Source organism: Zingiber officinale, chromosome 10B (assembly GCF_018446385.1).
Source record: "Zingiber officinale cultivar Zhangliang chromosome 10B, Zo_v1.1, whole genome shotgun sequence".
NCBI lineage: Eukaryota > Viridiplantae > Streptophyta > Magnoliopsida > Zingiberales > Zingiberaceae > Zingiber > Zingiber officinale.
The window spans coordinates 69,228,994-69,301,082 of NC_056005.1; the positions used below are offsets into that span (position 1 = coordinate 69,228,994).

General features: G+C 38.6%; 1 protein-coding gene and 1 long non-coding RNA gene across 2 annotated transcripts; one reads left to right on the plus strand and one right to left on the minus strand.

Annotated features, from left to right (window-relative positions):
* Positions 1–8,658: 8,658 nt before the first annotated feature.
* Positions 8,659–11,017, minus strand: LOC122029182. Its single transcript, XM_042588122.1, has 5 exons — positions 10,855–11,017; positions 10,286–10,786; positions 9,396–10,202; positions 8,940–9,020; positions 8,659–8,780 (listed from the first exon to the last, which is right to left on the minus strand). Exons 1-5 carry the CDS (start codon positions 11,015–11,017, stop codon positions 8,659–8,661), a joined length of 1,674 nt encoding a protein of 557 aa, XP_042444056.1.
* Positions 11,018–49,576: 38,559 nt separating this feature from the next.
* On the plus strand, positions 49,577–50,314 carry LOC122029938. Its single transcript, XR_006125247.1, has 3 exons — positions 49,577–49,769; positions 49,859–50,078; positions 50,256–50,314. It is a non-coding gene; the product is annotated as an uncharacterized LOC122029938 (long non-coding RNA).
* The last annotated feature ends 21,775 nt before the right edge of the window (positions 50,315–72,089 follow it).

Consider the following 72,089-nt stretch of genomic DNA (forward strand, 5'->3'; position numbering starts at 1 on the left):
GTGTGAAGAGATTTGGCCTCAGAGGTAAGCTAGCTCCGCGATACATTGGACCTTTCCAGATCTTGGAGAGGATTGGAGCGGTAGTTTACCGTCTGACACTACCACCGTCCCTGGCAGGTGTTCATGACGTATTTCATGTGTCTGTGCTGAGGAGATACATACCTGACCCGACACATATGCTGACAGATATCTCAGTTCCCGTTCAGCTTGACGTCATCTATGAGGAGGTTCTAGTGCGGATTGTAGACCGGAAAGAGCGTCAGTTGCGGAACAAGACTATCCGACTGGTTAAAGTCGGATGGCAGCATCATACGGACGAGGAGGCTACTTGGGAGCTCGAGGATACTATCTGAGCTCAATACCCATATCTTTTCACTTGAGATATGTGATTTAATTTACCGTTCAACATCTATACTGTTTACATGTTAGTATTTGTTGATGGTAGATAACGAAATTTGGGGATCAAATTTTTATTAGTGGGGGAGAATGTAAAATACCAAAAAATGACGAATAATGATAAGGGAATTTTTCAGAATTTTTGGAAATTTTTTGAGAATTTTTCGGAGACCGTATGACTTCGGTTACGGGGATAAAAATAGTCTCCCGGGAAAGCCTGTTTGGGCTTCCCCATTTAAATGAGGAAATGTTTGATTTTTCCTTTTTAATTTTGTTTTCTTTTTATTTATTTCTTTTTCCTCCGATCCTCTACTATGCCGTTTCCCTCACCCGAGCCTCCCTCCGCGCGCCGCTCTTCTTCCCCGCCGAACTCATCTGCCCTAACCACCCTTCCCAACCGGCGCCGAACCGTCTTCTCCTCTTCCTCGGCACCTCGCGCCACTCTTGCTCCACCACTTCGCCGAGCGATGGTGCCAATCGCCACCACAGTCGCCAACCGAGCCCTAAATCAGGGAGATCAGGAATGTGTCGTTCCTCCTCAGCCCTAGCGCCAACCCGTCTTCCCCTCTGCCCTAGATCCACCGTCAACGCAGAGCCCTGACGCCAGCCCTCATCTTGCTATGCCCTAGCCGCAATCGCCATGCCCTAGATCGCCAGGGATCGGGAGCGTGCGCCGATGACAAGGGTAGGTTCTTGAGTTGTTTTCACTTGATCCTCTCTAGCCTGTACCCTAACACTGCCTATGATTGGGTAGCTGATCTTTATAGGGTTGATTGGTGTCTGGAATTGTTGATTCTGCCTTGATCCGACACTGTAGAAGGAAGATCTCTTTTCATGGCAAAACGACACACCTATATTGGTTAGGTTTGGATGGTTTCATCACGGGGAAGGTGACAGCAAGGTGAGTTAGGTAGTTTGTTTGATCTGTGATTTCCAACGATTGATTCCAGTGAGGTTTTGTTTGATCAGTGAGGTGTGCTTGGGTTGTCAGGCAGAGACTAGAAGGTGGTTGCTTGATTAGTGACCTCCTGTTTGATTCGGTTGATATCGGTGAGGAAAGATTTCAGCAAGATTCTGTGCTGTTGGTTGCTCTTTGATCCAGCAGCACCTTGGATTCGACGGGACCTCCTTCTATCTGTAAATGTTTTGGCTGAGCTTGAGGTATGCTATATGTATTGAATTAGGGATAAATTGGATTATTAGATGGTTGATTGATTGGGATTAGGGTAACTAATCCTAATTAACCATTGAATTTAATTTAGGTAGGTCAATTGTGATGTGATTAGGGTTTTACCCTAAATTAGTCTTAGGGATTTTTATTTATCTTTAGCTAAATAAATATTTATATTGGTGACACAGAACTTGACGTGAGACGAGCATCTTGACTTCAGATTTGGACCGGATTGGACCTTCCTATTGGAGGCGGGTACCTTAACTTATCTTTGATAATGTCACGTTGATATGTTTAGTAGGTTATAGCCTTTAGTAATAATTATGTTCGTTCTTGTTTCGATATGTCCCTACCGAATACCTGTTACATGCTTGTTTGCTCACTTGTTATGTATTTTATGTTAATACCCACATGATTATATATATGCTCATAGAGGTAGTGACATACCACGCCTTATTATGTTCAGGACCCAGGTTTTTATTTATACCATACTTGTCTTGTGTACCTTAAATCTTCAGATATGACTTATTGATACTAGGGTACACATTTTATATATATATGTGGATTGGTTCAGGATATTGTCATGCTTAGTGTCATGCATCATTCGCATGATTGCATGCTGCGCGATAGTCTGCTCCATTATTGTTGAGCACATCGCCAGTTTCATCACTGTCAGTGCTGCGTTGGTCCGCTCATGGGTAGCGTGACGCAGCGTGGTAGCACGTCAGTTTGCTCGGTGGTGCTCCACTGGGACGCTCATGGGTTGTGTACTGCAGCGTGGTGGCACGCCGGGATCCCTCTCCGTCATCGTGTGTCGAGAGATGAGAGCATTGTGCTCCCCCACTTATGATTTGGAGTAAGAGGATAGGTGTACTCCGACAGCATCCTGTCCACTCGGTCACTCATCAGGAGCAGTGACATCAGAGTGAACGATTGTCACAGCCTTACCCACTCGGTCTCACCATTGTGTGTGAGATGGCTGACTACGTCAGGGGTGACCATGTCATTGGCATCATATGCATTGATGCATATACTGATTGTGTTTGTTGCACTTATATGCTGCATTTGGATGGATGCATATGTTTAACATGCATACAGGATTTATGATACTCTCAATCTGACGACCTGACTATTCTGATAGGAGGCCCTGGTGAGTACAGTTCTCTTCAGCCTATTCTATTGTGCATTTTCAGCTTTTGTCCAGGAGTCTGTACTCCATAGTTATTACTGTCTGTTATATCTTACTATACATGTCAACTGGTATCTGCTGAGTTGTTGAACTCACCCATGTGGACACTATCTTTTTCAGGTACTTGGTTGTTTATGGAGTTGCTTGGAGTATCCTACCTGCTGGTCCCCACGTTACATTAGAAGACCAGTCTCCGAAATTTTGTTTCTTTTTATCTTGGTATATGATACGTGTGTATTTGGCTTTGTGTTCCGATTTTGTTTCCGGAGTGTTGTGTTGTTGTGTGGTGTAAGCCTAGCCGGCTAGCAGTTTTTGTTTATACTTGTATGTGTTGTCTATTGGATTTCCGCTGTGTTTGGTTTTGGTACAGCCGAGTGGGCTGTTAAATTTAAATATAACTGCGTGGTTGTATTTTTGTGGAATCAACCGAGTAGGCTGCATATATAACTGCGTGGTTGTGTGTATATTCCAGCCGCATGTTGCTGATGTATATTGTGTCTGTAGAAATGTTTCAGATTTTCACCCGTACAGGGGAGGTGCTGCCGAAATTTCTTCGGACAAGGACTTCCCCGGGGCGTGACAAAGTCAACACGAAGTTAGCTTGTCCAAGCGCTTGGACTTTAGGCGCACAGAATAGGTTCGGCTACCCGAACAAGCTTGGGTCAAAGACAGGTACCTCGTCAAGCTGTTGTAGCGAGAATCAGATTTAGAATCCACATCAGTAGTCTCCAGACGACTAGACCGGTCCAAGTGCCCGAAATCTATCACGTCAGCAAATGACTACTTTCGACCAGTAGGCTATAAATTGAGCTCTAGTCCTCTTAGTTCGAGGAACACACACTTGTACTTGAATAGTTTTTCTATTTTCTAAAGTTTGTGCTTTCAACTATTATAATAGACTACTCCGCCTTCATCAAAAGAAAATCTTTAGTGAAGCTTTACATCGCCTTGGATTAACAACTTTCTTGGTTGCAAACCAAGTAAAAACTTTTTGCCTCTTCTTTTAAGTTTATGTTTTTATCTTTGTTCATCTAACTATGTGTTTGTGTTTGCTAAGAACGATAGCAAAAAAAAATTGCCTAACTTATTTGCAGGGCTATTCACCACCTCTAGCAGGCCTTACTAAGACCAACAATTAATATTAGACCCAAGTTCGCATTAGAAGGACTAATCGCTAACTAAAGCAAAAGAAAGATGGTCAGATCTAGCATCTATCCACCAACGTTCAAGAGGGAGTTCACATTCTGAAAATAAAAAATGGAGGTATTTTTTTGAAGTGACTTTGATATAATTCTTTTAATTCAATTTGATTTTGAAGTGTCCAAAAGCAAAGATGGGAAAAAACTCGAGGAACATCTTTGGACTAAGAAGCAATGTAACAAATTCATGGCTAACAGTAAGACTGAGTTCCGCCTTTTGAGTATTTTGCCTGCTCAAGAACTCGACAAAATCAGCAACTACCACTGTACAAAAGAACTTTAAGAAAAGTTCTTAGAGTTATATGAACAATCAAAAGAAGAAGAATCCTATTCTACAATGGATATCGATTCATCTTCAGAAGAGTCCGAGATCGAGGAGATTTTCGAAACAACACAAATTACCAAGTACCTACCTGAAGACAACAAAGTGCTTCGGAAGAGGCATCGATGAAGGGGGAGTATCAACTGATGAATCCAACACAATAAGTCAGGTACATAAGCTACCTCCAGATAAACTATATGAATGGATTAAAATGTTAAGTAAATCTTTGTGTAAAACTAGGCCAAAATATTTAAAATCAAAGAAAGATTATGCTTGTTTACCAGAAAATTTTGAAAAATTAAAAGTTGGAAATGCAAACCAAAAGATAAAACAAAATTATTAGAAAAGAATTCTGTAAGTTCACATTCCAATTCTTTACCAGTTTCAAATTTTAGAAATTATAGTGGACTTAATTGGTATATTAGAAATCATAAGGGCTAAATTATAAAAATCCATTGAAAATATATTCCAAAACATTGTCTTGTTATTCAGTAGGTAGAAACTTATATTAGATTCCTAAATCATACTTAGTATGATTAAAGTTAATTTTTATGTATATTTTAGATTTAGTTTGCTTTAATTTTTAACATTGCTTATAAAATTAATTAGTTCGAATACCTACTCTTGTTATGAATTAATTAGTGATACAAAAATAGATTAACTATTAGTATAAAAATTTTCAAAATTTTTAGACTAGTAGTTAATTTTTTATGAATATTTTTATACAAAAACTAAAATTTAAAATTTAAAATGTTTCAAAGATTTATTTTGAAGATCCTACTTTTTAGGAAAACTATCTTTGTATTATAAATGTATAGAAAAATTAAGCATATTTTTAGATGATAATTTCTATTTTTAAAATTTTATTTTTCAAAATAACTCTATCAATTTAAAATATTTTCTACGGTTAAAATAAAATATGTTCTATACTTGAATTTCTTATCATGTTTTAAATTTATTATGATTATAATTTATTTTTTTTTATTTTTTTGATGTGATCAAAAGGAGAGAAGATTAGAGATTAAGTTTAGGGGGAGGTATAAGATTTAATTTGTAAATTTTCTTTACTTGTTACAATTGTCAAATTATAGTATTTACATGCAAAAATTACTTATTTTATTGTTTGTTTTACCTTAACTTAACTTGGATTGATGCACATCAAAAATAGGAAGATCATAAGTGTCCCAGGTGAATTTTGATATGATAAACCAAGTTAAGTTAGGCTCTACATTTTTTGATATCTTGTGTCTAAGTGTGTGGGGAATTAAGAATATGGGAAGTCGAGGAGAAGATGCAGCGTGCGAGAAGGATGACACTAGAAGTGAGTCGACAAGTTCGGTACATCTGAGGGACGAGGAGCTATAAAAGAGTACACCTGCAGACGAGAAGGAAGTATGCGGTGCCTCCAAGGGAAGAGAAGCCGAGGAGGAAGTCTTCTCTAGGAGAAAGTCGGAGATAGATTCGGGTGAGCTCAATTCTAAATGGCCAAAGAATCACCCAAGCAACCGAAAAAATAGTCGGACAAGTCAACACAAAGTTGACTTGTCCAAGAGCCTGGACCAAGTCCAGATGCCCATACTCCAGGTGCCCGGACCAGATCTGGATGCTCGGACAAGCTTGGGCCAAGGAAAGGCACCTCGTTGAGTCATTTCAGCAGGATTAGATTTGGAGTCCACATAAGCAGCCTTTAGGCACCCGGACTAATCCAGACACTAGGGTACCAATAAGGAGCTTATCATGAAGCCATTCCAAAGTGGATCAAGGAGACTAGTGGAGGCGGCCAACCCTGGTCCAGGCACCCAGAATTTGTCACATCAGCAAATGGCTACTTTCGACCAGTAGGTTATAAATTGAGGCATAGTCCTCTTAGTTCGAGTAACACACACTTGTACTTGAATAGTTTTTCTATTTTCTAAAGTTTGTGCTTTCAACGATTGTTGGAGGCTACTCCACATTTGTCAAAAGGAAATCTTTAGTGGAGCTTTAAATTACCTTGGATTAGCAATCTACTTATTACAAACCAAGTAAAAACTTTCTATCTCTTCTTTTAAGTTTATGTTTTTATCTTTGTTCATTTAACCGTGTGTTTGTCTTTGATAAGAACGATAGCAAAAGAAATTTGCCTAACTTATTTGGAGGGCTATTCACCCCCTCTAACGGACCTCACCAGAACCAACAATTAGTAATTGGTATTTTCTATTTTGTTGCATTACTCTGTTTGATTTAAGTTTTGTTTAAATTAGCTTGTAAAATTTGTAAAGCTATTCACCCGCTCCTCCTCTAGTCTTGAGTTTAATCTTACAAATCTATCATCCTAACATTTCACTTGTGTCTAATGTATGTCAATACACACATAAGTTATCTTATGGTTTAGTGAGATGTAAAACAGATTTTTTTCTAAATCATGAAATATGCATCTCTATCTATGCATTTTAAAATTTGACAATCTTACCTGGGATGTCAACCAATATTATATTTATCCTTAATTACAAAGAATTAAAATAATGCATGTAAGATATCAGTATATCTCGAAAGTGTCTTAAGTTGTCACACTTACCATGATTTGGTTAGCAACCTTTTCAATTAAGGTTGGCACACTCTAAACTCATTTAGTGTGAAGAAATTACACTCTTAAAAATCTAATATCTATTGTCTTAGGGTCGATTTGTAGCTAGAGGGGGGGCGGGGGGAGGGGTGAATAGCTCGTCGCGCTTGGTTTGCTTACTTCGGTGTTGTTGATATGCAGCGGAAAGAACTCGAAACAAGACTCACAACGCTAACTCGTAGATTTACTTGGTATCCACCTCAAAAAAAGGTGACTAATCCAAGGATCCACATACGACACACTCTCCACTAAGAAAAATACTCCTTCTCGGTAACTATCGAAGGTGAAGAAGCCTTGTACAATCTCTCAATATAACAAGAAGAAAATAATAAGTAAATACAAAGAAAATCTTACAAGATTTTACATAAATGAAACCCTAGCTACCTTCTTCTTCTTGTGTGAACTGCCTCTTGACCTTAGAAGTGCAGCAACACTTTGCTCCAAGAAGCTTCAAGAACTGACGTAAACCTGTGAGAAATAATCGCAAGAAGTGGAGAGTCGAGCACTATCGAATCGCTGCGAGGAAGAAGGATTTTGTGCGCTTTCCTTCACAACGGTCATATCCCAATCAATTGGGGAGGCTTGAATCAATCAGCTGATCGATTTAGGGTGCCTCTGTGCTCACTGGAAACTTTCTGAATTGATTGACCGATCGATTCAGGCATTCTCACGATTACGAGAGAAAACCGGCCCCCAATCGATCGACTGATCGATTGAGGTACCCAATCGATTGGTTGATCGATTGGGCTACATTTTGTGCTCGTGATTTAAGCTCCCAATGGATCAGTTGATCAATTAGGTTGTTGTTTATCACAACACTGTGGCCAATCAATTAGTTGATCAATTGAGCTTGGTCCAATTTGATCACTTGATCAAATTGACCAACCCTAGCTTGCCCGAGTTAAGTCTAGGGCTCCCAAACCTAACATCTGGTCAACCGTGACCTGTTGGGACTCCTCGTGCCTAGCATCTAGTCAACATTAACCTACTGGGACTTCTTCACCAAGTGCCCGAACAATCCACTGGCCCACTTGGACTTTTCTTCTCGTGCCAAGTGTCCGGTCACTCCTCTGACCTACTTGGACTTCCCAACACAAGGTATCCGGTCAACCTTGACCTACCTGGATTTCCACGTGTCTGGTTTCACTCACCAGGACTTTCCATCTGTCTAGCTTCACTCACTAGGACTTTCCATCTGCCTGACTTCACTCACCACGACTTTCCTACTGTCTGGCTTACTCACCAGGACTTTCACCTAGCTTCACTCAAGAGGAGTTTCCACTACCCGGCTTCACTCACCGGGACTTTCACTGCCTATCTTCACTTACTAGGTCTTTTACTTGGCTTCACTCACCAAGATTTCCTAACTACCTAGCTTCACTCACTAGGTCTTTCACCTGCCTAATTTACCAACTGCCTAGCTTCACTCATTAAGTATTTCACCTGCCTAACCTCCAGCTAGGACTTTCCCAGTCAAGTATCCGATCAAACCTTTGACCTACTTGATTCTTCTTCACATTTAACTGGTCAAACCATAGTTGTCAAAAGCGCAAGGTGCAAAAAAGTGCTCAAGGGTCTTGGGGCTTAAAGCGCAAAGCACAAGGCGAAGCACGGGCTTTACGGAAAAAAAAAGCGTAATAAACAATAGGACTATTATATTTATTAAAAATCTTTCAAAATGTCTTTGAAAATCTAAATAACCATAAACATATATTCTTTGATGAAGTTGTAGATTATTGAAAATCATAAGTCTTTGAAAATATAATAGAGGAAATATCAAATATCAAAATAATCATCTTTTTCATCTTCATTGTCCAAATCTACGTCATCAGCTCCATCGCTTGATTTGTATCCATCAGTATCCTCTTCTTCAGTTTCATCATCAAGATTAATTTCTTCTTCATTAACAAGACTAGTTTGAGCAGAAGATTATTTTCTTTTTGCTGATGCAGATAATGATGCCCCTTTTGAAGAACATGCATTTCGAGATCGAAAGTCATATGCACTTTCACCAACCTCAGATGCTTGTGCTACATCACTCCAACGCTAATCTTCACCTTCGTAGACAAAATCATTATCATTGTCTTTATCACTGTCATCTAATTTACCCAACAACCATTCATTACTATCATCTATCTCTGACAAAGTAATAGGATCAATTTTTTCTCGCATGTCATATCTTCTCCTCAAAGCTCTATTGTACTTGATATATACCAAATCATTCAATCATTGTTGAGACAACCTATTTCTTTTCTTAGAATGTATCTACAAAACAAAATTAAAAAGTAAAAGGTTAAGTTCATAATATAAATTTTAATATGTATTAAAAAAACTCCAACTTACATGTTCAAAAACACTCCAATTACGTTCACAGCTTGAAGAAGAGCATGTGAGGTTTAAAATATTCATTGCAAATATTTTTAATTCAAGCGTTGATGCACCATAAGAATTATAAGATTAACTTTATTACCATCCAATATTAATATTGCATAATCTATTATTTATAAATTTACCTGGCGATTTTAAAGTTCTTTGTCGAATAGCCAATGGCAAACCAAAAAGTCCTTCTGCTTTCTTGTATTTTTCCAATTGGTTCGTGATCTTATCTTGTAAATCCTCACCTCTCACTAATCTGGCTATGCGCTTGTACAAACCCTCCATCACTTCTGTATCATTTTCTATGTCAAAGTTTGAGTAAAAACACTCTGGACTCAAGAAATATCCAGCTGCGTGCAAAGGTCGATGGAGTTGAATGTTCCATCTTTTGTCAATGAGTTCAAAAATGCTACGATATTTCTCTTCATTATTATTAAATGACACAGTGATAGCTTCTTTGGCCCTGTCCATTGACTCATAAATATAACCCATAGGAGACCTTTTTTCATCGTCTACCAGCCGTAATACTTTCACCAATGGGTCACCAACCCTTAATACAAAAACCATATTTTTCCAAAAAGGATGCATCAATATCACTTCTGCTACACGTTTTCCTATAGCCTCCTTAGAAAATCGACTATTTGCCCACTTTTCAGATGTAAACATCTTTCTCAAATTTGGTTGTTGTACATGAAACCGCTTTAAAGTCAAAAAAGCGGTTGCGAAATGTGTCTTTGCGGTTTTTACCATGTCTCTCTGTCCAGTAAACTCTCTCATCATGCTTAATACTTGTGGTCTATTGTAAATATAACCATTAACCATCAATGCTCGTTCATGTAATTTTTTGAGATGAATTTTGAATATATCCTCGAGCAACAAATCTAAACAATGAGCTACACAAGGAGTCCAGTACAAGTGTGGAAATCGATTTTCCAAAAGATGACCTGAAAAAACAAATAAATTTAGTAAAAAGTATTAAAAATATAATTCAATTATAATTGAAAGTAACAAAAATTTAAAATATTACCTGCACTGATATTACAACTTGCATTATTTGTTACAATTTGAACCATATTTTTTTCTCCAATGCGATACACAAATTTAGAAAGTAACTCAAACATCTTGTCCGCTATGTGAGAATAGCCTGAAGCATCAACTGATTCGACAAATACACTTCCTTTGGGACCATTCACCAAAAAATTTATAAGAGTCCTACTCTTTTTATCAGTCCATCCATCTGCCATGATTGTGCACCCAAACTTAGCATGATCTTCTTCATGGGATTTGAGAAGCGAGTTCGTATTTGCTAACTCCTTCAAATACATAACCCTCACTTCATGATATGATGGAGGTTTCATCCCCGATCCAAATTGTTCAATAGCTTCAATACAAGGCTCAAAAGAATCATATTTTACAACATTGAAGGGAATTCCAGCATCATAGATCCATCTTGCAAATTTCTCAACTGTAATATCTCTTACCTTCTTTTTATTTTCTTCAAATTGTCCTTTATTTTTGCACATCTTTGCTTGACAATTTCATCGACATTTTTCATAAAATAAAGGTTAATAGGTCCAATTTGTTTACAGTTTTTACCTTGGATCGTAGGATGGTTGCTTGAATTAGATATTGGTCGTTTCCCTTTCACTTTAGTTTGATGATCATCTTCTTCATGTTCTTCCAAATCTTCCAAATTATCAACATCATCAGAATGAGGAATTTCATCTATTTGATTCTTCAAATTACTCTTTTCTTGCATGAACTCTCTAATTTCTTCTTTAACATGCCCGGGGCATTTCGAACAAGCTTTTACATTTCTATTGCCCTTAACTAAATGTAGCATGTGTCAATAAATTTCACCATTTGTTATTTTATCACAGAAAATACAACCGACAACATTTGGATTTTAAGGATCCGAACATGTTGCATAATTCCAAGCAATATCCTTTCGAGTTGATGGAGTTGTTGTATTTGATATAGTTAAGAATCAATACTGCTGAAAATGAAATCAATAATAATCAATCAATAAATAAAATAAAAAACAGGGAAAAAATTAATTATAGAATATAAATCTAATTTATATGAATTAAAAAAAATTATTAGATTTTTAAATTTAAAATTTATTTTTTATATATTTATGATTTTAAATCTAATTAATACAATTTATCTAATTTTTTTTCTTTTAAATATATTTTTTATGTATTTAAATTTTAAATCTGATTTGCTGATTTATTTGAATTAATAATTTTTTTATTTTAAATAAATTTTGTATATATTTAAATCTGATTTATATAAATTAATTATATTTTTATATTTAAAATATATTTTTTATATATTTAAATCTAATTAATAAAATCTATTAGATTTTTATATTTAAATTTTTTAAATATTTTTAATTTTTTAAATATTTTTTATGTATTAAAATTTTAAAACTGATTTACTGATTTATTTGAATTAATAATTTTTTAAAAAAAAATTAATATATTTTAATATATTTAAATCTGATTTATATAAATTAATTAGTTTTTTATATTTTAAATATATTTTTTATAAATTTTAAATCTTATTTATATTAATCTATAAACTTTATTATATTTTTATATTTTAAATATAGTTTTTATAATTTTTATATCTGATTTATATTAAGTAATAAAAATTATTAGATTTTTTAATTTAAATATAATTTTATATATTTTATTGGGATAATTTAATTAGGCTTTATAAAATCTATTAGAAATACCCTATTTAAGTGAGGAGTTCTTTAATTTAATTAAATGCTAAAAAAAAAATTTGACGTTGCTATAGGGCTCACGCCCGACCGTGACACAGTGGTGACACCGGAAGCGTCGCAGGAGGCTTCCGGCGACGCCGGAGGCGTCCGACGACGATGCTGGAGCCGTCGGAGGAATCCGACGATGCTTTCGATGTCGCCGGAGGTGTCCAGAGCCACCGAAGGCATCGTGGGTCGCTGCCGCTGGTGCACTGGAATCGTCCCGTGACGATCCCACGGTGCTGGAAGCTTCGTCGGATGGCTCTGATGGCGCCGGAAGCGTCGCTGGATACCGGAGAAGCTTCCCGTGACTGTGCGACAGCAGGATTTCCCTAAAGAAGTTGGAAAAATTCACAAGAAGAGACGAAGCAAGGAAAAGACGAAGCACTTACCTGGAAGGGACGATCGCGACGTGAGGAAGATGAAGAGGTAGTAGCGATTTGAAGCAGATGAACATTAATGAGGTTTAGGGCTTTAAACTTATAAATAAAACAAACAAACAAAATTAAAAAAAGGAAAGTAGTGAAAGCTTCGCTTATGCGCGAAGCGTCGCAACGTGCAGCGAAGCGTCAAACGCACAGCGAAGCGCACGCTTCTTGAAGGCTTGCGCTTCCGAGTACACAGAAATGTGACGCCTGTGCCTCGCTGCGCCTCGCGCCTAAGCAAGAGAAGTGACGGCTTTTTACAACTATGGGTCAAACCTTGACCAAAGGGGAATTGCACCAACAATCTCCCCAAACAGACGATTGTTCCTGTAATTTTCATATATTGTCAAACATCGAAAACCAAACATCGAGACTTAAACTTAAACCAACTCAAGCTTAGTCAACATAGTCAACCTTGACCCAGGGGATATTCTACCAACAATCTCTCCTTTTTTTTGATGATTGACAATACATTTAAGTTAGGCTAATCTCATAGCCTCAATTTCTCTTCATGCCAAATCATGAATGAGGGTTTCCTTCATTCTCACCCTTTCCTAGAGGGCAAACTCCTTCTTAAGGTAATGAAGATCTAACTTAAACCCTATATTCTCCCCTTTTGACACACATTAAAAATTCTCCCATTGAAGAATTACTCATACGTTATTCACAATTTTACTCGTTGTTCACAACACCATAATAAAGGTCTCATACCCTTCATTGTATCCAATGCTCAGTCTTGAGCATTAAACCATTTCACAATGCTCATCCTAGAGCATTTTCGCTAAATAAGGTAAACCACCTTCCATGGTTTAAAAAAAATAATTTCATGTCCCTAAAGAGTGGCTCCCCCTAAAGACGTGCTCCAAACTTCTGTCATTGCATCAATAATGACTTAGAATCCCTAAACCTTTAGGAAACCCAAAAACTTAAATTTTTGAGGTTTAAAAGATTCAATATTGAAACCAACCTCATCCTAAACTTCAATCTAGTGTTCCTTAACCAATTCTCCTTGTTTTCATCGTGAAAACCACTCTTAAATTTATATAAGTATATTCCAAAGGGGCTAGGAGTGGTTAAAGAGACTAAAAATGACATAAAGTACTGAAATCAAACTTTTCCAACCAAAATCAGCCTTTTTAATCGATTAGGTTGGGACTCAATCGATTGTTGCTTGCTCAATCGATCCACTGATCGATTCAGCAAGGTTCTATTCACAGAAAATGCCTCTGGATCGATTGCCTGATCGATCCAGGCATGAATGAATCGATCGGATGATCGATTCAGTGAGCTTATGCTCACAGGAAACACATCTCAATCAATCGGCTGATCGATTAGGGCCCTCAATCGATCGACTGATTGATTAGGCCTCTGATTTCCTGAAATTCAATTTCAACGAAATTTAGAAATATCCTAAAAATTCTACAAAATTCTAAAAATCATGAAACTTCTTGTAGACATTATTTTAGGTATATACTATCATGGAAAAATAGTTTTCTAGGAAAATACACCTTATTTTCAAAGATTGACACAAAATTAGAAACTTGTAAAAACTTCAATGTTTCTTCCAAGTTTGTGTCTAACTTTTCAATGCTGATTACTATCAAAAGATAGTCTTCACCAAGGTTTTTCAAAGTATATTTAAAATTATTTTCAAAATCAATTTCCAACCATGTTCTTCGGGCTCAATGCACATAACTTGTACATTTGCTTTCCCAATGATTAGAGTACACATAACTATATGTTTTGATGAAATCAAAACTCAAATAGATGCACTAAATCAACATCTTGAGTCTTGTTCATCATCCTAACATCTCATTTGTATCTAATGTGCACTAAAACATATACAAGTCACTTTATAGTCTTTGTGAGATGTAGATTTTGATTTTACCCTAAACTAGGGATCATGCATATCTATCTAGGTATTTTTAAAATTATGAGCATCCACCTAGGATGTCACTTGTTAGTAAATGTCATTATCCTTAATTATAAAAAATTAAAATGATGCATGATGAGTTATGACATACATAAAAAAAAATAGTTTTCAAAAGAAAATATACTATAGCTACATGATGTATATATGATATGACATGGTATTTTTGTTTATTTTTCATAATAAACATGAATGCAAAATATGATATCATGGCATAAGATGGACAAACAATCATGGCAATTAGTATAAACAAAATCTACCTAGATAATCTATCTAAGTATTTTAAATCCTTAGCTAAATTAAAAATGATCCTAGATTGCCCTTATTTTCTCAAGAAAATATCAAAACCCAACTTGACATTTCTTTTGATTTTCCTCATTTGTGACACTTTAAATTAAATCAACTTCCTCAGATTTTAGCACATTTTACTCTTCCAAAGAGTAATTAATTAATCCTCTTCATTTTCAAAGGTTAACAAAAACCTTGAAAATACCTCCAAGTGTCAACTTTATTAAGGTTGGGTTAACCACCCTACCCATTTATAGTTGACACTCTCTATCCCATCTAGAGCGTAGAGAATATACTCCTAGGAACTCAAAACCTATTTGTGCTCCATGGATGCTCCAGGTAATCACTAGGGATGACTCCCTAGATACGTTCCTAATAACCTTTCTAGGCTTCTTAGAAGCCTTGGTCACTTCCTTTAGGTCAACTCTAGGGATAGCTTCCCTTGTGACCTTCTTGGTGACTTTCTTTGACGACTTCTTAGAAGTCTTAGTCACATTGGTCTTGGAAAAAATACTTCTAGGGATAACTTCCCTTGTATCTTTAACTTGACCCTTAGACCTAGGGTTGGTTCCATAACTATATAGAACCCTATGATAAGAGGCTACATCTTTCTTGGTTTTAAGTTTGTATCCCAAACCTCTATAACCATTGGATGAACCTTGTTATTCTAAACCTAGGTTATGATTCTTGAACCCATGTATTTCATTTGTGATTTTTCTAAGGGTCTTCTCCATTTTATCAAGTCTTGACCTCAAGACTTTATTTTCTTTCCATAACTCAATGTTAGATTTTTCACTAAAGCTTTGGTTTTTATTTCTCTTAGGCATGTGCCTAGAGTCCTTAGAATTATTGCCTAAGTTATTTTCTACTTTCCTAACCCTAGGTTAAGTTGTTTTAGCATAATAAGTCATATGTTTTTCTTTAATTCTTTCATGCCTTCTATTTTCATAATAGATAACATTAAAATGATATAGACTAGACCTAGCATGTCTTTTATCATGTGTCAAAGGAATTGGTTCAACAAATGATACCTTGAGTTTCCTTTTAGAAACTCCCCCTTGGCTTGAGCTTCATCCTTTAACTTTGACCAGTTTCTTCCCCTTAGGACATTGACTCCGGTAATATCCTCTTTGATTGCACAAGAAGCATACTATATGCTCTTTGCTCTTCTTTGTCACGGGGGTGGTCTCTTTGAGCTTCTCCTTACCCTTAGGTGCCACTTGGCCCTTCTTCTTGACCAATTTGGAGCACTTACTCTTATAGTGTCCATGTTCCCTACACTTAAAGCAAATGATATGATTTTTATTATTTAAATTTGAAATTATTTTATCTATACTTGTAGGGGTGGCACATGATCCTCCACTTGATTTTTCTTGACTTATGGAGGTGGCACCATCTTCTTCTTCTTCATTTGACCTAGAGATGGAAGCCTCTTCTTGCTCCGGTGTCAGTGAATGATGCTCCCCCTCAATTCTAGAGGTGGAGGCATCTTCATCTTCATCCTCTTGCATTTCAACAAAGAGTATACTCCCTCTTTGCTCTTTTGGTTGCACTCCTTTGAGGATGACGCTTCTTGGACTTCTTCTTCGAAGGTTGAGCATCTCTCAACTGTTGGTGTCGGAAGCATCCGACGATCGAACCCAAATTTTGATAATGGAAAAGGGTTCAAAGTTAAGTCTTGTTGTTATCTAACATGTTGAATGAGTGTTTCAGGAAAGTCCTTGTCACGCCCCAGAGGAGTTCCTGTCCGAGAAAATTTCGGCAGCATCTCCCCTGTACGGTGGACAATCTGAAACTTTTCTACATCCTCACATACCTCAGCCACAGACGGCTGGAATAATAAAAACAATAAACTACAACCATAGACATTCCACGCAGTTTATATAACAAGTAACAGAAGAATAATACTCTGACTCGAAATCAACCCTACTCCACTACACTCGTAAAGCTCAAATCCGATGACTCACCTCTTCTGCCATCCAGGCAGGCATGTAGTAGAATAAATCCAAATCCAAATCCATCGATATAATAAAATCCATACAAAGTCCATAAGTGAAATAATCGAAAACATATCAAGTTCAAAACAGTCTAGAACAGAAAAGAAACCGAAAGAACACCAATCATATCCTCGAGGTCTGCAGGGACCAGCAACTGGAACTCTCTCCTGACAGCATCAACCTGAAAATATCAACAATGGAGGCGGGGTGAGTCCAACACTCAGCAGGTACAATTGATATACAAAGTAGGGAAATAACACCTAGCACTAATCATGCGTACAGTCTCCTGATATAAGAAAGATAAAAATATGCATCTGAAGTAAACAGGAGAGAAACTGTACTAACCAGGGCCTGAGTATAAGGTCAAACAGTCCGAGTGGTATAAGAATCCTGTATGCATGTCAAACATAGGTATCCAAACAAAATGCAGCATATAAATGCAGCAAACACAAACACAAGCAATAAATGCATCATGCATATGATGCCAATGATGCGTCCTGGTCACCCCTGACGCCAGTCGATCTTCTCACACAATAGAGAGGCCGAGTGGGTAGGGCTGTGACAACCGTGCACTCTGTCGTCACTACTCCTGATGAGTGACCGAGTGGACGGGATGCTGTCGGAGTACACCTATCCTCCTACCCCAAATCATAAATGGGGGAGCGCAATGCTCTCATCTCCCGGTACACAATGACGGGGAGGAATCCCTGCCGGATAACACGTTGTGTCACACTACCCCTGAGCGGACCAACGGTGCCTAACAGAGTCCCTGCTGCAACACACTCAGCCTGAATCAACCACTAACCCATGAGTGGTGGTGTGTGCAGATCCATGTAACTGGCGATGTGCTCAACAATAATGGAGCGGACTATCGCACAGCATGCAATCATGCAAATGGTGCATGACACTAACCACAAAATATCCTGACCTGATCCACATATATATAAGAGTGCATCATAGGTCAACGAATCAAATCAATCCAAGGGTACACAGAAGGTATAAAACCTAGGTCCTGAACATGGCAAAGTATGGTATATCACTACCCCTATAAACATGTATAAGCAGGTAAAATATACATGAGATGCAAAGCAAGCAATCAATCCAAACAGGTATTGGGTAGTGACTAACCGAAACAAATAAGGAACATAATTAATGCAACTTGTTAAATTCACTACTATGTATATCAAATGACATAAGTCAAAAGTACTCGCCTCCAATCGAAAAGGAAAAGGTCCAAATCCGGTAATCAAGATACTCGTCAAGATACCGTCTCGAATCAGAGTCCTGTATTATCAAACATACATTTTATTTAGCTACAAATGAAACGAATGGCTAAATAAAAATCCTTAAGAACAATTTAGGGAAAACCCCTAAACCATAATCTTGACCTTCCTAAATTAAATCCAACAATTAACTAGGGTAAATTTCCTTTAACCCTAACCATAATATTAGATTAAAAGTCTAAAGCTAATCCAATCTACCTATTCCCAACATAAATATAATCAATCCACACTAAACCCTTACCTTAATCCGAAACCTCCACAAGTGTTGCTCCGTAGGACAACTTGCTGCCAACGAAGTAATTGCTGTTGGAAATCCTCCACACTGCCAGAATCACAATAAAACCCACAGCAACAATTAAATACCCTATACAACCAATTAGGGCAATACCCTAACCTCTATGATTTGAGCCCCAAATCAACACCGTCGATGGCACAGCAACAAGTGAGTTGATCGACAGTAAAGAACTAATGCACGAAAGTGGGCAGCGATCTGTCGAGGACAACTGTGAGGAAATCTGCAGTGGACGAAGGCTAGGGCAACTGAGTAGGTAGTGGTCTGCACTGCTCCGTCCAACCTCAAGTGATAGCAGTGCCTGGTGCGGCTAGGGAAGGAGGAGAGACGAGGGAAATCGGGTTCGGCGATGTCCCGTGAGGCGGCAGCGGGGTGGCCGGCGGTGGAGCCGGCTCTAACACAGAGAAGGAGAGGCTCTGCTCCGTGCGACGACGACGGCTAGGGCTCGGCTGCCAGCGCTGAAACTCCTGTGGCCAAGGATCGGCGTCGGAAGGGAAAGAAGAAGAAAGGATCCGGCTGTGCTCGCGCGTCGCCGGCGCTTGGAGAAATAGTAAGAAGAAGGCGTCGGCTGCGGAGAGGGAGAAGAGAACACTGACTTCTCTTGATCCCGGCCTTATGCACGCGAGGGAGAGGAGGAAAACCGCCGTGGGCGGTTAGGGCAGAAGGCTTGCGGGCGCGAGGGGGAAGAAGGTCTCGGGGAAGAGGGAAAACGGCGAGGAAAATAAAGTAAAGAAATAAAGAAAATAAAAGAAAAAGGAAATGTAAATATAAACATTTCCTCACTTAAATGGGGTAGCCTAAACAGGCTTTTCCGGGCCCCGTTTTTATCCCCGTTAACTCGTCCGTACGAGCTCTGAAAAATTCTCGAAAAATATCCAAAAATTCCGGAAAATTCCCTTATTAATATTCGCCTATTTTCGGTATTTTACATTCTCCCCCACTAATAAAAATTTGGTCCCCAAATTTCGTTATCTACCATCAGCAAGTACTAATAACAGATATTGAGTATAAATGCTGAACGGTAAATAAATCACATACCTCAAGTGAAAAGATGGGGTATCGAGCTCGGATAGTGTCCTCGAGCTCCCAAGTAGCCTCGTCATCCGAATGATGCTGCCATCCGACTTTAACCAGCCGGATAGTCTTGTTCCGCAACTGACGCTCTTTCCGGTCGAGAATCCGCACCGGAATCTCCTCATAAGTAATGGCAGGCTGAACTGGAACTGGGATATCTGCCAGCACATGTGTCGGGTCATGTACGTATCTCCTCAGCATCGATACGTGGAATACGTCGTGCACGCCTACCAAGGATGGTGGTAGTGCTAGCCAGTATGCTACCGCTCCGATCCTCTCCAAGATCTCGAAAGGGCCAATATACCGCGGAGCCAGCTTACCTCTGAGGTCAAATCTCTTCACCCCTTTCATAGGTGAAACTCGCAGAAATACATGGTCGCCAACAGAGAACTCTAGTGGTCTGCGTCTCCGATCAGCATAACTCTTCTGGCGATCCTCCGCCTCTAACATCATCCGTCTGATAATACGGACCAACTCTGCCTCATGCTAGGCTCTAAGAGGTCCCAACAACTGGGCCTTCCCAACCTCATCCAGAGGGTGGGTGTCCGACAAGGCCTACCATACAACACTTCAACGGTGGCATTTGGATAGTCGAATGCAAACCGTTATTGTAGGCAAACTCTACCAATGGCAAATGGTCCTCCCAACTGCCTCCGAAAATCTAATACACAAGACCTCAGCAAGTCCTCTAGAGTCGGAAAGGTCCGCTCTAACGGTCCATCTGTCTGCGGATGGAAAGTTGTACTGAAACAGAGCTGCGTGCCCAAGGTCTGCTGCAGTCTCTGTCAAAAACGAGACGTGAACCGGGGGTCTATCCGAAATAATAGTCAATGGAATACCACGTGATCTGATAATCTCCCGGCAAAACAGATCTACCAATCGATCCAGGAAATCAGTCTCCCGGATCGCTAACGAGTACGCGGATTTGGTTAATCGATCAACGATTACCCAAATCGCGTCATGATCTCGTCGTGTCCTCGGTAAACCTACCACAAAATCCATAGTAACGTGTTCTCATTTCCACTCAGGATTAGGAATCTGCTGAAGTAAGCCGGCAGGTCTCTGGTGCTCGACCTTTATTTGCTGACAGACAAGACATCTAGCTACAAAATCCGCGATGTCTTCTTTCATGTCGTCCTTCATGTCGTTCCACCAACAGAAACATCTCAAATCTTGGTACATACGGGTACCGCCTGGGTGGACAGAAAATCATGAGCGATGAGCCTCCGGAAGTAACTCCTATAAAACCGGATGAGACTGAAGCACGCAAAATCTGCCTCGGTAGTGTCTAACACCCTCCTCATCTCGTGTGAACTTGGTCTGCTGCCCGGAAGCTATCTGGCTGTAAATAAACTGCAAATACTGATCAGCAGCCTATGGCTCTCGTATCCTTGTCCTGATCAACGACTGAGCAACCATGGTAACCAGAGTACCCTGCTTTGTCTGTCCTTACCCCTCAAGGCCCAAATCGGAGAAACATAAAATCAAGTCTGTGACCACATCTCGGTGGCAAGCTAAAGTCCCTCCGGACTTCCTGCTAAGCGTATCGACAACATATTAGTTTTCCCCCGGTGATAGTCAATCGTACAGTCACAATCCTTCAGGAACTCCATCCATCTCCTCTGTCGGAGATTAAATTCCTTCTGGGTAAATATATATATTTGAGACTCTTATGATCAATGAGAATCTCAAATGTAATACCGAACAGATGCTGCTGCCAAATCTTCAAGGCAAAATAATGGCAGCCAGCCACAAGTCATGTACTGGGTAGTTCTCCTCATGCTCCTTCAACTGCCGAGAAGTAGGAGACTACCCTGCCGTGCTGCATCAAAACAACGCACAAACCCTGTAGAGATGCGTCGGTATAGAGCACGAATCCGTCCTCTTTTAAAAAGGCTAAAACCAAAATCAGAGCTGACACTAGTCTCCGCTTCAGCTCCTGAAAGCTTATCTCAAAATCCTCAGTCCAAGTGAACCTCACGCCTTTCCTGGTCAAGCGTGTAAGTGACATAGCTATCAGAGAAACCCTCAACGTATCTCCGGAAATATCGAGCCAAACAAAGGAAGTTGCGAGTCTCTTCAATAGACTCCGTCTACTCCCAACGGTAACAACCTCGATCTCCTGTGGAACCACGGTATACTCCTACTGATGACCGTGTGTCTCAAACATCTCACAGAAGACAATCAAAATACGCACTACTGATCTGCGCATATAGATGTTCCCATCGAGACAATCTCTGGAACTATGCAAAGATGATGTGCATAACTCACCGCAGATCCGAAATAAATCACAACATCGTCAATAAAGACAATGGAAACTGATCCAAACATCCTCGAAATACCAAAATCATCTAGTCTCAGAAAATATCTAAGGTTCTGCAAGCCTTAATGATAAAACCAAGATACATAATGTCTGTATCACCGACATTTCTAACCATAAGATCCATGACAATAAGTCTGAAATATGATCACTAACAATACAAATCACCAAGAATAGATCCACCCGTGTGAGAGCAACGCTCCATCACAGAAAACACCACATATGTGGGAGCAACGCTCTACCACAAGAAATCCTCAATATGTAGGAGTAACACTCCACTACAAATAATCTATAACATGTATCTGCAATAGATATGGGAGCAATGCTCCGCTACAAGCAATCCGAAATATGTATATGTGGGAGCTCCGCTCCACCACAAACGATCCATAAGTGTCCAAGGCACCTAACTATCCAACTAGAGGCTGCACGAGATCACTCAACCATATATCATTGTGGGCAGCCAAAGATATAAACAACCTAGTAAACAAACCAAATCCATAATCAACTCTATCATCATCCTAGTGGGTTGGTCACCCACTAATAGGAGAATTAGTTGACAGGGTTATACAACCAATAACATAATGTAGACACTCAGCATTCTACATTCAACATAGGTAAAATCATCATGATGCTACCCACCATACACCTGGTACACATGCACACACAACATATGTATAATCGACATAATCCTCAAATTTGTACACACCAAACACACTCATAGCACAGGTATAAATCAGTGTGATACCTCCAACAATACCTATCAAACCCGTGTGCATATATCAACATAGGTATAATCAACAATACACCTCAACAACACTCATATGACATATGTACACCTATGCCAAGAGTATAATCAACGTAATACTTCCAACAAATCATAATCGACACGAGTATACTCTTAAAACAATCATATAATAAACAAGATACCTCAAATATTACACCCAACACATCTGCACATATCACAACTCAGATTAGATCGATAAGATACATCCAATAAAATACTCAAACATATGTGCACATTCCACAACATAGTTTTTAATTGACAAATACCTCCAATAAACAATCAGACATGTATGTCTAACCACTCGGGTATAATCTACTAGAAACCCACAATAATCATATGTATCAAAGTATACGACCCAAAAGATAAAGTCAGAATTCAAGAACATCAAGACACTCTCATTTTTATCCTCAAAAATATCAACCCACATAATATCAGATGAATCAGTCTCTACTTCCCATAAGAGCAAGTCAGCATTCAAAACATCAAATCATTATTTATCCACATAGTCCAATATCAGAGGAAGCAAATATCAATTTTATCATCCTGTTAACTAACCACAACTAACCAGATTTATTAAAATTCATAGGTACACTCAACCGTAAACTCTCTAGCACCTGATTTATAATCTGATCACCAACTATAATCATCAAATCTGTGAATATCATGCATGATACTTACTATATCACCATCAATGACAACCCAAATAATAGATCATCAAAATAATTATCCACTAATAAATCATCAAAACAATATTTAGTAATAGATCATCCGACAACTACATAACATTTATTCTCATAAATCATTAGAAATCAACATATCACAATATCTGATCTCACAATATCCTTCAACCTTAAACCTTTCTCAACAATGATCAAACATGATAACTCTCCAATGACCAATTTTCATCGTATCGGATACCCTAATATCCAAAAGATACGAGTATAAAAACTCTACTGGCTAAGTCCACAGGAATATATAGGTATCATCCATTACCCAGCTAACAATAGCAGAGGCTGATATGTGCCTCCATCTCCTAATAGTAGTAACAGAAGCTAAAACTACTGATGGTATGATATGAAAAATCACCAGAGACTATAATCCTTGATCTCTATTAGGGTCGACCAAGATCAGTGGCTAACCCATCACATGTAATATGACTACAACAACCAGACAGGTAATAAAGATAAAGTGCTAATAGATGTCATAACTATCATAAAATAAACATCATACCTATTTGCCGTCTGGAGATGTTCCATCGCTGTCCAGTCCCCAACTTTTGACCTCAAAATTCCGAACGAGAAAATCGCCGGAAATCCATATAATCCGAAACGGAAGTCCACATAACCAAAAATCCAGAATACCAAAATAGACATCCAAAAATCCAGAACACCAAAAGCAGGTATCCATAACCTGCTCTGATACCAATAAATTGGTATCAGATATATCTCGAAAATCCAAAACACGAAAATCCAACAAGCGTCGCCGAACTCTGGCGCTCTGATACTAAGTAAATAAATTGGTATCAGGTTATTCCAAACATCCAACATACGAAAGCAAAAGATCGTATACCTGGGCTCTGATACCACTAAATTGTCACGCCCCAGAGGAGTCCCTGTCCGAGAAAATTTCGGCAGCATCTCCCCTGTACGGTGGACAATCTGAAACTTTTCTACATCCTCACATACCTCAGCCACAGGCGGCTGGAATAATAAAAACAATAAACTACAACCACAGACATTCCACACAGTTTATATAACAAGTAACAGAAGAATAATACTCTGACTCGAAATCAACCCTACTCCACTACACTCGTAAAGCTCAAATCCGATGAACTCACCTCTTCTGCCATCCAGGCAGGCATGTAGTAGAATAAATCCAAATCCAAATCCATCGATATAATAAAATCCATACAAAGTCCACAAGTGAAATAATCGAAAACATATCAAGTTCAAAACAGTCTAGAACAAAAAAGAAACCGAAAGAAAACCAATCATATCCTCGAGGTCTGCAAGGACCAGCGACTGGAACTCTCTCCTGACAGCATCAACCTGAAAATATCAACAATGGAGGCGGGGTGAGTCCAACACTCAGCAGGTACAATTGATATACAAAGTAGGGAAATAACACCTAGCACTAATCATGCGTACAGTTTCCTGATATAAGAAAGATAAAAATATGCATCTGAAGTAAACAGGAGAGAAACTGTACTAACCAGGGCCTGAGTATAAGGTCAAACAGTCCGAGTGGTATAAGAATCCTGTATGCATGTCAAACATAGGTATCCAAACAAAATGCAGCATATAAATGCAGCAAACACAAACACAAGCAATAAATGCATCATGCATATGATGCCAATGATGCGTCCTGGTCACCCCTGACGCCAGTCGATCTTCTCACACAATAGAGAGGCCGAGTGGGTAGGGCTGTGACAACCGTGCAATCTGTCGTCACTACTCCTGATGAGTGACCGAGTGGACGGGATGCTGTCGGAGTACACCTATCCTCCTACCCCAAATCATAAATGGGGGAGCATAATGCTCTCATCTCCCGGTACACAATGACGGGGAGGAATCCCTGCCGGATAACACGTTGTGTCACACTACCCCTGAGCGGACCAACGGTGCCTAACAGAGTCCCTGCTGCAACACACTCAGCCTGAATCAACCACTAACCCATGAGTGGTGGTGTGTGCAGATCCATGTAACTGGCGATGTGCTCAACAATAATGGAGCGGACTATCGCACAGCATGCAATTATGCAAATGGTGCATGACACTAACCACAAAATATCCTGACCTAATCCACATATATATAAGAGTGCATCATAGGTCAACGAATCAAATCAATCCAAGGGTACACAGAAGGTATAAAACCTAGGTCCTGAACATGGCAAAGTATGGTATATCACTACCCCTATAAACATGTATAAGCAGGTAAAATATACATGAGATGCAAAGCAAGCAATCAATCCAAACAGGTATTGGGTAGTGACTAACCGAAATAAATAAGGAACATAATTAATGCAACTTGTTAAATTCACTACTATGTATATCAAATGACATAAGTCAAAAGTACCCGCCTCCAATCGAAAAGGAAAAGGTCCAAATCCGGTAATCAAGATACTCGTCAAGATACCGTCTCGAATCAGAGTCCTGTATTATCAAACATACATTTTATTTAGCTACAAATGAAACGAATGGCTAAATAAAAATCCTTAAGAACAATTTAGGGAAAAACCCTAAACCATAATCTCGACCTTCCTAAATTAAATCCAACAATTAACTAGGGTAAATTTCCTTTAACCCTAACCATAATATTAGATTAAAAGTCTAAAGCTAATCCAATCTACCTATTCCCAACATAAATATAATCAATCCACACTAAACCCTTACCTTAATCCGAAACCTCCACAAGTGTTGCTCCGTAGGACAACTTGCTGCCAACGAAGTAATTGCTGTTGGAAATCCTCCACACTGCCAGAATCACAATAAAACCCACAACAACAATTAAATACCCTATACAACCAATTAGGGCAATACCCTAACCTCTATGATTTGAGCCCCAAATCAACACCGTCGATGGCACAGCAACAAGTGAGTTGATCGGCAGTAAAGAACTAATGCACGAAAGTGGGCAGCGATCTGTCGAGGACAACTGTGAGGAAATCTGCAGTGGACGAAGGCTAGGGCAACTGAGTAGGTAGTGGTCTGCACTGCTCCGTCCAACCTCAAGTGATAGCAGTGCCTGGTGCGGCTCGGGAAGGAGGAGAGACGAGGGAAATCGGGTTCGGCGATGTCCCGTGAGGCGGCAGCGGCGCTGGGAACTCCACGGCAAGGGCTCGGCTAGGGCACGAGGTGGCCGGCGGTGGCGCCGGCTCTAACGCAGAGAAGGAGAGGCTCTGCTCCATGCGACGATGGCGGCTAGGGCTCGGCTGCCGGCACTGAAACTCCTTTGTCCAAGAATCAGCGTCGGAAGGGAAAGAAGAAGAAAGGATCCGGCTGTGCTAGCGCGTCGCCGGCGCTTGGAGAAATAGTAAGAAGAAGGCGTCGGCTGTGGAGAGGGAGAAGAGAACACTGACTTCTCTTGATCCCGGCCTTATGCACGTGAGGGAGAGGAGGAAAACCGCCGTGGGCGGTTAGGGCAGAAGGCTTGCGGGCGCGAGGGGGAAGAAGGTCTCGGGGAAGAGGGAAAACGGCGAGGAAAATAAAGTAAAGAAATAAAGAAAATAAAAGAAAAAGGAAATGTAAATATAAACATTTCCTCACTTAAATGGGGTAGCCTAAACAGGCTTTTCCGGGCCCCGTTTTTATCCCCGTTAACTCGTCCGTACGAGCTCTGAAAAATTTCCGAAAAATATCCAAAAATTCCGGAAAATTCCCTTATTAATATTCGCCTATTTTCGGTATTTTACAATCCTAACTGCGGTTAGGCAAAGGTGAAAGTCCTAGGGGGTGGTAACCCTAGGTCCTAGGGGGCGGTAACCTTAAGTGGAGGAAAGTCCTAGCTGCGGTTAGGCAAAGGGAAAATCCTAAGGGACGATAACCCTAGGTCATAGGGGGTGGTAACCCTATGCGGAAAGTCTTGGCAGGTCGATGTCTTCAGGAAAAAGTCCTAGGGGGTGGTAACCCTAGGTGGAAAGGCCTGGTGTCGCGAACCAGGTGAAAGACTGGACTAGCCGGGAAGCGGATGTCCAGCAGAAAGTCCGGAAGCGTCGAGTGCTGAGCAAAAGTCCAGTCGATCTGGAGGATCGCACTGGCAACAGGTAAATCTCCTGAGTAGAGTAGGTGAGGACGCGTTCCCCGTAGAGGGAACAATAGGGGTCGGGTCGACCTAGGGTTTCCGGAAGGAAATCCGAAGTCAGACCGGGACAGTCTGGAGACTGTCATAACGTTCTTTATCATATTCATACTGTTGTTTTATGCTAACTTTGTGTTGCAGGATATTGTTTGGGACTAACATGTCTTGCAGGTACAAAATAATGATGTTTTTCCTCGGATGAACAGTGTCCGAGGCGCCTCCATGGGGCTTGGAGGCGCCTCGGGTGCAAAAGCTGACCTGGCCGCGAAGCAGGGCTTAAGGCGCCTCCGTTGGCTGTGGAGGCGCCTTGAAGACCTATGAAGGCGCCTTCAAGGTGATAAGCGCAGAATGGTCAGCGCTCATCTGCACGGTGGACTCGGAGCTATGAAGGCGCCTTCGGAGGCTTCCAAGGTGCCTTGGACACCCTTTATAAGGGGGTTTCGAGCAGCACCTCAAGATAACTGATTACAAGTGATCGTGCTTCAATCGACTGCTAAACGCGACATCCCAAGAAAGCTTCAACTCAACTCGACGACCCGACACTTCGATTTCCTTAGATTCTGTCGTCGGTATTGTATTTCTTTAGTTGACAAATTGTTCTAAGTTTGTAATATTCTTCGAGCTTATAGTTGTTGCCCACGGAAAGCGATCAAGGATCGCGGGCCTTCGAGTAGGAGTCACCTTAGGCTCCGAACGAAGTAATTCCCTGTGTCTCTGTGTTTGACTGTTTTTATTCCGCTACTTATTACTCTGTTAATTTCTCGTACGATTTACGGATTCGAAAAACGAAATAGCCACGAACGCTATTCTCCCCCCCCCCCCCCTCTAGCGCTTCTCGATCCAACATCAACTTCGGAGTTCTCTTTCTCTTGGTCTTACTCCAATGAGTCGCTCTCTTTAGATTCTTCTTGGTTTGGTGTAGTGGAGGATTCTTCATGAAGCTTGGCCAATTTGCTCCATATTTGCATCCTTGTATTCTTTAATTGTACAAATGATTGTGCTTGGCAATAGACTAACCAATAATTTGGTTACCTTGTCATTCGCCTCGTACCTTTGAATTTGCTCCTTACTCCATTTGCTCTTTTTGAGAATTTTGTCTTTTGAATTCTTTGGAGCTTCAAAGCCTTCCATGAGAGCAAACCATTTCTCTATCTCCATCATAAAGAAATTTTTTATCCTTGATTTCCAAGAATCGAAGCTCATTGATGTGAATGGTGGAGGCACCCTCGTGTCGAATCCGAGTCCATCTCGGAATTCCATTTGAATTGAGCTCTTTTTAAATCTTTGACTTTGATGAACTTGCTTCAACTTCTTCTCCCTCTAGCTTATTGCCTTTTTTGGCGATGATTCCGGTGAAGAGTGACCTCGTTCTGATACCACTTGTTAGGGTCGATTTGTAGCTAGAGGAGGGGGGATAGCTCGTCGCACTTCGTTTTCCTGCTTCGGTGTTGTTGATATGCAACGGAAAGAACTCAAAACAAGACTCACAACGCTAACACATAGATTTACTTGGTATCCACCTCAAGAAGAGGTGACTAATCCAACGATTCACACACAACGCACGCTCTACTAAGAAAAACACTCCTTTTGATAACTACCGAAGGCGGAGAAGCCTTGTACAATCTCTCAATACAATAAGAAGAAAAGAATAAGTAAATACAAAGAAAATCTTATAAGATTTTACACAAATGAAACCCTAGCTAGCTTCTTCTTCTTAACGACTTTTGGCATTGGAAGTGCAGCAACACTTTGCTCCAAGAAGCTTCAAGAACTGGTGTAAACCTATGAGAAATAATCGCAAGAAGTGGAGAGTCGAGCACTATCGAATCGCTGCGAGGAAGAAGGCTTTTGTGCGCTTTCCTTCGCAATGATCATATCCCAATCCATTAACCAATTGATTAGGGAGGCTTGAATTGATTGGCTGATTGATTCAAAGTGCCTCTATGCTCGCTGGAAACTGCCTGAATCAATTGACCGATTGATTTAGGCTTTCTCATGATCGCGAGAGAAAACCAGCCCCTAATCAATCGAACGATCGATTGGTGGTGCCCAATCGATCGGTCGATTTATTGGGTTGCATTCTGTGCTCACGATTTAAGCTCCCAATCGATCGACTAATCGATTGTGATGTTGTTTATCGCAGCACTGTGCCCATTCGATCAGTTTATCGATTGAGCTTGGTCCAATTTGATCACTTGATCAAATTGACCAACCCTAGCTTGCCCGAGTCAAGTCTAGGGCTCCTAAACCCAACATCCAGTCAACTGTGAGCTATTGGGACTCCTCGTGCCTAGCATCCAGTCAACCTTGACCTGTTGGGACTTCTTCACCAAGTGTCTGGTCAATCCTTTGACCCACTTGGACTTTTCTTCTCGTGCAAAGTGTTCGATCACTCCTCTGACTTACTTGGACTTCCCAATACCAGGTGCCCGATCAACCTTGACCCACCTGGATTTCCACGTGCCTGGCTTCACTCACCAGGACTTTCCATGTTCCTAGCTTCACTCACTAGGTCTTTCACCTGGCTTCACTCACTAGGCTTTTGCATCTGTCTACCTTCACTCACTAGAACTTTCCATCTACCTGGCTTCACTCACCAAGACTTTCCATCTACCTAGCTTCACTCACCAGGACTTTCTTACTGCTTGGCTTCACTCACCAGGACTTTCACCTAGCTTCACTCACTAGAATTTTCCACTGTCTGGCTTCACTCACCAGAACTTTCACCTGCCTATCTTCACTCACTAGGTCTTTCATCTAGCTTCACTCATCAAGATTTTCCAACTGCCTTACTTCACTCACTAGGTCTTTCACCTGCCTAACCTCCAGTTAGGACTTTCCCAATCAAGTATCCGGTCAAACCTTTGACCTACTTAACTTTTCTTCACATCTAATTGATCAAACTTTAACTAGAGAGGAATTTCACCAACAATCTCCCCAAACGGACGATTGTTCTTGCAATCTCCATATATTGTCAAATATCGAAACCCAAACATCGAGACTCAAACTTGAGCCAACTCAAGCTTAGTCAGCTTGGTCAACCTTGACCCAGGACATATTGCACCAACATTTGGGAGCTCCTTGGATATACTAGATATTCACTAGGGAAACTTTCCTTGATACATTCCTAATTAATGACATTTCTAAGCTTTTTAGAAACCTCAATCATTGATATCTCATCATGGCCAACTCTAGAGATGGTCATCCTTCTAAACTTGATTCACTCCTAGACCTGTAATTAGTTCCATAGTTATATAGAACTCTATAGTATAAAGTCATGTTTTCCTTAGACTTAGATTTATATCCCAAATCTTTCTTGCCTTTAGATGAGTCTTGTCTATCTAAATATTGGTTTTGCTTCTTAGACCCTTTAATCCTACTTATCATTTTCTCTAGGATCCCAATTTATCAAGTTTTGATCTCAAAATTTAATTTTTAATTTCCAAAGCATTGATCCTTGATTTTTTATGATTTCCTTGGATATATTTTTTTTCTAAGCATATGTATATTTTTCTTGAGGTTCTTATCTAAAGTATTTTCTACCTTCCTATCCTTAGGTGGGGTACGTCTGCAATGAAAAACTCTAAACTTTTCTCTATGTTCATTGAAATTTCTATGTTCATAATAATTTGCACTAAGATTATAAAGTTTATTGCTAACATGTTTATTTTCATGATAAAAGAAATTGCACTAAGAAATGATAACTTAGGTTTGCACTTAGGAGCTCTTCCTTGATTTGAGCTCCCTTCTTTATTTTTATTTGAAGAACTCTTCCTTGGACATTGATTTTGATAGTGTCTATTTTGATTGCATGAAAGCATATAATATGCTCCTTGCCTTTACGTATTAAAACTCCAACCTCCTTTGGCTTTTCTTTTACCCTTGGTGTCACTTGAGCCTTCTTCTTCATCAATTTGGGGCAATTGCTCTTTTAGTGCTCCTTTTCCTTACATTCAAAATAAATGATATGATTTTTTTATTTTTATTGCATGAATTTGATATACCTTGCATGCTAGTAAAGGTGGCATGTGCTTCATCTTCATTTGCTTTGGATGTTGAGAATTCCTCTCTTTCCAGTGTCAATGAACTCTCCCCCTCAATTTTTCATGGATGATGCTTCTTCATCTTTCATCATGGATAGTAAGTATTTCTCACTCTCTGAGCCCTCTTGTTCTAGTATCAACGAGTCTCCTTTCTTGAGCTTATCTTCATGAAATTTTGCAAGCTTGTTGTATAGCTCCTTTGCATTCTGATATTGACCTATCTTGCATAAGACATTGTTAGGTTAAATATTTACTAATAATTTAGTTACTTTTTCATTTGTCTCAATTTTTTTCAACTTGCTCATTAGCCTATTTGCTCCTCTGAAGATGCTTCTCTTTTGTATCTCTCGGAGTTACAAATCCTTCCATTAAAGAAAATCATTGCTCTGTGTCCATCATCAAGAAAAATTTCATTATTGATTCCAATGATCGAAGCCTCCTAATCTGAAAGGAGATGGAATTTGAATGTCGTATCCAAGTCCATCTTTGAACTCCATTTGACCCCTTCAAGATCTGGGTCTTTATCTTCTACCTCTAGCTTTTGTGCTTCTTCTGGCGGTAAGTCCGATGAATAGCAATCTCGCTCTAATACCACTTGTTAGGACCTTGTGAGCTAGAGGAGGTGAAAAGCTCTAATTGCTTCATCTCGATTATGGGTTTATCATTTGAATGCGTAGCGAATACTTGAATCAAACATGGCGTCACATGAACAACACCTTCGTTTTACTTGGTATTCGCCTCTTAAGGCAACTAATCCAAAGTTTAGCCCTAACAATCTACCACCAATAAATATTCTCCTTCTTGGATACCTTCTGGAGGTGGAGAAAACACTTACAACTTATTCTTGCAATAAATACAAGAAATATACAAATACAAATATAAATACAAATACAAATACAAATACAAATACAAGTGAAAATACAAACATCTTTACAAATGAAATCTTGCTTTAGATGCTTTCTTGTTATTTGGAATTGTCTCTTATTAGTCTGGAAATGCAGTAACACTTTGTCCTGAAACCTCCAAGAACTGGCCTCTTCAATTTTCCTCGAACCCCTCTTTTATAACCTTCTATTCGGGGTGATTTGTGCCTAGCAATCGATTGCTATACTTCACTAATCGACTGTCATGTTGAATTCGATCATTTAAACTTATAGAACATCTCTTTCTTACTTGACCAATTGACCAGCCAATCGATTCCACAACATTTTGTTCACTTCTATAGTTCAAGCAATCGATTGCTAAACCCTAGCAATAGATTATTGTGTTCACCAATCGATTGATGAACCTCATCAATCAATTGATCATGCAACTACCTTTTCTTCTCTCAAAACCAAAATACTTCCTAGCAGTTGATTGCTAATCTTAATTTCTACCTTTGCTCAACATCAGGTTACCATCTTGCTTAGTATCCAATTGAAATCATCCTACCAAGACTTCCTTTGTTTAACATCTGGTTACCCTTGACCTATCAAGACTTTTCGTTACCCAACATTCGGTCAATCTTAATCTCTTGGGACTTCGTCATTGCCTAGTATCCAATTAACCTCAACCTATCAGAACTTCACTATTGCCTAGTATCTGATCAATCTTGAACTGCCAGAACTTCATCCATGTGTCAAGTGTCTAATCCTTCATGATCCACTTTGACTTAATGCTTTGTTAATTTTTTATTGGACTTTTCTCATTTCCAAGTGTCCAATCAACTATTGATCTACCTGGACTTTCCTTTTACCAACTCTCTATTGGACTTTCGATCACTGAGAATCTGGTTAACCATGACCTACTTGAACTTTCATCTTGTCAATTCCCTGTTGGACTTCCGATCACCAAGTGTTTGGTCAACCATGACACATTTAGACTTATCATCCTCGTGTCAATTTACTATTGGTCTTTCGATCACCAAGTGTCCAGTCAACCATGACTCATTTGAACTTTCTTTACTATCAAGTATCTGATCAACTTTGACCTACATGACTCTTCGCTCAACTAGCTGACATATTGATCGACTGTCAAGTATCTTATCAACCTTGACCTACTTGACGTCTCACTCGATCAATTAATATATTGATTAAATATCGAAACTGTCACGCCCCAAGTAGTCTCTGCCAGAAGAAATTTCAGCAACATCTCCCCTGTACAGGTGACAATATGAATCCAAAAATACATATATCTAAACCATCGGCCCACACGGTCGGAACAATACACATAAATAGTAAACAATCCACGCAGTTATATTCAACATTCCACACAGATATAATATGAACAATCCACGCAGTTATATAAAGGAAGACACATCGTAGATATATGTAAAACCTCCTATTCCATTACAATGAAGAAAACGAAGTCCACGAAGTAATGAAAATATCCGTAGCGGAAAACCAAAAGGAAGACTCTCAAAATTGTTATACATATGCGTTTGTTTTATTGGCACCTACGCATATGGAGGAGGATATGTTCAGGTATGACATACTGTAGCCACACGCACCATATCGCATGATGCCATGCTGGGCGATTGACGACTCCATTGTTGTTGAGCTCGTCGGCCGGCTACATGAGGGTCTGCACACAGTGTGACCACTGCATGGGTAGTGGCACAGCAATCAGGGTGTGTATGGCAGGTTGCTCAGTGGTGCACCGCCGGGGTGCTCATGGGTAGCACGATACAGCGGGGTAGCACGTCGGGGTCCCTCCCCATCATTGCGTACCGGGAGATGAGAGCATTGCGCTCTCTCACTATGTTTGAGGTAGGAGGATAGGTGTACTCCGACAACATCCCGTCCACTTGGTCACTCTTCAGGGGTAGTGACGGCAGAGTGCACGGTGTCACAGCCCTACCCACTCGGTCTCACCATTGTGTGTGAGATGGCTGACTGGCGTCAGGGGTGACCATGTCATATTGCATCATATGCACAAATTACATTTATTGTGATTGTTGCATATTGGATGCTGCACTTGGGTGACTGCATATGATTGGCATGCATACAGGATACATGTTTATTTGCTCTGACTATCTTTGTCTGTGTATGTCCACAGTCATTTGCCCAAGCCTCGCAGGTGAGTACAGTTTATTTCAGTATTGCATTTCTTATTATTCTTGCAGTAGACTGTATTACATGCCTATTATTGGTTATTGCAATTTATTCAGTTATGCATACCTGTTATACTGTTAGGAGACTGTACCATATGTTGTATTATTAGGATACTGTACCGTAAGATTGTTGCTGGTAGTAATATGTTGTTGTACATATCTATTGGATTACCTGCTGAGTTCTTTGGACTCACACTGTTGTATTACTACATTTCAGGTTGATGTCGTCGGGAGATATTCCAGTCGCTAGCCCCCTTTATCGCGAGGATTTCCTGTTGTCGGGATATGTCTTGCTTTTGCATCTTATATACTTGCGATGTGGGTTTTGTATTGTGGACTTTATATCGAACACTTGGGTTTACTACTTTTGGTTTTCCGCTGCGGATATTTTCATTACTTCATGGACTTCGTTTTCTTCGTTGTAATGGAATAGGAGGTTTTACATATATCTACGATGTGTCTTCCTTTATATAACTGCGTGGATTGTTCATATTATATCTGTGTGGAATGTTGAATATAACTGCGCGGATTATTTACTATTTGTGTGTATTGTTCTGGTCGTGTGGGCCGATGGTCAAGTGTCTAATCCTTCATGATCCACTTTGACTTAATGCTTTGTTAATTTTTTATTGGACTTTTCTCATTTCCATGTGTCCAATCAACTATTGATCTACCTGGACTTTCCTTTTACCAACTCTCTGTTGGACTTTCGATCACTGAGTGTCTGGTTAACCATGACCTACTTGAACTTTCATCTTGCCAATTCCTTGTTGGACTTCCGATCACCAAGTGTTTGGTCAACCATGACACATTTGGACTTATCATCCTCGTGTCAATTTCCTATTGGTCTTTCGATCACCAAGTGTCTAGTCAACCATGACTCATTTGGACTTCTTTACTGTCAAGTATCTGATCAACTTTGACCTACATGACTCTTCGCTCAACTAGCTGACATATTGATCGACTGTCAAGTATCTTATCAACCTTGACCTACTTGACGTCTCACTCGATCAATTAATATATTGATTAAATATCGAAACCCCAACTCTGGTCAAACTGAGTTTAGTCAACTTTGTCAATCTGGTCAACCTTGTGGTCGATTGTACTAAAAAAACTTACCTTCCTTACCTTTTTTGACAAACATCTAGTCTAGCTAACTTGTTTGGGCTTCCTCTAATTAACGTCTAATCCCTTGACCTACCGAGCTTCCTTTGACTCGATATCTGGTCATGTTGACCTATCAAGTATGTCCTGTCAGATGCCCAATATTGATAAACCATCTAGACTTTGTCTCCCTAGTATCCAATTTGCTTAATCTGCTAAGACTTTCATTGCTTAGCATCCGATACACTTGACCTACTAGGTCTTTCATGTTAAGTCACATGTGCACTTAACAAAACTATTAGATCGCAATACTTAACTTTAAACTCTTTACTAACATCAAAATATAGGTTTGATTATTTAATATTTTCTACACCAACAATCTTTTTTTTTTATGATAACTTAATTTAAAGTTAAGAAAAATATAAAAAGTTTTTCATGATTTTTAAAACTCTCCTGAATTCCAAAATATTTTCAACTTTAAACCCATATTCTCTAGTTAAAAAAAAAAATCTTCCATGTCAAAAAAATCTTTTGAACTTTAAACACATATTCTCCCCTATATACATCAAAAAAGGAGAAAAATATATTTCAAAAACCTTTAGTTTGAAAACTTACCAAGGATTTTTTAAAGATAAATTTTGAAATTACTTTTCAAAGTGCCTAACAAATTTTCTTTTTTAAAAAACTTTTAGCAATAATACTTAAAAAATGTGTTAAAATATTTTGAAATACATATGTTTTTATTCAAAATTAATCTATGAAAATCTCTTTTGAAAACTAATTTTCAAACATTTTTTTTCAAAATTCTTTATAAAAACAAATATCTTTGCAAAATAATCTTCAAAGAGTATTCATAAATATTTTGCAAACTAATTTTCAAAATGAATTTATAAAAAAAATTCAAAGTAAAAAAATTTTAAATATTTTTCTAAAGTAAAGAAATTTTCAAAATAAAATTTTAAAATATTTTTCAAAGTAAACCAATTTTTAGAATAAATTTTTAAAGTAAAACAATTTAAAAATATTTTTCCTAGTAGAACCATTTTAAAAATATTTTTCATAATAAAATATTTTATTGAAATAATTTTTTTCTTTCTTTTAAGTATAAAATTAACAACAATTTGATGACATTTGACATTTAAATAAGTAAGCAATTGATTCCTTAAAAGAAAGGCACGTTACCAATTAAATATAAATATACATGATATGATAATTAACATGTATTCAAGTGTTTCTAAGATTTCAATCATGTATTCAAACAAAATATACATAGTTAACTTAATCCAATATTTTTCAAAATATAATATTAAAAATAATAATTCATCTAAAATAGTATCCTTAAGAATATGTCTAATTTTATTTTTGGACTCGAATGAAATTAAATAATCATTAAGTATAGTCAAGAGTTAGTCACCGTAGTGATATTTTTTATTTATACCCCTTGGTGTATATCGATGCACTACTCTAGATCTGCAAATAGTGGTTGAACTTAACATGTCATGTTCATCTACATTGCTCAATACACAAATAGTTAGTCCTAGGTGTTTGTGAGATAAGGCTTCTTAAAACTGTAGGTGCATAATATAATATGTATGTATATATAGTAATAAAAACAAAACCTATTCTACTTAAATCAAGTTTATGCATAGATTAGAAATAATTAAGTAATTGGAAATTTTTACTATTCCTACATCTCACCGATTCTAAGTATTCAAAACATGTTAATCTTATGCGTTTTATGATATAATTTTTAATTTTACTTAATTAAGTTAATTTTAATTTAAGAAGGCCGTATTTGACATTAGGATAGATTCAAATTTAACTTTGATATAGTTAAGTGAATATTTCTTAAATTGACATTGTGACGAGACTCAAGGGCTTACTTTGAAGTGACCACATCCTTAGACAAAAGTCAATAATAAAATTACACACTTAACTAACTCAATACAAACCCTAGATCTACTAGTTTCGGATGTGGTGAGTTAGTTTCAGATAGTTCTACTTACTAAGTGCACCAAGAAGAATATGTCATATCCAGCCTAAACATGCACTTAGTCTAAGTTTCTCTAACATACTATTAGCTCATTATATCTTAATACAATATTGTCAACATCAAACTCTTTTTGTCCTATCTAGCTTTTCTAGTCCTATCTAGCCATAAGCATGAATTGAAATTAAAGCAAATAAAACAAACATGCATTTTTAAATTAAAAATTATTTGCTCTCCCTAAATTAATAAAATAAGTTTTTTCTTGTCTCCTCCCGATCACAACTTCGGCAATTTTTATCTAAGTAGTGAATGTGATCCTTAGGGATCCAAAATTGATTGTGTTCTACTTTGTTAATTAAATATGATTTTTAGACTCATGCTTGGACTCTTTTACTATCATGTCTATTTACTAATGACATGTATGATTTATGTCAAGTCTTGGACTTTTATCCAAGTCTAAATTTGTTGTACATTACTTATTGAGATTCAACATCTAAGTATCATATTTAAATACTTGGACCTCGAAATGAACCTTCCCAATGAACTTTTAAGTTCCTCAACTTGAGTTTTCAAGAGAGAATTCTTTGCTCAAGTTTTTGAACTTGAGTTGAGGTTCTTTCTTGAACTTGGTTGGTTGAGGGACTAAGATCCATCTCCTCCTTGAGGTCTTTTACCTCCTTAAGAAATGACTTAATCATTTCCTTCGACTTAGCTACTTTTCTAGTTAAGTATGTAATAATTGAATACAATTTTTCTAATAAGGGAGATGCTACTTCATTGTCTTGTTGATCTGGATCTGACTCGGAGTTGGATCCATGGTCTGACTTAAACTCGGATTCGGCTACATCTTCCTTCGCCATTAAGATCATAAAGCTTGCTTTCTTTGGCTCCTCTGACTCTTCTACGGAGGAATCATCCTAGGTAGCCTTAAACGTCTTCTTTATTCTTTGCTTCTTGATATCTTTTCAGTTAGGGCATTCGAACTTGTAATAACCCTTTTGATTGCATCCATAGCAAGTCACATCCGCCTTGGCTTTAGTGGCTTTGCTCGGACCAATTTGTTTCCCTTTGGCTTGAATCACCTTCTTGATTTCTCACATGGTGAAGCCCTTCATTTTGATCATTTGACTAAGTTGACTATCTTTTTATGTCAACTCCTCGCCGTCTAAATCAGACTCATCTTCAGATTCATATTCTAATTGAAATTTTGACTTAGCCTCTTTGTGCTTGATTTGACCTACAATTAAGACAATACCTTTCTCAGTTTGACTCGAGTTGCCTACTCATGCCATTCAAATTCACAAAACATTTCGTCTAATTTTATAGAAAAAGATCCCTAAAAATTTTGTGTACATCTAGATGTCCACAAAGAATTATAGGGAATGCTTTTAGTACGTAATATAAGTCCCAGTGAGATCGGGGGGGTGAATATCCCTAAAAGAAAGTTAGCATTTCTCTCGCTTTCGGAACTTAGTAAGGAACACATATTAGTTTAACAATAAAACATAAACATTAATTAAAAAGTAGAGGCATAAAAGAATTTACTTAATTTGCAATCGGGAAGATTGCTAATCCAAAACATGGAAGCTCAACTAGAAGATCTCGTTATGTGAAAGCAGAATAGCCTCTTACAGACGCTAACGCTCGAATAAAAACAAAGAACAGAATTAGAATACAATATTGTTTGAATGAAGAGGACCAGAGTTCTATTTATATCTCACTAGTCAAAATATAACCGTTGATGATGTGGCGAGTTTCGGGCACTTAGACCAGGTTCGGGCGCCTCCATTGTGCCACCTTATCCACTTTGTAATGGCTCCATAACAGCTTCGTAATAAGTCTCTTATCCATGCCCAGGCGCCTAGACCAGCCCGCGTGCCTAAAATGTTGTTGACATTGACCCAAATTTTATCCCCCTGCAACATCTCTGAAAGGGTGCCCCTACTGGCCCAAGCTGGTATGGGTGCCTAGAGTTTGTGCGCCTAAACTTAGTCCAAGTACCAGGAGTTCGGGTGCCTAGACTTGGTCCAAGCGCCTAGACAAGTCAACTTTGTGTTGACTTATTCGGTTCTTGCTCCAGTCACTTGGGTGATTCTCTAGCTATCTAGAGTTGAGCTCACCTGAACCCAACTCCGATTTTCTCCTTGAGCATACTTCCTTCTTGGCTTCTCGTCCCTCAAAAGCGTCGCGAACGTCCTTCTTGTCCACCGATGTACTCTTCCGCAGCTCTTCGTCCCTCAAATGAACCGAGCACGTTGACTCGCTTCGCGTGCCATTCTTCTCGCTCGCTGTGTCTTCTGCTCAACCTCCTATATTTCTAAGTCCCTACACATTTAGACACAATGTATCAAATATGCAAAGTCTAATTTAACCTGGTTGATCACATCAAAATCACCCCGAGGAACTTACACATACCTTATATTGTCCAAATTTTTCAATGGTTGTCTAATCGAATGGAACAGATTCAGGATGTCCTTTATTTGTACATGTAGTTGACTCGCGGACTCATTGTCCTTCATTTTACAATTAAATAATATATTTAAATATAAATCTCTTTGTGTTACCTTAGAGTCGTTGATTCCCTCATGAAGCTCGACCAGCTTGTCTCATAGGTCCTTGGCAGCATTGAAAGGCTCGACTTGGTTGATTTCCTCCTTGGTTGTCTCACATTGCAAGGTGTTTATTGCTCTGGCGTCAACTTGGCCTCTCATCTTGATGTCGGAGGTCCACTTATTTGACTGTAATGATTCTTCTTATTCCTCGACCAGTAGGTTGTACCCTTTCTTTACAATAAACCACATGTCAATATCTATCATGAGATAGTATTTCATTCACTTTTTCAATATTTGAAATCATCCCTATTGAATAGGAGTGGACTAATAGTATTATACCTTTCTTGATGGGGCCATGAATTTCTTGCGAAAATAACAATGACTATAAATGTTCCAAGACTTTTAAGGTCTTGTGTAAGTAATGCAAGAATAAATAATAACTAAATTAAAAACTTTACATAGTATTTAAAGAGTGTAATAGTCCACTTAATCAATTGATCTCATACAATGAATCCAAACTTATTCAAATTTGAGGTTGCACACTGTGCGATGGTTGATTGTTACATTTGTATCAATAAACTGAGGCATCATGATTCAACCTATCTACTAATAGAACTTGAGTTTTCTCTAACCACATGAATTCTAAGAACGAAATAAGAAGTCGAATAGAGAAAACACAAGACATGATCTAGTTTCATCAAAAACATGCCACAAAAAAGTAAATACACAAACTGTATATTACGAAGAACATGAATGCAGTGGAATTGTCATTATTCTTCGTGAAGTACTTGTCAATTTGGTGATACTGAAGAAGAAGAAGAAGAAGGAGAAGGAGAAGGAGGTTGGTCTTCTGGAGGAGTTAGGGTTGACGACTCCAAAAACTCTCTCATCAATGGGGAACAAGGAGTTTGTCAAGATTACCCTAATCATCTAGAGGCCAACTCATTATATAGTGCATATTCATTATCAGTCTAAAGATGATAATAGATGCGGATAATGAGTTCTACACATATGTGGTCCATATCTAATAACCCAATACCCAATAACCTTAAGTTATATCACTTAACGGGTTTCAATATTGCAATTCTTAAATCACATGTGAACTCACCTTAAGGGATATTACATCCGATAATCTCCCACTAGGGCTATAAGTGATTATAGACAACATGCGAATATAACTTTAGTTGATATCATACTTAACAGGTATGAAATACCCCTTAAACAATATGGTCTATTAATTTCATTGGTATAAGATTAAATAGATCATAGCTACTAGGCTCATTTAAAACTCATTTTCTATTAATTTAGTAAATTCTTTTAAAATTTTAGTATTGGTTGAGCCAAAAATTATGTCATTTACATAAATTTGAGCTATAAAAATAATTTTTTAAGATTGTAACAAATAATATTTGATCTATTTGACCTTGGTTAAACTTTTTGGATATTAGGTAGGTTGACAGTCGTTCATACTAGGCCCTAGGTGCATGTTTTAGTTCATATAAGGCTTTCTTTAACCTAAAGATATGGTTTGAGTGGTCTAAATCCTCAAATCTTGAGGGTTGATTTACATAAACTTTTTTTTTTTGATGAATCCATTTAGGAATGCGGATTTTACATCTATTTGGTATAACTTAAATCCTTTATGTGCTACATAAGCTAGCAACATCCTGATGGATTCAAGTCTAGCCATAGGTGCATAGGTTTCATCATAATCTAATCTTTCTACTTGGCTGAACCCCTTTGCTACTAGTCTAGCCTTATTTCTTACTATTTCACCTTTATCATCTAGTTTATTTCTAAATACTCACTTAGTGTCAATTATGGATTTACTTTTGCGTTTTAGTACAAGTTTCCAGACTTGGTTTCTTTCAATTGAGCTAGTTCCTCTTGCATCACAATTATCTAGTCTGGGTCAGGTAGGGCTTCTTCTATAGTCTTGGGTTCAATTTTAGAAATTAGAGCTATTTGACTTAAGTTTCTATATGATGATCGAGTTTGAACTCTTAGGGTTGGATCACCCAAAATTTGATCAGATGGGTGATTGGAACTTATTCTAGAAAATCTTATGTTAGGGTCAACAATTAGTTCTTGTAATTCTCTTAGTTCATGTTTATCTTTATCATCTTCTGTATTTCTCATAATTTGATTATTTTCTTTAATTAAATCAGATAGGTTGTTTTTTTCATCAAAAATTACATTCGTTGTTTTTCAACTTGTAGGATATTTTTGTTATAAACTTTATAGGCTCTATTGGTTGTGGAGTACCCTAAAAAGATTCCTATTTTTGTTTCTGATGTAAATTTACCTAAATAATCTTTAGTATTTAATATGTGGACTTTACACCCAAATACTTTTAGATAATTTAAGTTAGAAATTTTATTATAGTATATTTCATACAGAGTTTTATTTTAAAATTTATTGATTAATATTTTATTTTGAATATAACATACCGTATTTATTGATTCAGCCCAGAATTTGTTACTTAAGTTATATTTATTTAACATGGTTCTAGCGGCTTCTTGTAATGTTTTATTTTTTTTGTTCTACTAGGCTGTTTTATTGGGGGGTTCTAGGACATAAAAATTCATGATTGTATCCATTGGTTTGACAAAATTCGTTAAACCTATGATTTTTAAATTCCCCTCCATGGTCACTTCGAATTCTTTTGATTTTGGCACCTTTTTTATTTTTTGTTAACTTGCAAAAAGTCTTAAAGATCTCAAGGGTTTCATCTTTGGTTTATAGAAATTTTACCCAAGTAAATCTTAAGTAATCATCAATTATGACTAAGAAATATTGGTTTCTACTTAGTGACATGGCTCCATGTGAATCAAATAGGTATAAGTGTAGGAGCTCAAGTATTGATTTAGTTTGATTCAAGTTTGATGACCTTTGGATTGACTTAATTTGTTTACCTTATTGAAAAGCATTACAGATTATATTTTCTAAATTTTTTAATTTGGGTAGACCTCTAATTAAGTCACTTTGACTCATTTTAAAATGAGCCTGATATGAGTGTGACTCAATCTTCTGTGCCACAATTTAGTTTCCTCTTATTGTGTCAAAAGACACTTGATTGAGGAAGCTGATGTTGGAATTCCGTGGTAGTTTTGATGTGATCAACCAAGTCAGGTTAGGTCCTGTCAGTATTTGATCTCTATGTCTAAGTGTGCAGGAGCTTAGGAGCACAGGAAGTCGAGCGGAAGACGTAGCTAACGAGAAGGATGGCACGCGAAGAGAGTCAACGGGCTTGGTGCATCTGAGGGACGAGGTGCTGTAGAAGAGTACACCGGCGGATGAGAAGGACATGCGCGGCGGCTCGAGGGATGGGAAGTCGGGGAGGAAGTATGCTCAAGGAGAAGACCAGAAAATGGATTCAGGTTAGCCTTATTTCGGTTGGTCGAAATCACCCAAGCGATCGAAGTAACAAGAGAGCCAAAAGGGAGTTGCGGAACTGCTGGAGGCACCCTCAAAGGAGTTAAAGGCGCCTTCGTGCCTTTCAGTGGGAAGGTGCCTTCAACCCACCATGGAAGGCGCCTTCAACCACTTGAAGGTACGTTCGACCAAGCAAATATTGTCGTTGCCAAAGGATAAAGCTTTATCCTTTGACGCCTCACTGGAGGCGCCTTCTAGCCTGTTGGAGGCGTCTTCTAGCCCCGGATAAGATTTTCCAAGGGCTATAAAAAGACCCTTGGACCTATAAAATAAACATCAACTCTAGTATTCATTTTCCTAGCAACTGTCTGAGCAATTAACGAGTATAAAAGGCTTCTCCACCTTCACCGAAGGAGATCTTTTAGAGATTTTTCATTGTTCTTGTATTAACAACCATCTAGGTTGTAACCAACTAAAATCTTGTACCTCGTCTTTTTAGTTGTTAATTTAATTTACTATTAGTGTTGCTTTTAATTAGAGTTGGAAGAACGGGAAGGGTGTTATTTTTGTTGATAAGCAATTCACCCCTTTCTTGCCGACCATCAACGGACCAACAATTGGTATCATAACCCAACCACCTCATAATGACTAACCGCCGACTGAAGCACTGAAACAATGGCCAGACCGACAATCTTCCCACCGAAGTTCAAGGGAGAATTTGCATCATGGAAGAAACTGTTGGTGCGGGAAGCATCCGACGATCGAACCAGTGTTTTGATAATGGCAAAGGATTCAAAGTTAAGGTTATGTTGTGATCTAACAAGTTTGAATGAGCTTGCAGGAAAGTCCTAAGTGTACTTAGGCAAAAGTCCTAACTTAGGTTAGGCAGGTGGAAAACCCTAGGGGGTGGTAACCCTAGGTCATGGGGGTGGTAACCCTATGCGGAAAGTCTTGGCGGGTTGAGGGCTTCAGGCAAAAGTCCTAGGGGGTGGTAACCCTAGGTGAAAAGTCCTGGTGTCACGAACCAGGTGGAAGACTGGACAGGTCGGGGAGCGGGCGTCCAGCAGAAAGTCTGGAAGCATCAAGCGCCGAGAAATAGTCCAGTCGGTCTGGAGGATCACACTAACAACAGGTAACTCTCCTGAGAGGAGTAGGTGAGGACGCGTTTCCAGCAGAGGGAACAGTAGGTGTCGGGTCAACCTAGGGTTTCCGGTTGGAAACCCGAAGTCAGACCCAGGATAGTCCGGAGACTATCAATATTTTATTTACCATGTCTATTGTGTGCTAACTTTGATTTGCAGGGTATGTGTTTGGGACTAACACATTTTGCAGGAACAAAGGAGAAACTTTCAACTCGGATGAACAGTGTCCGAGGCGCCTCCATGGAGCTTAGAGGCACCTCGGGTGCAACCCGAAGCCAGCTGTGTAGAGGAGCTGGAGGCGCCTTCATGGGGACTAAAGGCGCCTTGGATCACTGCTCGAAGGTGCCTTGGAGCGGCATTGAAGGCGCCTTCAGGTGGATAATGAGCAGCGTTCAAAGCTTGATCGACAGGAATCGAAGCGGGATAAAACTTAGGTTCTAAGGCACTTTGGAGCTTGATAGAGGCGCCTTGAACACCCTTTATACGGGAGTCTCGACCAGCAGCCCAGCAGAACACCCTCTGAGCAATCCTTACGCTACAAGCTGCTAACAAGACGATCCCGAAGTGCTGCAACATCATCCCGACAACCCGGATCTTCAGTTTTTAGTATTCTATTGTCGGTATTAATTTAATTACTGTTTCTCTTTGTACTTAGGTTGTAATAATTTTCGAGCCTATAGTTGTTGCCCACCGGAAGCGATCAACGATCGCGGGCCTTGGAGTAGAAGTCGTCATAGGCTCCGACCCAAGTAACTCCTCGTGTCTTTGTGTGTGATTGTTTTCTTTAATTTCCGCTGCATTTATTACCTGAGTTTTACGATTCCAAAACGAAATAGCCACGAGCACTATTCACCCCCCTCTAGCGCTTCTCGATCCAACAATTAGTATCAGAACGGGGTCGCTTCGATTTGGTGCAACCACCAATCAAGCAATTTTTTCGTGGTATTTTTAGTTTTTTGGAGTCGATCGAAATTAGTATAATTATTATATTCTGATCTATTTCTCGTTCGAATCGGTTTTGCTCGAAGCTGGTGCAATACCACTCAAGTTCGTTTTTTTTTATATATTCCCGCACTACTGATCCAAGACCAAGTCTTGGAATAGATTTTATTGTTTTTGTCGTGCAAGGTATCAATGGGCCAACAAGAGGGTTACAGCACCATTCGTCCCCTGCTCTTCACCGGAGAAGATTTCGGGTACTGGAAAGGACGAATGGAGAACTTTCTAAAAATTCAGTTCGAGACATGGATGATCGTCAAAACTGAATTACAACTGCCAACTGACGAAGACGGCAAGCCCACATCTTGCGAGAACTGGGAAGCAACTCTAATCAAGAAGGTGGAAGCCAATGCCAGAGCGACCTGCGCCCTCCAATGTGGACTGGCCAAGGAGGAGCTCAACAGAGTTGGACCATTCTCCAGCGCAAAAGAGCTATGGGAGAAACTGATCGAACTCCACGAGGGCACCTCTGACACCAAGGTGAGTAAAAGAGATTTACTGTTTAATAAATTATACAATCTCAAAATGCAAGAAGGAGAGACAGCAAGTCAACTCCACGCACACATACAAGATATTCTCAACTCCCTCCATGCAATCGGGCAGAAAGTCGAGAATCGGGACGTCATAGGGTACACTCTCAATTCTTTTACGAGGAACACATTGTGGGAATCAATGGTAGATGCCTACAAAGTTTCCAAGGATTTATCTTGTATAAAACTAGATGAATTATTTTCTGAGTTTGAATTACATGAGCAGACTAATGCGCAGCCAATCGAGAAAGGTGTAGCTTTACTTGCAAGTACCAGTAGAATACGTGAACGAAGAACACGGCGAAGAACCGAACCAGAGCCGGAAGAAGAACCCGACTCAGATGAAGAAGACGACAAACTAATAACCGAACTCGTGAACCTTGTGAAGAAGCTCTACAAGAAAAAGAAGGACTTTAACAAGAGAGACCTAAAGAAGGCAGTACAATCCAATGAAGTTCAACCTAGTTCAAAAGTCAAGTTCAAGGTGATCTGCTACGGGTGCAACCAGAAGGGGTACATCAAGGTCAACTTCCCAAATCAGAAGGATGCAAAGAAGCAGAGGAAGAAGAAGGTGCTAAAAGCAACCTTTGAAGAATTCTTAGAAGAAGATACCAACGACGAGCTTGAACAAACGAGCCTCCTAGCACTAATGGCCCGGGACCAAATTAACATGTCCGAGAGCGAGAGCGAATCGGAAGCAGACTCGGAAAGAAACCACGGATCTGTATCCATTTCCGAAGGGATCGATCCCTCTGTAAGTATTCCTCGATTAAATAATTTAGTGAATTACTTATTACGCAAATTAGCAAAATCAAACATTCGGGTTAAGTCACTTCTAACGGAAGCAGCAGTCCTTAAAGAAGTGACTAACTTCAAAACCTTGCCTGACCCATTTCAGACTGGAAATTCAACTCAAGTCCAAGAGCTTGAAGAAGAAAATTCTAGTCTGAAAACTCAGGTCAAGGATTTGGAGAAGACCCTAGAACGGTTTTCTTTGGGGTCCAAGAACCTTGACCTAATTCTTGGGACACAAAGGGACGTTTACAATAGAACTGGACTAAGTTTCAAAACCAAGAAGAAATATCGATCATATCTATCCTTAATCAACAGACCTAATAGTAAATTAGTCCAAGCATGGGTACCCAAGTCCAACTTGGTCAATCAAGTTGGACTTGGTCAATATTGGGTCCCCAAGGATAAAGTACATTACCTTGATAAACCTTATCGAGGTTATGATCCAGGGAGAGAAAAAAGAAAAATTATTTTAATTAATAAATAAACAAAAATTATCTTAACAAATAAATAATTAATTAAATTAAATTAAAATTATCTAAATAAAATAAAAAATAAAAATAAAAATTATCTCAACAAATAAATTTAAAGGAATATAATTCTAAATTAAAACTTTAAAAACAAGCTAAAAGGAAAACCAATAATGGAGGCTCCAGAATAGCTGGCACCTCCAAAAGGAATATACCCGATAGGGTAACCAAATGCAACCTACCCGACAGGGTAATTAGGGCTAGAATAAAAAGGGTTAAGCTTAACTTGAGCCATGGTACTGGTGAAGTATTGGATGATAGTACGTTAGGGAAGCTTAGTCTATACATGTCTAGGAAGATATTGCTTCGACCTGGTGCATTTGGCTAAGTGAAACTGACCGAAGCTACCCTTTATGGATCCTAACTAGTTAGACCAAGGTTTTGTACTAAGTTCTATGGATAGAACTATTTGGAAAACTTTGAAGGCATGGTAACTTTAATGATGTCCATGTGACTCACCATAGCCCAGAAGTTTATCCAAGGAATGTCTATTTGTTGAGCCCAAAGCTAAACCTGAATCTAACATAAAGTTAAACCAAACACTATAATTGAAACTAATTCATCTCACAAAATTATAGGATTTCCTGATTGAAAAATCTAGATCGGGTGAGATGACTAAGGACAAAACTTAAATTAAAACAAAAATTAAATTAAATTAAAATTAAATTAAATTAAATTAAAATTAAAATAAATTTAAATTAAATTAACCTAATATTTTTCAAATATAATTAACTTAATACTTTTCAAATTTAATTAACTTAACATGTTTCAAAAATTTAATTAACTCAATATTTTCAAAGTTTAATTAACTTAAATATTTTTCAAATTTAAAATTAACTATTTTTCAAATTTAATTAACTTAAACCTCTCTCAAAATTTAATTAACTTAATATTTTTCAAATTTAATTAACTAAACATTTTTCAAAATTTTAATTAACTTAATAATTTTCAAATTTAATTAACTAAACATTTTTCAAATTTAATTAACTTAAATATTTTAAAATTTAATTAACTTAAATATTTTTAACATTTAATTAACTTAATATTCTTTAAAATTTAATTAACTTAAAACTCTTTTAAAATTAATTAACTTTTTCAAAATTAAGTAACCTAAATTTTTTTTAAAAATTCTATTAACTAAAAGTTTTTTCAAAACTAATTAACTTGATATGTTCAACCATCTCACATTTGTTGGAATTTTGATTTTGGGGTGAATATTGATTACGAAAAATTCTTCGATAAGAGTTAAACGCAGCGAAAAAATTAAGCAATGCTAATACAGACCAATTTTACTTGGTTCGGAGCCTGTGTCGACTCCTACTCCAAGGTCCGCACTCTTTGAGTGCTTTCGGTGGACAATCACTAGCAATTCGAAATTTATTACAAACTACGTACAGGAAATGCTAATGAAACTAAAAGAAATACCGACAAAGGAATAAATCGAAAAGGAGAATTGTGTTGTCGGAACTTCGTTAGCGTCGCAGGAGCGCAGAGCAGCAGAGCAAGCAGTAGAAGATCTTCATGTCAGTTGTTGTTTTGAGCTACACCCCTGACCCTCCTTTTATATGAGGCTCGGGGAGCCCCGGATCCCTTCTGGGCACCCTGGTGAGACGTGGCAGGTCCAACCAGCGAGCTCCACGTGGCGACGACGCAATAGGATAAAAATTATGTAAAATACCGGAAAAATGACGAATATTAATAAGGGAATTTTCCGGAATTTTTGGATATTTTTCGGGAATTTTTCGGAGCTCGTACGGACGAGTTAACGGGGATAAAAACGGGGTCCGGAAAAGCCTGTTTAGGCTACCCAGTTTTAATAAGGAAAAGTTTTATTTTTTTTTCTTTTCCTTTTTCCTTTTCTTTTCCTTATTTATATATTTTTTTCCCTCGTTACTGTGCCGAGCCCTAATCCGTTCCTCTCTTCTTCTCTCGCGCCCGACGCCGGCGGTTTCTTCTTCCCGAACGCCGGCAGCCGGTTCCTTGTCGGAGCCCTAGCACCGCCGCCCGACCGCCTGCCCTAGCCACCCAACGCCGCCGACGCCCTTCTCTCGATTCCTCCTCTGGTCCGACGAGCCATCGCCGGACACCCTCGCTCTCGGCCTCTTTTCTGCCCTAGCACAATTCTTTCAACCGCCGGCAGCCTGAGTTCCTGCCGCCAGCCGCCGAACTCGCGTGCCCTAGAGGGTTGGGTTCACGACAACGCGCCGATTCTTCTCTGTGTTCGGCCTCTCCACCGCCGCACACCGCTGAGAGCCGGCTCTCCTCCTTGTGTTCACGACCGCTCCACATCTGCACCGTGCCGACGCCGACTTCTTCATCTCTGCGCCACTGCCTCTGCGTGCCACTGCCTCCACACCTTCTTCACTGTGGTCACACCTCTAGTGCCCTAGCAGTGATCTGGGAGGTGAGTGTTATACCCTAATTGGTGAAATTTGAGTAGTATTGTGTGATGTGGAATTTGGATTATGGCTTGATCTATGTTAGTGATCTCAGTGCTTGACCTTGCTTGGACCAGTCGGTGGAGATTTCTTTTCCCTGTGTTGCTGCTGTGCCCTAGTGCACCATTACCGGTGCCACTCTCTTCTTTACAGCAGAGTGGTGATTTTAGAGTGAAGTGTCCGACTTGTAAAGTGTGCTTTAGTTTGTTCAAGACTTCCAGCAGCAACCCCATCCAGTAGCCCTTGCTTCAGCAGCAACAGCAACGGTGGTTGAGGTATTGTGGAGGAATTTGATTTTTTTTTCGTTGTAGATAATTGGAGATACCTAATCCATTGTAGTTGTGAAAAGGGTTAGGGTTAATGAGTTTAACTCTAATTGATTAATGAAATTATGATTTGGTTTAGTTAATGAAGGCATGATAGAATTAACTAAATTAAATATTGTGACACAGGATTTTGACACGAGACGAGTATCTCGGAGTCGGATTGGACTTTTCTTATCGGAGGCGGGTACTTTTGACTTATTGTCTTTGATATGCTTAGTAATTAAATTAACAAGATGCATTAATTGTGTTTCTTACTTGTTTCGGTTAATCACTGCCCAATACATGCTACCTGTTGATTGATTGTTTGTTTACATCTTGTATGAATATGTACCTGATTCCACATGCTCATGGGTAGTGATATAACCATATTTTACCATGTCAGGACCTAGGTTTGATACCTTATAGAATCAGATACCTTGATATGATTCATTCGCTTTGGTGCACATTATGATATGTCCAGAGATTGGGTTAGTATATTACCATGTTTAGTGACATGCACCATTCGCATGATTGCATTGAGTGATTGATTGCTCCTTTATTGTCGAGCACTTTGCCAGTTTTCATCGCTTCGTTGTGACGCTCATGGGTAGCGGGACACAGCGTGGTAGCATTCGGCTCTTCGGTGCTCCGCTGGTCCGCTCATGGGTAGTGTGACGCAGCTGTAGCACGTTAGAGATCCCTCCCGTCACCGGGAGTTGAGAGCATTCGCGCCCCCATTTATGATTTGGGGTAGAGTACGTATGTACTCCGACAAGATCCCGCCCACCGATCACCATCGGGAGTAGTGTTACGAGTGCACGGTTGTCACACTACCCACTCGGTCCCACATTGTTGTGAGTCCGTCAGGGGTGACCATGACATTGGCATCATATGCATGATGCATTTATTGTTTGTGTTTGTGTTTGTTGCACTTATATGCTGCACATTGCTTGGATACCTTGATTGACATGCATACAGGTCTTCTATACCTTTCGGACTGTTTGTCCTTTTACCGGGTCTTGGTTAGTACAGATTCTCTCCTGTCTTCTTCGGTTTATAGTTACCTTTATCTTTATCAGGAGACTGTACGCATGATTAGTGCTAGGTGTTATTTCTTTACTTTGCATATCAACTGTACCTGCTGAGTGTTGGACTCACCCCGCCTCCATTGTTGATATTTTCAGGTTGATGCTGTCAGGAGGGAGTTCCAGTCGCTAGTCCCCACAGCACGTAGTGCTAGTCCTCTGCTGGGTTGAGTTGTTATTTTATTTTAGTTATTTTTTTTCTCTATCAGACTTTGTTTTAGTCTTGTTTTGGATTTTTCATATGGATATTGTATGGAATCCTTTCGTTTGATGGACCTTTGATATGATTTGGATTTTATTCTACTATATGCCTGCCTGGACAGCAGAAGAGGTGGGTTCGTCGGTTTTGAGCTTTACGAGTGTAGTGGAGTAGGGTGGATTTCGAGTCAGAGTTTTATTGTTTTGTTTACTATTTTATTAACTGCGTGGTTGTGACAGCCAGAGGCTGAATACTTATATAAACTGCGTGGTGATTGGTTTTATTTACTGTTATTATTCCAGCCGCCTGTGGCTGAGGTATTTATGTATGTAGAAAGTTTCAGATTGTCCGTCGTACAGGGGAGATGCTGCCGAAATTTCTTCGGACAGGGACTCCTCTGGGGCGTGACAATTTACCTCCCGGGCGCCCGGATCCCTTCCAAGCGCCCGGACCTCCGAGCGCCCGAATCCCCTCCCGGTGCCCGGACCACCTTTTTCCAGAGAACATCTTTCCTACAAAACAAGATTAGTCCGAGGCAAATAGATAATGTATATCCTGCAAAACAAAGTGTTAGCACAGTTTATAAGTTCAATATAAAAAGTATGACTTAGATTCTGTCTTTCCGAGATCGGAATCTAGTCACGATCTCGACTTAGATATCTGAAATGGATCTAAGCCGGATCGACGCCTAATGTTCCCTTCCCAGGAACGCGTCCTCACAGTCACTCCCTTCCAGTGACTTACCTTCACTCACCTGCCAGACGTCCGGTCAGCCCTTCGACCCGTCTGGACTTCTCGCCAAGCGTCCAGTCAGCCCGTCGACCTGCTTGGACTTCTCGCTAGCTATCCGGTCAGCCCATCGACCTAGCTGGACTTCTCACCAAGCGTCCGATCAGCCCGTCGACCCGCTTGGACTTTGTGCCAGACATCTGGTCAGCCCATCGACCTGTCTGGACTTCGCCTGCACACTCGGTCAGAGTGTTAGATCACGACAAACCTAACTTAACATGATTTGTCATTCATCAAAACCTAAGTTAGACCGTTAGTGCTAACCGCACCAACAATCTCCCCCTTTTTGATGGAATGACAACCTGGTTAAGTTAGTAAAAAAATATGTGAGTAAAAAACCAGCATGATTTTTAAGGTTTAAGTTAGTTTTTAACTTTGACATTTTATTTTTCTAACTTAACCACCTATCCCTCCCCCTTTGGCATTCATCAAACAAGGACATAAGTCAAACACTCAAAAATACAGAATATAGACAAAGTTAAAATGTAAGGAATGATGTCAAGTTAACTTGGGGGAGTTTAAACTTTTGAAGATTTGTTTAATGCATTAGCTTTAGCTTTTAGAAAATAGCTAAGTTTTGAAAAAGTAGCAAGATAACCTAGTGATGAGTATATTTTGAGTAATTTTTAAAGATAATTTTTACAAAATTAATTTAATTTTCAGAAACAAATTTGTAAACTCAAAAAGATTTTTCTAATCAGAAATTTGAAAAGCTAATATTCAAGTATAAGTGTATAGTTTCAAATTTTAAGATCAAGTTTTAAATTTTCAAAATATGTTTAAATTTTGAAATATTTTTCAAACATAAGTTTTCAAAATCAAAGTTTCAAGATCAAGGTGTAGATTTTTCAAAATAAGTTTCAACTTTGAAACGTTTTTCAAACCTGAGTTTTCAAGACCAAAATTTCAAAATCAAGGTTTAAATTTTCAAACTAGGTTTCAACTTTGAAATAATGAGTTTTCAAAACCATAATTTCAAAATAAAGTTTAAAAAATCTACTAATTAAGACTAAGTTTGCAAAAGATTCAATTTTTTAAAAACTTAGTTTATAAAATCTAATTTAAAAGCTTAGTTTTATAAAAACTGGTTTTCAAAAATAAGTTTATTAAAAAATTTGAAACATAAGTTTTCAAAATTAAAGATTTCAAAACTAAGTTTGAAAAATCTATTTTTCAATACTAACTAAGTTTGTAAAAACTTCAAATTTGAAAACCGAAATTTAATCTCAAAACTAAAAAAATTTTAGAAAAGATATTATGTTTAAGGTGGAGAAAATAATTTTGGTGTTAAGTGTTGATTTAACCAATTAGGTACTTACTGACTATCAGAAGATAGCAGTTTTCACTTGGTTAGTCAAGTTAAGTGTAATGTAATCAGTTAGTGTTTGACTAACCTGAGTAACTTAACTTGATCACTATATGTTTTGTATTTAACACCCAGACTTATATTGATGCACTGACATAAGCATCTTAAGTCCAGGCAATTGGCCTATACATCTCACCCCTTTCTATGTTTGTCAATCATAAGCAAGGTAAACCTAGAGTGTTGGTGAGATGCTCAAATACTAGTCCTATGGGAACATGATTTCTAAGAGGATTTTTCTAGTCTAAGGCTAAAATTGTTTTGAAATTCTAAAAGTAGGAAAATTTTAAAAGGTAAAACAATTTTAACCTAGAATTTAAAACAGTCATTTTTAAAATAGTTTTGAATTTTAAAAATCCTAGTCTATTAGACACATCCCTAATTTTCTACGCAGATTGCTAAATTCACTTTCAGGGAGTGGTTTTGTGAATATGTCAGCTAAATTGGACTTAGACTCAATGTATTTGAGTTCAATGTCACCTTTAGTAACATGATCCCTGATAAAGTGATGCCTAATTTTAATGTGTTTAGTTCTGGAATGATGCACTAGATTTTTTGTTAGGTTAATTGAGCTAATGTTATCAATTAAGACTTTTACATTTGTAAGGTTCAAGTTAAAATCTTTTAAGGTGTGCATCATCCATAATAATTGTACAACGCACTCTCCTATAGCTATATATTCTGACTCAGTTGTGGATAGGGAAACACAGTGTTGCTTTCTACTAAACTAGCTAACAAGTGATGGATCCAGTAATTGACATCCGCCACTTATGCTTTTGCGGTCTAATTTGTATCCAGCATAATCTAAGTCAGAGTATCCTATTAATTCAAAATTATTAGTCCTAGGATACCAAATACCTACATTTGTTGTTCCTTTAAGGTATATAAAGATTCTTTTGACTTGAGTCAAATGAGATTCTTTAGCACAGGTTTGGTATCTAGCACACATACTAACTGCAAATAAAATATCTGGTCGACTTGTAGTTAAGCATAGTAGGCTACCTATGGCACTTCTATAATATTTTAAATCAACTGGTTTTCCATTGGGGTCATCATCTAGGATTGTGTTTACTGCCATAGGTGTTTTTATCTCTTTGGTGTTTTCCATTCCAAATTTTTTAAGTAATTCCTTAGTATATTTTTGTTGATAAATGTAATTACCTTCATTTGTCTGTTTGATTTGTAATCCTAAAAAATAGGTTAATTTGCCTACCAGACTCATTTCAAACTCATGTTCCATTAAGTTTGTAAATTCATCTAAAAATTCTGAATTTGTTGAACCAAAGATTATATCATCTACGTAAATTTGTGTTATAAAAATATCTTCTTTTATTAATTTGACAAATAAGGTTGGGTCAATTTGACCTTGGTTAAACCCTTTCGAGATTAGGTAAGAAGTTAGTCTTTCATACCAAGCCCTAGGTGCTTGCTTAAGTCCATATAAGACTTTCTTTAATTTATAGACATAATCAGGGTGTTCTAGACTCTCAAACCCAGGTGGTTATCCTACGTAGACTTCTTCTTTTATTAGTCCATTTAGGAATGCTGACTTAACATCCATTTGGCATAGTCTAAACCCTTTGTGTGTTGCATAACTTAGTAACATCCTAATGGACTCTAGTCTAGCCACTGGGGCATATATTTCATCATAGTCAAGTCCTTCTACTTGACTAAACCCCTTAGCAACTAGCCTGGCCTTATTTCTAGTAATTTCTCCAGTTTCACTTAATTTGTTTCTAAATACCCATTTTGTTTCTATTATTTTCTTATTCTTGGGTGGTGGTACCAAGTCTTAAACTTCATTACGCTCAAATTGAGCTAATTCTTCTTACATAGCTATGACCCAGTCTAGGTCAAGTAGTGATTCGGCTATGATTTTGGGTTCAATTTTTTAGATTAAAGATATTTGACTTAGATTTCTAAAGGATGATCTAGTTTGAACCCTAAGATCTGGGTCACCAATTATTTGATCAGTTGGGTGATTTGGGTTGACTCTTATAATTCTAGGAGGTTGACTCTACTGAGGTTGTTCTTCTTCTTCATGACTTAGAGTTTGGTTGGTTCTTTCAGAGTTATTATTTTCTTGAACAAATTCAATTGGTTGAAGTTGTGTTTGTTCTAGGTTTTGTTTGGATTCTTCAAATTTCACATTAGTAGTTTCTTCAATTCTTAAGGTAACCTTATTATAAACCCTATAGCCTCTACTATTTAGGGAGTAGCCTAAGAAAATTTCATTTTCAACTTTAGAGGTGAATTTTTCTAAATGTTCTCTTGTGTTTAGGATGAAAGCTGGGCACCCAAATACTTTAAAGTATTTTATATTGGGTTGTTTATTATAATAGACTTCAAAAAATGTTTTGTTATGGGTTTTATTTAGTGTTGTTCTGTTTTGTACATAGCAAGCTGTACTAACAGCTTCTGTCCAAAAATATTTAGGTAAGTTGTATTCATTTAACATCATTCTAGAGGCTTCAAGTAAGGTTCTATTTTTTCATTCTACAATCCCATTTTGTTGGGGGGTTTTAGGGCACGAAAATTCATGATGGTAGTCATTTTCAAGACAGAATTTGTTAAAGTTATGATTTTTAAATTCTCCCCCAGTATCACTTCTGATTCTTTTAATTTTAAGGTCCTTTTCATTTTCAACTTGTTTACAAAAGTTTGTAAAAATTTCAAAAATTTCATTCTTATTTTTTAAAAATTTTACCCAAGTGAACATAGAATAGTCATCTATTATTACTAGACAGTATAGGCTTCCATTTATTGATTTGACCCCATGGGAGTCAAATAGGTCTAGGTGTAGAAGTTCTAATATTGAGTTGGTTTGTGATTCATTAGTTGGTTTGTGGGTAGATTTTGTTTGCTTACCTTGTTGATAAGTATTACATATGGTTGAATCAAGGTTAGGTAATTTTGGTAGTCCTCTAACTAGTCCATTTAGTCTGCTTATATTTCTGAAATTTATGTGACATTCTTCTATGCCATAACTAGGTTTCTTTTTTTTTGTGTTAAATAACATTTAATTGAAGAAGTGGTTAAGTTAATCGCATAGATGTTGTCTTTCCTAAACCCTTTTAGGCTTATGTTAGGGTTGTCTAGGTGTTTGATTAAGCATTCTGTACATAAAAACCTAACCTTATACCTAGTATCACACAGTTGACTGATACTTAAAAAGATTATACTTGAAATTTTCAACAAGTAAAACATTTGTAATAATAAAGTCAATTTTCAGTTCAATATTACCTATACCAATTACCTTGAGTTTGTCGTTGTTCCCAAAGGCAACTGTTCCTAGGCTGTTCCCAATTACCTTAAGTTTTAATTTTAAAAATAAATTTTTAAGTTAAAAAAAAAATTAAATTTTAAATTTTTAAAATAAATTTTTAAGTTAAAAAAATTTTAAGTTTTTAATTTTTTTAAATAATTTTTTTAAAAAAAAATTAAGTTTTAATTTAATTTTAATTTAACTTTAGTTTAATTTAATTTTAATTTAATTTAGTTTTAATTTAATTTAATTTTAATTTAAGTTTAATAGTTAATGTCCTTAGTCATCTCACCCGATTTATGTTTTCAATCAGGTAATGCTATAATTTTGTGAGATGAATTAGGTTCAATTTTAGGGTTTATTTTTAACTTGTGTTAGATTCAGGTTTAGCTTTGGGTTCAACAAATAGGCGTTCTCTGGATAAACTTCTGGGCTATGGTGAGTCACTTGGACATCATTAAAGTAACCATGCTTTTGAGGTTTTCCAAATAGTCCTATCTATTGGACTTAGTACAAAACCTTGGTCTAACTGGTTAGGATCCATAAAGAATAGCTTCGGTCAGTTCTGTTGGACCAATCCCAATGGTCCGTAGGACCATGTGTTTTGGTGTTTGGGCAAAGGGTTTAAGTTAGGATTGCCCTCGTTATTTGATATGTGTACTTGAGTTGTGCAGGACTGCAGGTGACACATGTGACTCAGGTTGACGGCTTCAGGTCCGGTGAAGGATGGAGCATCCGAGGGACCGTGGACAAGGCAGCAAGGACAAGGGCCGAGAGAAGCGACTTCGAGGCATACGCGAAGGATGGCATTGGGGACGAGCCGCGGGCTTGGATGCATCCGAGCGACGAGAGCCAAAGGAAGTAGGCTTGAAGGCAAGAGGTCAAGGCTGCAAAGAAGAGTCAAGTGAGTCGTGAGGGTCCGAGTGCGAGAGAAATGTACTCGGGATGGGAAACCCTAAGTTTAGGGTTGTACCAGTCGACTGGTACAGGGACCAGTCGACTGGTGGTGAGCACAGAAGCTCTCTGTGCCCAAAACGGCTGGGACCAGTCGACTGATAGATAGCCGTTGAGAGAGACGTTGGGTTGGCACCAGTCGACTGGTGCAAGGACCAGTCGACTGGTAACGGGCAAATCAGCAAGGCTGATTTCCCCAAGCTTTATAAGAAGGAGCTTGGGATGGACGGCCAACTTGACGAAATTAGACTTGGTTAAAGCCTAATTAGTAGTCATCTAGTGCTCTAGCAATCCAAGTGTTCTTGATCGAGTTGTGGCGAGGTTTCTCCACCGACAAGGAGGATTGTGCTAGCCGGAGTTTCCGGGGACTAATTCACCGACGGATTGAGGGATCGTCCACCTTACGGACAGCCGTGGAGTAGGAGCAAGTTATCTCCGAACCACGTAAACAATCGTGTTAGCGATTTGCATTTCCATTCTTGTATTTAGTGTTTAGCTTTCTATTTGTGTTTGTTTGTATTCCGCTGCGCTAACATTATAGGAAGCAAGGATTTGGGGGCGCCGTCTATCCAACCCCCCCTTCAAGCTGGCCACCGATCATCCAACAAGTGGTATCAGAGCGAGGACGCTCTTCGTTGGACTAACCGCCAAGAAAGCATAAGATGGCCGGGTTTATTGTCCCTCCAAAATTTGAAGGAGGAAGCCTTGGGGACATCACCTTTTGGATGGTGAAGATGAAGAGCTTCCTCGACACGGATTGGGACACAATGATGGTCATCGAAGAACCATTTGAAGCCCCAAGAGACAAGAAAGGAAAGAAGCTCCGAACACGACATTGGACGGAGGAGCAAACCTCACGATCGGAGGCAAACTCAAAGGTAATAGCAATTTTAATTGATTTATTGCCTCCTAATGTGATAAATGGTGTAGGTGAGTATAAGAACGCCCATGATTTGTGGAGCAAAGTGAAGAAATTTCCATGGGAGGAATTTTTGCCTACACAAGAAGAAGAAGAAAAATCCGAAGAAAGTGATGAAGTGGTCCAAGAGGAGAAGAAGGACCAATCGGATGTGGAGCCCAAGGAGTTGAGCTTAGTAGCTCAAGAAGAGGAGGTGGAGCAAACGGAAGTTGAGTCACGCTCAACATCCGAGGAGGAGAAGGAAGATGAAGTATCATCAACATCCTCAAGGGTTGAAGAAGAATCCAAGACGGATGAAGAAGAGGTCTTGGAGGTCAACCTAGTGAGCACCTCCACCGAAGCAATGTCAAAAGATCACATAGTATGCTTCGGTTGCAATGAGAAGGGGCACTACAAGAGTAGGTGTACATTGGGTAAGAAGAAGGTAACTCCTAAACCCAATCAAGTTATTTTGAATACTAACATGGGTTGTAGGAATAAAGAAGCCCAAAAGAAGGATAAGAAATGGCACATAGTGTGCTTCACGTGTGGTGAGCGGGGTCATTACCACACCAAATGCCCAAAGAAGAAAGAAATCAAGAAGTTGGCACATTTGAAGAAATGGGAGAAGAAGAGAAGCAAGAGTCAAGGGGGAGCTTCAAGGGTAAGGGAGGTATACCCTAATTTGAAATGCAATGCAAATTCTTATGTTCCCATGCATGCTAGGAAAAATAATGATTATCATTATGTAGCAATGCAAAATTTTGGATTTAAGTATCATGATAGGAATAGGGTTAATGTAGATCAAAACCCTAGGAGACCAATTCATGAAAAACCTAGGAATGGTAGACCTAAGGAGGCCCAAGGCATTAATCCTAAGAAGGGGAGACACATGCCTAGAAAGGGTAGGTCTAGGAATGTCCAAGGTGGACAAATTAACTCTAGGGTTAGGAACCTAGAAAGGGAGAATCAAGCTTTGAAGGCAAAGCTTGATGGTTTAGAGAAATTCCTTAAGAAATTCAATGTTGGATCTAAGGGATTAAGTATGGTGTTGGGTAGTCAAAGACCCAACAATGATAGATCGGGCTTGGGATATCGATCTAGTCCCTCCAAGGCCAATGAGAGTTCATATGCTAGGGTGGCAAATGATCATGGCAAGGGAGAGTCCTCCAAAATTAAGGGAAAGTCTTATGCTAGGGTTGCATATGACTATAGCAAGGAGAAGCCAATAAATGGCAAGGGAAAGTCATTTAAAAGTAAGGAAAAATTAACCAAGGACAAAGTGTCCAAGGTTAAGAAAGTTAGGTTTGTAAGCCAAGTGTCACCGGAGGTGCACCGATGTGGCCTAGTCATTGTGGATGAGTCACCTAGGGAGGTGGCTAAGGTTAAGAGCTCTAGGGGGAGCTCTAAAAGTCAATTTGGGACCCATGGCCAATGGATCTCAGGTGGATTCTACTTGGGGGTCTAGAGGAGCCATGGAGTGTGCCAAATGGTTTGGAGATGGATTTGAGTCTCAAACCTAGGGATTTGACACACATAGATTGTGTTTCATGCAAGAAATATGACATTTGGGGTCATATAGCATGATAATTGGTTTTGGATGTATAAATGTCATATAAACCAATGCTAGGGATGCATTGTGGGTTGGTATGGGCACATACATCAAGAGGAAGCCAAAACTAGGACTTTAGGTCAAGGTTCAATTGAACCATTTAGCTAGTTTTGGATGTTGTGTCAATCTTGGGATTAGTGATAGATACATTTTGTAATGTATTTTTCCCAAGTAGACAAGGGTACAATAGACCTCTCCACAAAATTTGGGAATTTTTGGAGGTCTAGGGAATTTCTGGTGTGTTTCTGAAGTTGGCCTGAAAAGGTTGATTTTTTCAGAAATAGGATACTAGTCGACTGGTACAGATACCAGTCGACTGGTAACAATGTTTTTCGACCACAGAATGGTTCTGTAAGGTTGTGTCGAAGGGGGCAGTCGACTGGCACTTAGGGCAGTCGACTGATACCAGTCTGAAACTGTTTTCAGCATTGGTTTGTGACCATGTCAACTCGCTTAGATGTATGGGATCCAAGGGAGATTAATACATGAGTTTAGGGTCAGTTTGGATGATAAGTTTTCAACAATTGGGATATTGTTGGAGAACTTTTTGGATGTTAGGCAAAGGGGGAGAATTAAGGTTTAGTTGGGAAAACCTTTAGTGCCTTTGCGTAGGGGGAGCCTTGGGATAGGTTCTTAAAAAGCCCTGTGGGAAAATCCTAGCTTAATGGGGAGCTTAGGTGTAGGGGGAGCCTTGGGATAGGTGTTGGTGCGGGTAGCACAAACGGTCTAACCCAGGTTTTGATGAATGACAAATAGGTTAAGTTAGTTGTGTTGTTGTCTGACACTTTGATCAAGTGTGCAGGAAAAGTCCAGCTAGGTCGACGGGCTGACCGGATAGCTGGCGAGAAGTCCAAGCGGGTCGACGGGCTGACCGGACGCTTGGCGAGAAGTCCAGCTAGGTCGACGGGCTGACCGGATAGCTGGCGAGAAGTCCAAGCGGGTCGACGGGCTGACCGGACGCTTGGCGAGAAGTCCAGCTAGGTCGACGGGCTGACCGGATAGCTGGCGAGAAGTCCAAGCGGGTCGACGGGCTGACCGGACGCTTGGCGAGAAGTTCAGACGGGTCGACGGGCTGACCGGACGTCTGGCAGGTAAGTGAGGTAAGTCACTGGAGGGGAGTGACTGTGAGGACGCGTTCCCGGGAAGGGGACATTAGGTGTCGATCCGGCTTAGATCCATTTCGGATATCTAAGTCGAGATCGTGACTAGATTCCGGTCTCAGAAAGATAGAATCTAAGTCAAACTCTTGTTGTTAATTTTTATTACTTAGCGTATCTATAAAAATGTGCTTACAATCTGTGCTGCAGGGTTTTATTTTGCCTCGGACTAACACTGTTTTGCAGGTAGGGAACAGTGAGGGTCCGGGCGCCCGGGATGGTTCTGGGCGCCCGGAAGTCCGGGCGCCTAGAAGGGATCCAGGCGCCCGGAGGCAAGTTTTATCCCCAGAGCGATGTTGACACTTGGAGCATGCTGGTTGGGAGTGTTACGTCACATTCCAGGTGCCCGGAAGGGATCCAGGCGCCCGGAGCAGCATATAAAAGAAGCCCCAGGCAGGAGCTTCAAGACATCTGTTTTCTGAGAACTCTGAGTTCAATCACTCTGCTACTCTGCGCTCCACCGACGTTCACAAAGCTCCGACGACTCACTCCGGTCTTCTGTTAATTCATTATTTGTCGGTATAGCTTTGTTTTTTTTTCATTAGCAATATTTGTACGTAAATTGTAATTATCCGAATTGCTAGTGAATTGCCCAACGAAAGTACTCAAGGAGTACGGGCCTTCGAGTAGGAGTCGTCACAGGCTCCGAACGAAGTAAAAATCAACCGTGTTCATCTCTTTACTTCCTTACTTTTCCGCTGCGTTTTAACTCGAGATTTTCGAATCGATATTCACCCCCCCCCTCTATCAAATCTAATGGTCCTACAAGTGGTATCAGAGCAGGTACCGCTCTGATTTGGTGCAACCACCAAACAGATAGGGGGTGAAATTTTTTAAAACTGATATTATTATTATCTTCTTGGTAGATTTTTTTTGCATTTAAAATCTAAATTGGTGCAACACCAACTTAGAGTTTCTGTTTCTCCCGCACTGCTAATCCAAGACGAAGTCTTGGGATATTTTTCCAGTTAATTTCGTGTGTGTAGGTAATGATGTCTCAACAAGAAGGCTTCAGCACAGTACGTCCTCCTCTATTCAACGGGGATGATTTTTCGTACTGGAAGAGGAGAATGGAGGTCTACATGAAGACAGACTACGACCAATGGATGAGCGTCACAAGGGCTTACAAAATTCCAGTAGACAACTCCGGGAACATACTAGACCCTGAAGACTGGACAAATGATGTGAAGAAAAAGGCATCAATTGAAAACAAAGCCATCAATACTCTACACTGCGGACTAACACGAGAAGAACTGAACCGGGTCGGACCGCATCAAAACGTTAAGGAACTTTGGGATAAACTGATCGAGCTGCACGAAGGAACAAGCGACGCAAAGGTAACAAAGAGAGATTTGCTGTTAAATAGAATTTTTAATATAAAAATGCAGGAAGGAGAAACGGCAAGTCAGCTCCACGCGAGGGTCAAAGATATCCTCAACGGTCTCCACGCGATAGGCCACCAAATGGAGAACCGAGACTTAATCAGGTATGCGTTAAATGCCTTTCCGCGAAACAATTTGTGGGCATCGATCGTAGATGCCTACAAAATTTCAAAAAATTTATCTAAATTAAAATTGGACGAACTCTTTTGTGAATTAGAACTTCATGAGCAAACTAACGCCGGGGTAGAGAAAGGTGTAGCTTTATTTGCAGGTTCATCTAAAGAAAAGAAGAACAAGCCCGAATCCGAAGAAGATTCCGATCAAGACTCTGAAGACGAAGAACACCTGGTGAACCTGGTAAGGAAAATGTTCACCAGGAAAAAGAGAAGCTTCAGCAAACAGGATCTTCAGAAGATCAGTTCGCCAGCCGACTCAAGAAATGTCACATGTTTCGGATGTAACAAAAAGGGGCACTACAAGAACGAATGCCCAAGATTGAAACTTGACAAACCAAAGTCAACAAAGAAGAAAGCCCTCAAAGCAACATGGGACGATTCCTCCTCAGACGAATCGGAAGGAGAAAGGCAAAAGCACCAAAGTCACCTCGCGCTGATGGCTCGCGAAGCTGAAACGGAAGACGAATCGGAGGAATCGGAAGACGGGTCCGAACCCGAATCGAGCCACGAGTCCGTACTCGTTTCCGAAGGTTCCAAAGAGGTATACCTAAACTTAAATCGTAAATTCTTTAGAATTATCTCGTGTTTGAATAAAAAATTAGTTAAATTGGAAAATAAAAATAAATCGCTTCTTGAGGAAAATCAAAACCTCAAGGAACAATTAAAAAATTCGAATCCAACTCAAGATCGAACACTTGAGGAGGAGAATTTATCATTAAAAAATGAACTTAATAAGTTAAAGGAAATGTTGGAAAAATTCACAACAAGATCTAAAAATTTAGATTTAATTCTAAATAACCAAAAGGCATGCTATAATAAAACCGGAGTTGGATATAAGTCAAACTCAAACAAAACCTTTAAATCATTATTAACCCAACACAAAGCAACTAAACAAGCTTGGGTCCCGAAAGCGTGCTTAACCATGCAAGTAGGACTTAATCAATTTTATATAAACTTGAATAAATCAGATCAAAAACTAAAATCTAAATCTAAATTAAAATCAAAATTCAAAACTCAACAAAATTTAGATTATCACCAAGTTGATTATAACTATAAAAAGAATCGATACAAACCTAAAACCAAAATCTAAATTAATGGCCAATAATTCAGGGGGAGGCTCCAGAATAGCTGGCACCTCCAAAACTAACATACCCGACAGGGTAACCCAAAACAAACTAACCCGACAGGGTAACCCAAAACAAACTAACCCGGCAGGGTAATTAGGATTAGTTAAAAAGAGACCAAGTTTAACTTGAAACATGGTACTGGTGAAATTTTTGGATGATAGTACGTTAGGGAAACTTGGGCATCGAATGTCTAGAAAGATATGGTTTCGATCTGGTGCATTTGGCCAAGTGGAACTGACCGAAGCTACCCTTAAACGAATCCTAACCAGTTAGACCAAGATTTAGTACTAAGTTCCGTGGATAGGACTATTCGGAAAACCTCGAAAGGTTGGTTACTTCTAATGATGTCCTTGTGACTCACCAAGCTTAGAAGTTTATCCGAAGAATGTCTATTTGTGGAAACCAAAGCTAAGTCTGAATCTAACACAAGTTAAAACAAAACTCTGTAATCAAACTAATTTCATCTCACAAAATCATAGGATTCCTTGATTGATAATATAGATCGGGTGAGATGAATAAAACTTAAAAATTAATTTCAAAATGTTAAAACTTAAATTAATTTCAAAATTTCAATTTTAAACTTAAATTAATTTTAATTTTAAAACTTAAATTAATTTCAAAATTTTAATTTTAAAACTTAAATTAATTTCAAAATTTTAATTTTAAAACTTAAATTAATTTCAAAATTTTAATTTTAAAACTTAAATTAATTTCAAAATTTTAATTTTAAAACTTAAATTAATTTCAAAATTTTAATTTTAAACTTAAAAATTATTTTCAAAATTTCAATTTTAAAACTTAAATTAATTTCAAATTTTTAATTTTAAAACTTAAATTAATTTCAAATTTTTAATTTTAAAACTTAAATTAATTTCAAATTTTCAATTTTAAACTTAAATTAATTTCAAAATTTTAATTTTAAAACTTAAATTAATTTCAAAATTTTAATTTTAAAACTTAAATTAATTTCAAAATTTCAATTTTAAAACTTAAATAATTTCAAAATTTCAATTTTAAAACTTAAATTAATTTCAAAATTTTAATTTTAAAACTTAAATTAATTTCAAAATTTTAATTTTAAAACTTAAATTAATTTCAAAATGTTAATTTTAAAACTTAAATTAATTTCAAAATTTCAATTTTAAAACTTAAATTAATTTCAAAATTTTAATTTTAAAACTTAAATTAATTTCAAAATTTTTAATTTTAAAACTTAAATTAATTTCAAAATTTTAATTTTAAAACTTAAATTAATTTCAAAATTTCAATTTTAAACTTAAATTAATTTCAAAATGTTAATTTTAAAACTTAAATTAATTTCAAAATTTCAATTTTAAAACTTAAATTAATTTCAAAATTTCAATTTTAAACTTAAATTAATTTCAAAATTTTAATTTTAAAACATAAATTAATTTCAAAATTTCAATTTTAAAACTTAAATTAATTTCAAAATTTTAATTTTAAAACTTAAATTAATTTCAAAATTTCAATTTTAAACTTAAATTAATTTCAAAATTTCAATTTTAAAACTTAAATTAATTTCAAAATTTCAATTTTAAAACTTAAATTAATTTCAAAATTTCAATTTTAAAACTTAAATTAAATGTTAATTTTAAAACTTAAATTAATTTCAAAATTTCAATTTTAAAACTTAAATTAATTTCAATTTTAAAACTTAAATTAATTTCAAAATTTCAATTTTAAAACTTAAATTAATTTCAAAATTTTAATTTTAAAACTTAAATTAATTTCAAATTTTCAATTTTAAACTTAAAAATTAATTTCAAAATTTCAATTTTAAACTTAAATTAATTTCAAAATTTTAATTTTAAAACTTAAATTAATTTCAAAATTTTAAAACTTAAATTAATTTCAAAATTTCAATTTTAAAACTTAAATTAATTTCAAAATTTTAAAACTTAAATCATTTCAAAATTTTAAAAACTTAAATTAATTTCAAAATTTTAATTTTAAAACTTAAATTAATTTCAAATTTTTAATTTTAACACTTAACTCCAAAACCTAAAACCCAAAAAAAAAAAAAAAAAAAAATGTCAGTCCAAAACCAGGGGCAGGCGCCCCGCCCTAAATTAACCCCGGGCGCTCGGAAGGAATCCGGGCGCCCGGAGTCCCCTATAATTAAGGGGCAGCAGGCGCCCCCAATTCTTGCACCACTTACTCTCACTTTTGCCAAGGTTCACTTCGAACCTCAGCGCGAAAGTATTTTTAACTAAAATTTTCTTACGGTGAAGACGCTGTCGCGATTCAACCGAGGTCGTCAGATCTACATTTATCGATGGCTCCTCGGTAAAACTTCTTCCCCTATCTGAAATTTTATTTGAAATTATCTTTGCAAACTCTCTTAGAATATTTTTTTAAAAAACAGTAAGAAACGAACAACTACTGGTGCTGGACCCTCCAATGCTAGTACAGACCCTAGGTTTCCCACAGACGAACTTAGGATTAAGTTTGAGTCCACCATTTATAAGGCCATAAGGACTACCTGCATAGATAGATCGTTCTTTCTAAGGTCATGTCCCTCGGCTTTAGAGGTTATAGGCTACTATAACTTAACGAACCTTGTCGAATGTACTAGTCCAATAAACATAAGTCTGTGTGCCGAATTTTGCAATAACCTAGTAAAAGTAGACGATTTCACCTATACCACTAGGGCAGCAGGCACTGATATCGTATTTTCCCCTACGACTATCCGAGAGTTTTTAGAGTTGCGTCCATCTACTTGCTCCTTTTTGTGCTATCCTCCGAGGGATCTACCGTTCGAAGATCCCTACTCACATATTACTCTCGATACGATCTATTCGTATTTTTTCGGGGGAGAGAGAGATCCCACGGTGACACAGTTTAGGTCAGTAGAACTTCGAGTCCAGGACTACGCTCTTTATAGGGTTGTAGTCCTTTGCATTTTACCACTGACTACTCGGGACATCGCTGTGATGCGCCCATTCCATTCGTTCTTACTTTATGCCCTGATTCATAGGTTAGACATTGACATTAGCCTACACATCTTCTCCACCATTATCTATTCAGCTGGATTTGTGACTGACAGTCGAGTCCATATACCATTTGGTCACGTTCTGACAGCCTATATGTCCTCGTTGCACATTGATGTCACTAGGGGAGACGTTGCCCATATGACCGAGTTCGATGTTATAGCCGCTCGAAACTTTTCCCTAGCCGGCATCCACATAGATAGAGATGACGGGACTATGTCTTGGCGGAGGGGGGCACAGCACCAGCCCGATCCAGACGCACAGGTGGACGAGTTCATGCTCGCACTATTTCCAGAGGAAGCCGCACCGGCTCCACCACCACCCCCAGCTCGAGCACCACGACACGCTCCCCGCACTCTAGCCGACCGTATGACCGGACTAGAGAGAGCTATGGTGAGTCTCCAGCAGGAGAACTCTGACTTTCATCGGGACATGCGGCGAGAGGTCGCCGAGTTACGAGCTACCGGAGTCACCCGACACACTGAGCTGATGACACTTCTTCGATCCTTGGGATCTGGACCACCCCCTTCATCATCTCAGTAGCCTTAGTGATGACCTACGTCTGTAGCTACACTACTTGTAAAATATTTTGGATTTATCTAGTAGCGTTTCAAACTTACATTGAATATGTTCTATCTTAATAGGCTAGAATCTTTCAAAAATACTTTCAAAAATGATTTTACCAACTTATAGGCTAAAATTGTTTGTTTTTCAAAACTTTCCATTCTTAGACTTTCAAAAACAGTTTTGGCCTTAGACTAGTTTTGAATCCTTAGAAAGCATGTGCCCATAGGTCTAGTTCTTGAGCATCTCACCAACACCTTAGGTTTACCTTGCTTGTGTTTGATAAACATAGAAAGGGGTGAGATGCATAGGCCAACTGTCTGGACTTAAGATGCTAATTTCAGTGCATCAACATAAGTCTGGACGTTAAATACAATTCAGATATTAATCAGATTAAAGTTCATCAGTCAAGTCAAACACTGACTGGTTGTAATTAACTTAATCTGACTAACCAAGTGAAAGCTACTATCTTCTGATAGTTAGTTAGTACCTAATTGATTAGACAGCTGGTTAAAGTTATGTCAGGTTCAGGGGGAGGAATTAATTAAAAATTTTCCTTTATATAAAATATTTTAAATTTTGTTTGAAAAATGTTCTCTTAAAAATTTCTTAAACCTACTTTTGAAAACTAACTCTTATAAAACTAAGTTGTTTTTAAGAATTGGGTTTTACTTTTTATTGAAAATTGATTTTGAAAATTAGATTTAACTTAGTTTTGAAAATTGTGGAAATTAGATTTTTCAAAACTTAAGTTTACAAACTAAGCTTCTCAAAATCATTTTTCTTAATTTTGAAAATCAAAGTTTAAAAATCAATTTTCAAAATCAACTTGCTTAAAATTGAGAAAATTTTTTAAATCAACTCAAAATTGTTTCTTTTAAATCACAAACTTTTTATCCATTTTTCTTAGTTTTTGAAAACTCAACTTTTCAAGTATTTTAAACAATGGTTTTGAAACTAGTACTTTTGAACTTTAAAATTTTGATTTTTGAAAATTAGATTTAATTATTTTACTTTATCAAAATTAGTTCTACCAAACTCCTTTGAAAACTAAAAGTAAAGTTTAAAATCAATATTTACAAACTGAAATTTGATTTGCAAAAACTCAAGTGTTAAAAATTATGAAAGTTAGATTTTTTCAAACTTAAATCACTGTCAAAACTTAAGTTTTAAATTAAATCGTTTACAAACTTAGTGTTGAAAAATAAATTTTTCAAACTTAGTTTTGGAATTCTGGTTTTTGAAAACTTGTGTTTGAAAATGAAAACTTAGCTAGCTTTCTAAAAGCTAAAAGCTAATGCTTTAAACAAATTTTCAAAAGCTTAAACTCCCCCAAGTCAACTTGACTATTTTTTAACTTGCTGTTAAAAATTGTACTTTTATCAATATCTTTGAATTTTTTGAACTAAACTTTTTATGCTTGTTTACCCCTGCTTACTTTTTGATGAATGCCAAAGGGGGAGAAGGGTTAGGTGGTTAAGTTAGCTAAACCAATTTGAAAACACAAACTGACTTTAAAACCACACAAATGCATGTTGTTTCGTACATATGTTTTCACTAACTTAACCAGGTTGTCATTCCATCAAAAAGGGGGAGATTGTTGGTGCGGGTAGCACAAACGGTCTAACCCAGGTTTTGATGAATGACAAATAGGTTAAGTTAGTTGTGTTGTTGTCTGACACTTTGATCAAGTGTGCAGGAAAAGTCCAGCTAGGTCGACGGGACTCGGATTTTGATGAATGTCAAATCAGGTCAAGTTAGGTTTGTCGTGATCTAACACTCTGACCGAGTGTGCAGACGAAGTCCAAGCGGGTCGACGGGCTGACCGGACGCTTGGCGAGAAGTCCAGCTAGGTCGACGGGCTGACCGGATAGCTGGCGAGAAGTCCAAGCGGGTCGACGGGCTGACCGGACGCTTGGCGAGAAGTCCAGACGGGTCGACGGGCTGACCGGACGTCTGGCAGGTAAGTGAGGTAAGTCACTGGAGGGGAGTGACTGTGAGGACGCGTTCTAGGCGTCGATCCGGCTTAGATCCATTTCGGATATCTAAGTCGAGATCGTGACTAGATTCCGGTCTCGGAAAGACGGAATCTAAGTCATACTCTTGTTGTTAATTTTTATTACTTAGCGTATCTATAAAAATGTGCTTACAATCTGTGCTGCAGGGTTTTATTTTGCCTCGGACTAACACTGTTTTGCAGGTAGGGAACAGTGAGGGTCCGGGCGCCTGGAAGGGATCCAGGCGCCCGGAGGCAAGTTTTATCCCCAGAGCGACGTTGACACTTGGAGCATGCTGGTTGGGAGTGTTACGTCACATTCCAGGCGCCCGGAAGGGATCCAGGCGCCCGGAGCAGCATATAAAAGAAGCCCCAGGCAGGAGCTTCAAGACATCTGTTTTCTGAGAACTCTGAGTTCAATCACTCTGCTACTCTGCGCTCCACCGACGTTCACAAAGCTCCGACGACTCACTCCGGTCTTCTGTTAATTCATTATTTGTCGGTATAGCTTTGTTTTTCTTTCATTAGCAATATTTGTACGTAAATTGTAATTATCCGAATTGCTAGTGAATTGCCCAACGAAAGTACTCAAGGAGTACGGGCCTTCGAGTAGGAGTCGTCACAGGCTCCGAACGAAGTAAAAATCAACCGTGTTCATCTCTTTACTTCCTTACTTTTCCCCTGCGTTTTAATTCGAGATTTTCGAATCGATATTCACCCCCCCCCCCTCCTCTATCGAATCTACGGTCCTACAATTGGTATCAGAGCCCGGACTGCCAGAAGGTTTAACCGCCGACTGTGCACAAGAGCTATGGTCTGATTGAACCATGTGAGTACAATATTGACCTCGAACAAAGAAAGTGGGGGATCCTATGTTCGGATCAAGAGGACCAGACACCAGGCAGGAAGTCCTAGTAGGTCGGGTGGACCGAGGGGCAGAAAGTCCTAGTTGCGGCTAGGCAAGGAAGTCCTAGTAGGTCGGGTAGACCGAGGAGCAGGAAGTCCTAGTAGGTCAGGTAGACCGAGGGGCAGGAAGACCTGGTGGGTCGAGGATCGGACGTGGGAAGCCCATGGTCCTTTGTTTGAGGGGGGGATTGTTGGGGTTGCAAGGTTGCAAACATAGTCCCATATTGGAAACACATGGGAAAGATCATGGGTTTATAAGAAAAAAGATATCTCCATTGGCATGAGGCCTTTTGGGGAGAGCCCAAGAGCAAAACCATGAGGGCTTAGGCCCAAAGTGGACAATATCATGCAATTGTAGAGATATCTAAATTCTTTTCGATCCTACAATAGGTTCCAATACATTTTGTTTCGGCGGTTGCTAAGTGTGTAGCCTTGGCAACGTAAGTCCATTCGGCGGTTGCCAAGTGTGTAGCCTTGGCAATGTAAGTCCATTCGGCATTATAAGTCCAAGTGTGTAGCCTTGGCATCGTAAGTCCATTCGGCGGTATAAGTCCAAGTGTGTAGCCTTGGCATCGTAAGTCCATTGTATTAGCATGTTTATTTTCTATTTGTTTTCCCTAACTTAAACGTATTGCCAAACACCAAAAAGGGGGAGATTGTTGGGGCAATCTCAATGGTCCGTGGGACCATGTGTTTTGGTGTTTGGGCAAAGGGTTTAAGTTAGGATTGCCCTCGTTATTTGATATGTGTACTTGAGTTGTGCAGGACTGCAGGTGACACATGTGACTCAGGTTGACGGCTTCGGGTCCGGTGAAGGATGGAGCATCCGAGGGACCGTGGACAAGGCAGCAAGGACAAGGGCCGAGGGAAGCGACTTCGAGGCATACGCGAAGGATGGCATTGTGGACGAGCCGCGGGCTTGGATGCATCCGAGGGACGAGAGCCAAAGGAAGTAGGCTTGAAGGCAAGAGGTCAAGGCTGCAAAGAAGAGTCAAGTGAGTCGTGAGGGTCCGAGTGTGAGAGAAATGTACTCGGGATGGGAAACCCTAAGTTTAGGATTGTACCAGTCGACTGGTACAGGGACCAGTCGACTGGTGGTGAGCACAGAAGCTCTCTGTGCCCAAAACGGCTGGGACCAGTCGACTGATAGATAGCCTTTGAGAGAGACGTTGGGTTGGCACCAGTCGACTGGTAACGGGCAAATCAGCAAGGCTGATTTCCCCAAGCTCTATAAGAAGGAGCTTGGGATGGCCGGCCAACTTGACGAAATTAGACTTGGTTAAAGCCTAATTAGTAGTCATCTAGTGCTCTAGCAATCCAAGTGTTCTTGATCGAGTTGTGGCGAGGTTTCTCCACCGACAAGGAGGATTGTGCTAGCCGGAGTTTCCGGGGACTAATCCACCGACGGATTGTGGGATCGTCCACCTTACGGACAGCCGTGGAGTAGGAGCAAGTTATCTCCGAACCACGTAAACAATCGTATTAGCGGTTTGCATT

Bases quoted from the DNA above. Each gene is read 5' to 3' on its own strand.
- LOC122029182 (XM_042588122.1), bottom strand. From the start codon at position 11,017: ATGCAAGAAAAGAGTAATTTGAAGAATCAAATAGATGAAATTCCTCAT. The intron at 10,787-10,854 runs GTAAAAACTGTA...GAAATTGTCAAG, and splicing joins CAACCATCCTACGATCCAAG to CAAAGATGTGCAAAAATAAA. The intron at 10,203-10,285 runs GTAATATTTTAA...TTGTTTTTTCAG, and splicing joins AAGTTGTAATATCAGTGCAG to GTCATCTTTTGGAAAATCGA.